The 72089-nt window shown below is 34.6% G+C and overlaps 2 protein-coding genes and 1 pseudogene across 7 annotated transcripts in view; 1 reads left to right on the top strand and 2 right to left on the bottom strand.

Moving 5' to 3' along the window:
- The window catches only part of LOC142635951 (putative leucine-rich repeat receptor-like serine/threonine-protein kinase At3g14840), a 13759-nt gene extending 4144 nt beyond the window's left edge, over positions 1–9615 (bottom strand). Inside the window, exons 1-18 of one of the 6 annotated variants that reach the window (XM_075809993.1) lie at positions 9304–9614; positions 5959–6136; positions 4844–4915; positions 4677–4745; positions 4530–4601; positions 4354–4425; positions 4146–4217; positions 3961–4032; positions 3799–3870; positions 3609–3680; positions 3448–3519; positions 3154–3222; positions 2234–2299; positions 1408–1473; positions 1254–1289; positions 1074–1114; positions 481–857; positions 220–415 (exon numbers count right to left, since the gene is read on the bottom strand). In XM_075809993.1, coding sequence (XP_075666108.1) covers positions 220–415; positions 481–857; positions 1074–1114; positions 1254–1289; positions 1408–1473; positions 2234–2299; positions 3154–3222; positions 3448–3519; positions 3609–3680; positions 3799–3870; positions 3961–4032; positions 4146–4217; positions 4354–4425; positions 4530–4601; positions 4677–4745; positions 4844–4915; positions 5959–6136; positions 9304–9400 — 1771 coding nt within the window. In that variant the 5' untranslated portion in view covers positions 9401–9614. Of the gene's footprint in view, positions 1–219; positions 416–480; positions 858–1073; positions 1187–1253; positions 1290–1407; positions 1474–2233; positions 2300–3153; positions 3223–3447; positions 3520–3608; positions 3681–3798; positions 3871–3960; positions 4033–4145; positions 4218–4353; positions 4426–4529; positions 4602–4676; positions 4746–4843; positions 4916–5958; positions 6137–9303 lie in introns of all 6 variants that reach the window. The other 5 variants (XM_075809992.1, XM_075809996.1, XM_075809997.1 and 2 more) reach the window with 5 other exon arrangements.
- A 5516-nt stretch (positions 9616–15131) lies between these two features.
- On the bottom strand, positions 15132–54129 carry LOC142636670 (putative leucine-rich repeat receptor-like serine/threonine-protein kinase At3g14840; annotated as a pseudogene).
- Positions 54130–54326: 197 nt separating this feature from the next.
- On the top strand, positions 54327–54971 carry LOC142635356 (putative mitochondrial protein AtMg00310). The gene has a single exon (XM_075809530.1). It carries the CDS (start codon positions 54327–54329, stop codon positions 54969–54971), a length of 645 nt encoding a protein of 214 aa, XP_075665645.1.
- Positions 54972–72089: the final 17118 nt, after the last annotated feature.

The following is a 72089-nucleotide window of genomic DNA, read 5'->3' as shown; positions in this document are numbered from 1 at the left end:
AGACCAAGCCACAAGAAGGTATAGATGTTTTAAATACAAAGTTAGCAGTGTAAGGGTAGGTTGAAAAAAGATGATAAGATTTTGATGCATTCCACTAGTTGCACTTGAATATTTTTTTAAAATAATAAGTTCTCACGGCAAATAATCATTGATTCTACTTCCACTAAATCCCTATGCTTTTATTGTTCACCAACTAATGAGCGTGAAAGAATTGGTTACCAGCTTCCACAGAGATTGCTGATATGAGAGGACCATATGTTCCTCTCTGTGGCGCAGCTGTGGTCCCTTTCCCAGCCCAATGAAAGCGTATCTGTAGAACTTTGTTCCTCACAATTGCTTTATATTCCATAACTATTGCTTTATCAACACCTTGAGCAGCATTTTCAATATTAAAATCCTTCAAGACCAGTTGTTCCTGTAACAAATTAACTCAATAAAATTGTTTTCTATGCAAACACAAAAACAAATATGACTTTATACCTGGATGTATACATCAAATATCCGTCTTCCAAGACTGTAGAAAGATCTTAGATCTCTGAATACTATCTCTGCAAAGTATAGTTTCACTGTATAATTTCCATTTGCCAAGCAACGTGCATAATATGTGAAAGAAAGAGGAGAGAGCCGTGCACTCGTGTATAATTCAGAGTTGTTCATTCTGAGTATTGATACGTTAGTTGCTTTATATTGATTTGAGGTAACGTCAACATCCCAAAAATTCCCACTGCTACTGAGTCCCCAACTAGTTCCTACAGAGACAAATTTTGCAACCCCTGCTGGGTCTTGATCCTCTTCAAATTCTATGTTTCCAATGGTGGTTGCAATTCCACCACAATTTATATGCAATGAATATTGTTCTACACACAAAAAAGTAGGTTTGTAAGGGAAGTTAGATAGAAGCAAACATCGTAGAGCTACAAGAAGATCAATATTTTCTTGTTTCTTGCTTAGTTGCCCAATACGAGATGAAATATGTAACTGCGTTGTTTTCTACATTTACAAGGAGTTCTCAGAAGCCAAAAACGTAGTTAAAGCATACAACCTAAGTTTTGATGCTATGGTAATATGATTACCTTTTGGACAAGGATTGTTCTTCAGGCACTTGGCAAGTAATCTTAATTGGTGTAGCAAAAGAAAGAAGTGTGAGCTTATGCAAAATGAAAGCGAATAAAAAAAGGAAATACTTCTGCAAAATCAAAGAACGAGAAGACAAAAAATTTCTATTCTTATAAGTTTATGAGTTAGGAGCTTACGAGTTGTCCTGTCCAGAAAAGCTCTGAAAAAAATTTCTGATGAAATGAGAAAATAGTTGGTTTAGAAAAGCTAGAAAGCTTTTGAAGAGACAAAAGTACACAAAGCCCATGTAAGGCCAAATTGAATTTGAAAAGGGCAGGACAAAGTTCTTACTGGTTTCCTGTACAAGTAGGAGGCACAGAGCTTTCCGAAAAATTATTGTATGAAAGATCTATTTGGCTGAACACAAACATAATATTTGTTAATAAGTCATTATAAATCCAAAAAGAAAAAAAAAAAAAAAAACTACATTTTACAATAATTCTGATAAAATTTGTATAACTATAAATGATAAACATCAGCAGATAAATTGTAAAAGAAAATGATTTCAATATTTTAGAAACATCTAGACAGATGAAAATTTTCATTTGGGCTGATAATTAATTAATCACCCTTGCAGCTTTCTGCCGTTAATCTGACACAACGGATAATTTAGGCTAATCCACACAATACTTACAGTAGTAGTATTATGGATTGTATCTAAATTCGGAGTTTAACCTAAGTACCATATTGCACTTTCTAAAACAAAACACCTTGTTTTGGTCAATGCTAATCCTATGTCAAATCAGGTTCAGACCACAAACTTGTCTGGCCAACTCAAAATTCTACTGCCCTTATAATGTTGCAGAGAACAGATAACCAACATAAGAATGTAAAAAAAAATTTGTCCACAAGTCTTTTTAACTAGAGTCTCATGGTGCAAGATTCAAATCAAAGCTGCAAGGAAATTGGGTCAATTCACCTATTGTTTATGATTGAATGAGATCTGTCATTGATCCTAAAGAGGTTACAAGATGGATCAAAATCCAAAGAAATGTATATTTGAACATTATGCATTTTTGTAAAATTTAATAATAACTGCAGACTCCATAAAAAATTACACAATAAAAAGGAAACATGTCATGCAAAACTAATAAAAAATTTAAGGTGAATTGTATACTAGCGACTATCTCTGCTAGTGATCCAGTTTGGAATATTCCCAGTGAACAAGTTGCTTGTCAGAAACCTGTTCAAATAGCAAAGTAATAATGTTATAGTTAAAACTTATTAAAGAAAATAATAATAGAAGATACTGGAGGAAATTCAAAGGTAAAATACTTTTTGACGACTTGGTGCTATGATGCATCATATATATATATGAAGTGTTTCCCACATATATGACTTGGTGCTATGATGCGACATAATAGGCTGATGGCCACAGCCATAGGAAAGCTAGGCCCATCCATTGGTGAGCTGACATTCTTGTAGGAGATGGTGAGTATTTGACTTGTATCAAGTTTCAGAGAGTAGGCCGCCGGATTAACATAAAAAGGATACTCAGATAGACAAAATACTTATATGGTTCAACAATCTAGAAATTTCCGTAATTCATGTAGTGACATTATCTATAGGATTTCAGGAAAGGCCCCTATTCATCATACTTTGTATTCTAGTCCCCTCATGAATCTACATGTTTATTTTAGTCTTGTTGTCACTCAACCCTTAGATTTGCATTACATATGTAATGGGCCTTCCTCAAAGTATCACACATGGAGTCAAGAGGCAAAGCCCCCAGCCAACCCAACCCACCCTACACTGTGGTGTCCTTGTTTGGCAGAGCTTATTTCTATTGACATATTGGACTTCAAAAATATGCTGCGAAAAAGTATAGCTGCACATAGAAAACATTAAGTTCTCAGAGGGTTCATTTAGGATTTGTGTGAGACATAAGCACTACAATCTCCTTGATTATAGAGAAATTCCTAGCATCTTTGACTGTGGACATATGGCAAAAACCAAATCATGACACATGACTTATGTTAATTTCTTATTTGAACTTCTCTGACATGAAACTTGATTTACAGTTTGACTATAACTTACATATATTGCAAGGAAGATAGACCACTCAAATCTGGAACATTTTCTTCCAATTTGTTGAAGGTGAGATCTCTGCAAGGATATAACAGAGCGGTGTTATAATGATACAAAAGAAGGTTTATAAAAAAATTAAAATGAAATATAGTAAACCTTATACACGTGTATTTATGCAGGTATAATGTTCTCAATAGAGATAATTAACATGGTCTAATCCAACTATCTGGGTTTTTGCAGTTTAGTTTTTTTTAGCAAAAGAAGTAAATCCTAAAAGGAAGATGGAAATAATAGAAAAAGTACAAAGTTTGAAGTTTAGTCATTTGTGAAATGTATGCTGGGATAGGTCCAGAGAGATTGCAGCTCCTCAACATCCTGCAACACAAACCGACATCATCTCGGAAAAATTTCTATAACTTTGTATTATTTTAGTTGATAACCTTATACCAAAAAGAATGACCTACAATCTGTTCATGCCTGTCATGTTATTCAAGGGTGGAAATCCCGAACCATTACCAAGTAAGTCACTTATCCTTCTGCACAAAATTGTATCATCAATAATTGTTTATGGATTATGCAATAAAGAAATTGAATATGACATAAAAATATCACGAAGATTATGCAACAAAACAATACTTAGAAGGTAAAACTTACAGCTCAGTTAAATTACTCAAGACAGAAATGCTAGAAGGAATGGGCCCCTCAAGGCCACTAGCTTGGATCTCTCTATTGAAAATACAACTCCAATGTGTTAGATTACACCTAAAAGTTTTACTAGAAGAGATTTAAATAAAATTATGGGAAAAAAATGCATACAATTTCTGAAGTTGTTTCCAACTCTGGAAAACATCAGGTATTTTTCCAATGAAGTTGTTACTGCTAATCCTACTGCATATGGCCAAAAATTGAAACAAGACTAAATTACATAGAAACTTGAAATTTTCTGGGAAAAATATAAAATTACTTTTAGTATAGAAATGGAAAATTTTACAACCACTTACAGTTCTGTTAATTTGGTTAGATTGGTGAGAGAAATTGGCAATTCACCAGTGAGATTATTAGCACTAAGAATGCTGCAGTCACCAAATGACAAGTTCAGACCTATTCAACTTACTTACTGTTGATTGACTAAGTAAATCATTCAGAATTTAGAAATGAATCAACAATTGTGATTTGCAAAAGAATAAGAGGGAAGAAAGAAACACCGACAGATTCTCCAAGTTAACCAAATTCCCAAGTTCAGGGGGAACAGTTCCAGAAAATAGATTGCTCTCTATACTCCTGAAAGTATACAATCTTCTTTAATGTTTAAGCAGGGCTAAGCTAAAAAAAAAAATTACTACTTAAAAAAAAGGGTGAGTAAGAAGGATATAAGAAGAGCATACATATATGTAAGTGTGGTAATGTTTCCCAAGTAGCTTGGGATTGGTCCTGATAAATTGTTCACAGTAATGGACCTGCAGTGAATTAGTTTAATAAAAAGAATGAGCATTTACTGGCTGACCTGTGACACTAATTGAGAAGTAACTTACATGAATTCCAACTTTGTAGAAGCCCATTCAGGTGGTATTGTACCAGAAAGGTAGTTTCGAGTGAAATCACTTCAAGTAGGAGGAAAGTGTTTTATTAGATTTGAAGCTCATATCAATTTTCATTCAGGTGCTAATAAGTGAAACAAATAATTAGTTACTATTCTTACATTGTATTTAGGTAGGGTAGCTTCGCCAGGGATGGTGGAAGCACGCCAACAAGATCTTGCCCTTTAAGAAAGCTGTATGAAATAGGTATAGATTAAATGTACTAGCTCATGTATTTGGAATACAATCATAATCTTCACGTATATGTTTGAGCAGAAGATGAGAAAATTGAAAATTTCACTAGAGCAAGGGTTAAAGAGAATATATCAGAATACTAAGTCTAGTACTCGAGCTTGACAGCACCTTGATGGTGCCAATAGGTGTGCTAGTGCTAGTTACTCTCTTAGTGGAAACATATTTGGTTTACTAAATCAGGGATCATCTATACTATGATTGTGCTCTTTCCAGAATATAATAGGAAAAAGATGGTTCCTTAAGGCCTATTGCATTGATAAACAACTTGCTGTTGGGAAGATGGATTTAATTGGACAATTGCTGAAATAGTTCTATTGAGACTCTACTTAAACAGCATGTGCAGCTCATGCTACTGTGTATGTATGGAAGGGAATACCATATATGATGTTTACATTGAAGAAACTCGTTCTAGATTAAAAGCACCGACTTGTAGATTATAATTCAACATTAAAAGTCGTTTTAGATGTGTAATTACAACTCACGCGACAAGATGTGATAGAGCCTGTGATTTTGCTCCATTCTTTTTACTGTATAGAAGGGAACATGATGCCATTTGGATTCATGTAAGAGTACTCTAGATTGGATAGGCCAGTGAAACATAGCAAGTCATTTTTCACATTGGTTACAATTTGTAGTAAAGGGCAGGGTTTCTCTAGTTCGATTCTTAATTAAGTTTTACATGAATTTCTTCTCAGCATTCTGACACTACTAGACCAGAAACTCGTTATCAGATTTTCACATAGTTTTCACTTATCAATCGTCTAGTCAGTGTAAATAGTTGACATTTTTGGGAAGGTGAGCATCTTATTCTAAACTAGAGGTGAGTTCAGTGTAATATCAAAAAACTTCAGGGAGGGAGGTCAATGCAATGTAGCCTGATATATATAAGTAGTATAGAATCTATAGATATAATTAAAGCTGGACAAACATTTATTTAAAACATACGGAGTAATAGAATAGAAAGGAAATGAAGTGTGCGTACAGATTAATCACGTGACATACACCAGAAGGATAGGAGCAATTGCAAATGAGAGAATTGTTGTACAATGGCCTCAAACTCGAACGTGGTGTTGCCCAGCTTGATTCATTACTACATGGGTCTACTCCAAAATTCCAATCTTTCTTCCCCACTTGTGCGGCTATTTCACGAAGGGCTTGCACTGCAAAATAGGACTACATCAGACTCATCAATTTTTTGTTTCCATTTATTAATTTATTTTGTGTTTTAATGTTCCACATTTGAACCTGTTTATTACCAAAAAAATAAAGAAGTCTTCACAAATATTCCATTCTCCCTCAAGCCCTCCTCAACCATCTTAATTGCAATAATATTCTACAATTCTAAAAAACTTTTGACAGATTGGGTGTGCTCACACAACAAGTAAAAATCAATAAATCTATAAAAATACAATTTTCACGACTTTTATTTATTTATATATTTTTTTGATAAGTTTTCACCATTGTTTTAAAAATTGGACCAACCCCATCAAAAAAAAAAAAAAAAAAAGGACCAACAGGTTAGATTAGTTCAAGAATTGGACTCAGAATGATCCGGTCAAAACTGATAAAAACCGGCCAAGAACTGGTCTCTTTTCCAATTTTTTTTACCATTCTAGTTTTTAAGGCCATAATTTTCACACCCGGTTCAAATAATTAGAAACTTCAAGAAATATATTGGCCATTTAAAAAAAAATCGCAGAACATGTAATAAATGTAATATATGTACAAAATTTTAGTTCCCACATGCGTGGGAAGGCCCATATATTTATTTGGAAATAATCAATACTATTCTACTTTTCATTTTTCTCATGGGGTCAAATTGATAAAATAAAAGGTAAATTTCATCGATTCATTTTTTTTTATCTTACAATTTTGCATGGCCTAATATGGTGACTTTTAGGTTTGGTTAACTAAAATGTGGTCATTTTTATATTATATAAGTACGGATGCGAGTGTTATTAGCCTTTTACATTAAATGTCAATACACATAGACCAATTTACACCCATCCTTTTTTTTTTTTTTTTTTTTTTTTGTTTAAGATAATTTAAATGTGTAAATTTTATTAGGAAAATAAATAAAATATTATAAAAAAATTGTATAGTATGCATCAAGTTATTAATAGTATTTTTTTTTAAAAGTATATCGTATAATATTTTATAAGAATGGGTGCTTTTAGGATATTTTGTTAATAGACTATTTAAAAAAAAAATTTTAATATCATTTTATGAGAAATATAAAAATAAGTTAAACAAGTCAATTATTTTTTTCTTTTTACATAATTTTTTTTAATAATATTTCATAAATTAATATCTTTTAACGTATCAATTACTTTTCTCATATTTTATAAACTCAAAAAAAAAAAAAAAATAGACATGTTTAATTCGTTTCACTTGTCAACTACTTAACGGCATTGAGTGGGGACAAAAGCTCGAACATGACATTGAAATTCCACGTTAAAAGTGGCACAGCTCCCTAATTTTACTAGCAAGGCCGATCCATTTGCTGAATGTTCTCCATATCCCCACCGCGGCCCCCCAGGCCCCCCCCCCCCCCCCCCCCAAAAACCAATCTCAGAATTCATCGAAAAAAAAAAAATCAATCAATCTCAAATACAGCCATGCCTAGGCCTTCTGTTTCTGATCTATGAACACAACATACTATAAAACATGACGTTGAGCAAAGAAAATAAGTTGCAAAAAGCATTTTAGCTTAACTAATTGACACTTTTTAAGGTCCGTCTAAGAATGGTTTATTGCCATGCCTGGGCCTTTCTTTTTCTGATCTATGAACACAACATACTATAAAACATGGAGTTGAGCAAAGAAAATAAGTTGCAAAAAGCGTTTTAACTTAACTAATGGGCACTTTTTAAGATCTGTCTAAGAATAGTTTATTTAGTTGAAATTGAAAATTTTTTTGTTAAAAATATTGTAGAAAAAAAGTTTAAAACTAGTTGAATAGTACAATGAGATCTATAAATAGTATTAAAAAATGCAATAAGACCCATAAATATTATAAAAAAAAAAAAATTTAAAAACTCAAATAAGTTGAAACTTGCCTCACATCCCAAAGGCTATTAAGTGTTTTTAACTTTTGTATGTACTAAGTATTATCTTACTTTGTCATAAAAGGAAAGTATTTGTATGTTTCATTTTATGTCTCAAAAGGATTTATGGCAACACATTAAACCTAGCTATATCAAATTGGCCCATATCCTGGCAAAAACTTACTAGTTATTATGGAAAATGTTAGAGATATAAACTTTTGAGTAAACTACGTATTTTTTTTTTTTTTGATGAGAAGTAAACTACGTATTTGATTCCTATCCTTTACACCATATTTCAATTGGATCATTTACCTATTAATAGTGTCAATTTAGTTCCTAACCTTTAGTATCGTGTCAATTTAATTCCTACTGTTATATCTTAGATGAAAATTACTGATATGGCAAATGGTCAAAATAGAATTTTAGTTTATTTTTATATCAACAAAAGCTAATTTTTTATTTTGGCCATTAAATACATCATCAATTTTCATCTAAAAGATAACGGTAGAAACTAAATTAACATGGTATTGAAAGGTTAGAGACCAAATTACCACAATTGAAAGGTTAAGAATTATATTGAAATATGGTATATAGTATACGGGCAAAAAACGTAGTATACTCTAAAAATTTTTTCAAAGACTTTTACAAACTACCGATGTTAATTATAATAATAATTTGTAAAAATATTATAAAATAGTTTGTGGCTATAGTTATTAGCTTTTCCTTCTACCAGAAAAAACAGTGGGATTACTTTACATTGCCAAAGCCAATTGGTTGATAAAAATTCAAAGCAAGCAAGCATAATCCAACCAATATAATATAATGGGTCATATAAAAAAGATAAATAATAATAATAATAATAATAATAAGTGAATCCACACCACGGAAATCAAAAGATGGTATTCGATTTCCATGTCAGATTCACGTGTCCCTAACATTGTGTTTGACCAAACCGACACTGAGTTTCAATACCATCGATCATAGATTGGGCTTAGAGAGCTAAAACCACAATAATTGAGACACTGGTCTGGTCCCTTAATTAAGCAGAAACTCACATTACAAAATAAAGGGAATAATGCCTCGGATTAAATTTTTTTACCAATTGAGATGGGACCAATATATATAATTGTCATCCAAATTCATCAAGACATTATCAGCCTAGACTTAGTAATAAATCATCCCTCCAGAAAACAAAAACTGGTAATGAAATTAGTCCATAGAGAAGAAGAAGAAGAAGAAGAAGAAGAAGAAGAGGAAGAAGAAGAAAGATAGTTTATTACCTTCATCAGCAGGAAGACGCCCTACTTGTGCTTTGACTTGGAAGACTCCGATGATGATCAATAGAAGCAATATGAGCTTATTATGAGTGAAGTCCATCTCTGGACTCTTCTGAGCTTTAATTTCTTGCTATAATATTTTCTCCACCTACTTTGTATGCACTGAGTTCTTCGTTCAAACTTGTATTTGTATGAATGAAAAGGACGATAAACATTCTGCTACATTATTTATCTATACTTAGATAGCAAAAGCAAAAACAGAGATTGTCACTACGGTTACGGAACTTTGTTTTTTTAATAAAGGAAGGGTCAGGCAGGCTCTGATTATTTGTTGCCCATCTTCTTTTAATTTCTTTGACTTGGGTTATTTAAGAAGAGACTTGATGTATCATATGAAAGTGAGATATGTATAGTCTAATACTTAGCCCGCCCCCGCCCCCCCCCCCCCCCCCCCCCCCCAAAAAAAATAAAATAGAAAATAAAAAATGCTATTCTCTAATGTCTTAGGGTCAAACGAGTATACCCTCCCTAGGATGCCATCTTAGGGCCACAGGTAGGGTTATATATAAAATAAAATAAAAACAAAGAAAAAAAAAAAAAAAAGAGAAGAAAAGAAGAAAGACAACTAGACACGTGCAATTAAAAATGGTCTTTGTTTAGATTCCTTAAAAAAAGAAAAAAAGAAAAAGGCCTTTGCTTTACATTTGACTCTTTTTATTTTCCCAATTTTAATTATATTATAGGATTCAAATAAAACCAATTATTCCATGATGATATTATGATGGTACAGCTATTATGATGAATGTTTAAACATTCATCCACAAATTTATGCAGTCATTTTTTTCAAGATGATTGTTGTTGGCTTTTGTTATGTGACATGTTGGGACAAAACATCTTAAAGAAACTCTAATTAAAGAGTTAATATAATGATTTAAAAATCGGACAAAACAAAGAATTGGAAGATATAATACTGTAAGTGCGCAATTTGTACCCGGACCCAACCGCGTGATGGGTTCAGGCTCAAAAAGCCTTATATAATCAATTTTTTAGAGTGTGAGTTTGAAACTTAAGTTTTATGAATATTGGACAACAGATAGGTGGGCTAAATTGCCACTATCTACACAATCAATGGATAAAAATAACAGAAATTCTCCTTGGACATAAGTCGAGGATGACTTGTATTGTCTTTCCTTCTTCAAACAATAGGTTAAAATTGAAGATCATGTGTACAATGCTTTCTTTCTCTTTTTTTTTTTCCGATCCCCTGCTCTAATTTCTTTTTTGTTCTTTTATATCACTCTTCTTCTTCCCTTCATCTTCCACGTGTAGCACAAATTACCCTATTAGATACTTGTCCCATCTGCCACCCTCTTGAAGTCTTCAAACAATAGTTGTAAAGCTGGTCACTACCGTTCAGAGGTCATTTTCCTATTAATGCAGCTAGAGAGGTAGGTGCAGAGCCTTTAATGCGGTGGTAGTAGCTTTCTTCAAAATATTTCCTATCCATTCTTCCTCTCTACTCCCTTGTAGAACACATCACCATACTTTAGACCTACTAGAATCTCCTTCTGAACATCTTAGCATATCTCTCAATCTTTACCTGACCTAGCCGAGGAGATGTCCCTCCTCGGACAAGTCCCTTTAATCTTTTTACCAACAACCCACTTGTGGGCTTTAAGGCTTTGCTCAGAAAAAACTAATACCCTGAACTCGGCCCAAGGCCCAAGAGCATATTTTAAACAATCTGACCCCACAAATACTATTTAGTTTTATGATTGAACTGATGATGTTATAAATAATACAATAAATTTATAAAAATATAATAAATTTATCATATATTAAATATTAACTAAAAATATATATATGTAATTTAAACAAATTTCAAGTCAATCACAACTTTTATAATATAACTTCTTAATTATAAACATCTTCAAACAACGACTATGAATGAAAAAAATAGGGTAAAATACAAAACTAACCCTCTAAGTTTCTTCAGAATTCATTTCAGTCCTCTAACTTTCAAGTTTATTCAATTAAGGCTTTTTTATCAATTTTGGTTATATGTTGTGGTTAATTTTTTAATTTTATAAATTTTTCTTCAAATTTTTTAAATTAAAAAAATTCAATTAATGATTGAAAAATATTTTCCAGATTTTTTTATTTAACTACATCAATAATGTTTTAAAAAAAAATTACTTACTTGACAAAAAAAATAATAAATAATACAAATTTTAAACATATAAAATTCTCAAACTTGGACGCCTTCATTTGCTCGAAGAAATCAGTAAAAGATTGTGCACATAACAAAAACCTTCAAGTGGACTCTACGTATTTAACTAAAAAGAAGTAGGTGATAACTTATTTTTGATGGTCTTTGAGGAGGAAGCTGACATGAACAACATTCTCCATAAGCCAAATTTTACTATTAGATTACATGTTTTATATATTCTTAACATGCATGTCAAATTTTTTTATGAATCAGATGTTATTGTTATTTGATTCATAAACTCATGTTTCATACATAATTTTAAAACACAAAAACTTAAAGTTTAAATTTTTTTATAAATGAGATAATTAATGATTTCAGATTTGAATTTTTGTAAGCGTGAATAGTATAAAAAGAAAATGTAAATCAATAATGAATTTGTCCAAATTCTTATTTACCATTGGTTAAAGTTGACTTGAACTCAACCAAAATATTAAAATTACATAAATTGACATGTAGACATGCTAAAATTTGTATTTATCTAATTGAACTTACTGTGAAGTAACATGTGTCTACTTTTAAGTTTTAACCACGTGTTACCCTCTCAACAAGTCCTATGATTAATATTACTAATTCAGTACACCTAAATATTCGACTTGTCTTATGTTAGTTTTGTAGTAATTATCTTCTCTCTCTCTTTTATTTATTTAAAGATAGCAATTATCTATTTCAGGTTGTCCATTTCAAAGTAGTTGCAAGTTGCAAGTTGCAAGTTACAAGTGACTACGAGGCTAATAATAAGATATCCCATGCTAGCTAGCTATAGGCTGTTTGACATAGACCCCTTTGATCGCAATTTAATTAACAATTTGAAATTTTGAATACATACAAATCATTGATTTGTACTATCATTGCAAACAAAAACTATTCTGGTAAGTTTGGAATTGTATAGCTTGTAACTTAATAGCCATTTCTTGATAAATTTTTAAAGAATTGTATCCAAATTTTGTCCATATCCATTAGCCTCCCATTGACAAGTGAAATTGTCAAAAGGTTGGCTTGATTTTTCTCAAGCATTATTTGCATGTATTGTCAAGTGTTAACAAACGCTGGATCTTGTATCATCCTATGTGGACCAGTTGGCTTGAAATATCAACCCTAAAAATTAAATGCATGCATGGTTGCCGAAGTTGTTGACTTCCTTGCTGCACGGCTTTCTTGCATATGCTTGCCTACACACAACCTTGTATATGTAAGAAGCTTGTTATTCAGAGAAGTGTGGAAGAGAGACCAAGAGTATGTCACAAATTGGTGATAACTCTCTCTGATGTGGTAATATTTGAGATTTTGCGGCAAATTAGAAGAATCATAGCAATTTCTTTTTTCTTTGTTATTTGTGAAAGAGAGCCTTTTTTTTTAATATTGAAATTTGGGTTTTGTGAGAGTTCCTATACACTTTTTTTGTATCTTCATATTTATTAATGAAATTTTTTATGCTCGTGATCTTTCTAAAATCTATAATACTTTCACAATCAATGTTGTGTTGAAGTGCTATCTAAAAGTATTTTTTCACAAGAATTTGATAATAGAGTTTTTGCTTTTACAACAAGAAAATCCCAAAAAAATTACCAATGAGGTAGAAAATCAATCAAATTTTAAGCAAACTCACATTAATTAAGGTTGAATAAATGGCATCAAAAGATTAATGAAATTTTACACTCTGTTTGTTCATTTTTCCTTATAAATATTTTACAAATTATCGTGTGGGCTGGATTGATATGGTGCACGTGCTCAACAATTATATGTTTTTTGTTGCTTATTTTCAAATTTAGTCCCATCTAGCCACTTGGTTCAAGCGTCTACTTTGCCAAGTGCTTGCAGATCGTTAAGAAAATTGCCGATTACGTTTATTAACTTAACATAGACCGGTCAAATACTCTATTAAAAATAAATTAATAATAATAATAGTCATGATAATGTTGAGAATTAAACTGGTCAATTATGTGAAACAATTAAAAATCCAATAAAGAAAGAATGAAAAAAATAAAATAAAAGAGTTCAATTGCTCATGCGTCATGCCTATAACATATATATACGAGTCGGAATACGTGGCATCATGTGATGTGAATTTAAGCAAATTTGTAAGGGAAAAAAAGGTGAATATAATAACAATTTAAAGCTATCTTCAAGAATCTAAACCTTGACCAAGGAAACATTATCATATCACTTCATTTTCAAAATAGAGAAGTCAACGGTCATACTTTTTATACTTCAATATATTGTACTGTTCGTGTTATATGTTCTCTATTGTGATCTGTTAGCCTGGTAGGATACGTGTAACTCTTGCATATTTTCCACCGAGATGGATAATGGTACCACTATAAGACAAAGTTACTGCTAGTATGGTGAAAATAGTGAAGGTGTAGAATCTCATACAAAAGAAAGAGAGAGACTACTGAATAAAAAATTGGAATTCATCAACTTAATTACAGGACGTTACAATTTAAGAAGTATGGGCACGGATACGAGTACGGGTACATACATGATGACGAGTAATTATGAAAAATTATAACACAAAATGGCTAGTACGACACCGGTATGACATAAGTACAACATAAATACGACATAACATCCTAAATAAAATGCCCTTACTTTCTACGTTACAATATATACGCTCTAAGACCTATCCAATATATATATATAGACACACACACTCTCTCTCTAAGAGTACTGTAAGATCAAAATATCTCAAGCCTGTTAGCTAAAATATCCGAGTTTGTTATGCTAATCAATAACTGACTTATACATGCGTTGATTGATGAGTAACTAACTTTCCTTAACAAAACGGCAACATTTCAATACTCTGTAATCAGAGTTGCATTGTTTATCCAAAACGACAACTTCTTATTTAATGAGAAACGGTGTTTTTCTTCTTTAACTTAGACACGCGTTTCACCAAAGGCTTGGACGACATCGTTTTGGATCTCACCATAAGAACGGTGTCCTCGTCTTCAACAGATGATGATTTGCTACAATTCCCTCTCATATCATATCATCACCAATTGCCTCTAGTGAATACACTAATCCCTATGTTGAATTCAGATTAGCAAATTTAGATGTTACCTGAATAATTTTTTCACTTTCTAGTTATGTTTTGTGTTAAATGGAAGAACCTAAGGCATGTTTTGTGTTATTTTTATAGTTTCTTCACCTTCTTTTAGTAGAGAGGTGGAGGACAAAAATTATATAAAAAATTGAAGGCTATAAGGTAGTTTATGTTCCGGGATGTAATGTTCAAGTTTTAAATTTCACAATGTGATAAATCCTAAACAAAATGTAGTAATCAGGTTCATTTTAATTCTGGTATTCTCATTCAAATGATCCAAGGAAATCAAAGGCTTATGTGGTAATGTTGTTCTAGTAACGTTGTTTAAGTGTTATTAAAATATGTGTAGGTGAAAAAATATTGTGAAAATACATGTTGTACTTGTTGTTTAAACAAAGAAAGCCGTTGTTTAAACAATGCAATCAAACAAGCCCCAAATATATACCACACATATGAACGATTATGCCACCATCAATATCTCAACATACACAAAATCTATACATATATACAACATAAATCTACCGAGTCCAGAAAAGACTAATTAGCATTAACAAAATGGGGAGACAACTTGATCAGTAGAAGAGTTTAAACATATACACAATTATTGGAAGCTCTATACCATATATTGTATTAGATGAGCAGTTCTAGACCATACTGTCTAATGTAAAATTTATAATCATCAAGAAGGAACAATTTGCGAAAGTAACCGTTTAGCTTCATCCAAGAGCAAATAATGGTCCACAAGTTCGCTATGGGTTTAGTGAATGAGTGTGCTTTCCGCAGAGCAATGTCTCATTCCTAACCAAATCCCATTCAAAGTATTATCTTGGAATTAAAACCACAAAGCTCATAGTTTCTTATAATTAAGAAAGCACATTACCTGTCACATAAGCTGGTGGTGGCTTAGTTGCTTTTATATATAAATTTATTACCGAGAGTCAAGATTAGTGGAATAGAGATCATGGGCAGATGTAGAAGAAGAACCAATCCATGTTGGATTTGCTGACTGAACGAGGCTCTGACCTTCAACTGAGTTTAGTTGTGGGCTCCGACCAAATTGGTCTCTCAAGGCTTCAAACCTCCATTCATCGCCGTAAATACTTGGATCCCTGGCCACTTCATCAACAACTGTCTGGCCTTCAAGCATGCTCACTACGGCAATCATGGTGGGCCTAAGGGCTGGTGATGGATTAGTGCATAATAAAGCTACTTTGATCATTCTAAGTTCCTCTTCCTTACTGAACTCAGATCCCAATTCTGGATCTACCAACTCCATCAAATCCCCTTTCTTTTGTAAAACGGTTGCCTGCAGTGACAAAAGAATAGAGTTAGGAAGTGATGAAAAAAAATCAACAACAACAACAACAAACAAAACTGATTTAATTTGTTCTCCAAGTAAGAAAACAATAGAATACCCATTTAAATGATGAAAAAAGAAGAAGAAAAGTGTACCTACAAACTGGTTATTGGCAATGGCTAGAAAACTCCTGTATCTTTTTTAATATAAATTTTAATAAATCCATTATTAGATTACATTTTTTTTATTGTTATATCCTTCATGTTTGCAAAATTTTAAAAAGATAAAAAAATTAATAACTTTATCATCAATTAAATATTTAAATTTCAAGTTTTTGCAGTCTTAATTTATGCATTAAAAAGTTTATGGATAGAATAGTAAATAACATTCGATTTAAACAAAATATAGCATTCATGTTAAAAATATAAAGAATATGTAATCCAACATTAGATTTTCAAAATATGTAGTGGGAGTTTGTAGCCATTACTTACAAACTTTGTCCGAAAAAATTAACAATGAGTAATTTAATTAAAAGAATTTCTTTTTAATTAAAATATAATGCAATTGATAACAACATTATTTTTGTAACTTAATCCCTTTCATTTATTTGCCAAATAAAAATTTGAAAATATTTAAAGCGAAGTGGAGATTTGGGAGGTTTAAACGCATGTGTCGTGGAATAAACATGGACTAAAAGACATTAAAATTAGCATATCATAGCACATCGGACTAAAAGACATTAAAGAGCATAAGACATTCAAGAACCCAAAATTGTTTCCTGAAAAAAGAGAAACGAGTAACTCCTAAAAAAACCAAAACTGATGAAAAAAAAAATGGCAACTAAAAAAGAGAAAACAAAACTGACGAGAAAAATTAAAAGAAACAAATGGCACCAAAAAAATAAAAAAGAAACACTGTCAACGTGCGTGTGGGCATTTGAGTCCAATATTCTGCACCTCATTTTCAATATGATTTACTTCCCATTTTGGGAAAATTGAGTTCTGGGCAAAGCCTAGAGAGAATACGGTTGGCCTCACAATTTTTCTCTTCCTCCTCCCCTTCCAACCAAACACCCTTTCCATCCATTTTCTCTCTTATTTTCCACTCTTCTTTTTCTATCATCTCCAAAATCATTCTTTCCAAACATACCTTAAGTGTGTATTTAGGTCTTGATTAGAAGCCAATTTATTGCTTTTTTTTTCTCTATTATTTGTGAATCTCACGTAAATTTCCTGCTTAATTCATTCAACTTTTACTTTTTATCTACAATTTTCAGCAAATATTTTTTTTAGCAAAATATTAGATAAAGCTATTCTCAAAGGGACACTAAAACAAATATCACCCACATGCTAACCTTCTCCTTGTAGCCAAACAATCCATCATAGACAAGATCCAACAGTTGCTAGTCTCCATCGCTCGACCGTCATGTTCATTCATGCCACCACTTTGATATTGTATATTTATGAACATGCATATAGGTTGTAATGTATGAGTACTGATGTTGAAAGTTAAAAAAAAAAAAAAAAAAAAAGAAAAAGATAAAAACAAGGAATAAAATAAGAACATTGTATTTTAGTGGCTTACTTGAGTGAGGTCAAAAGTAGTCAAAGTTCCGTTTGAGAAACCGATGCAAAATAACACAAGTAGAGCTCACTTGAGTGGGATACAAATCGAGATATATATATAGATTTTATGCAGAGTACATGATCTCTTACCATGTGACGTCCTAATATTTCATTTAGCATTTTTAATCTCTTTTCATTAAGTATTTTTTTACTATTATTCAAAAAATCGTATTAACTTTTTTTTTTTACTGTTATTTAAAAGATGAGTTGTAGTTCAAAATTAAATTAAAATCAGTCCAAATCTTATGAAAAGCCCAAGCCGATTTATTACTTTACATATTATGACCCAGACATGACCCTTCCACATAATTTTGTTCCCACGTTCTCCAAAATATGGGCTAGCATCATAAATTAAGACACACATTTTGAAAGACTCTCTCTACAATCTTCTTGATAAGACTCTTAAGTGCCACATCAATTTGCTCTTTCCACTTTCTATCGTGATATTGTACACTTTAATTAGCCAAAATAATTAAATAATTATGAATTCATTTAGGTTAAGTACATATATTCATATTCTTAATCATGTATATTCATAATAATTTTGGTTCTTTTTATTTCCTTCCTCTTAATGATATGTATAATATAATTAAACATAAGATGAGTGTTATAGGGCCAAAAAGAATAGTTAGAAATTATTTCGAAATAAAAGTATAAAGTATTTGCGCATTGTGCGGGACATCGACTAGTAAAAACAAGAGATTAGAGGTAGAAGCTCACTCAATGGTCACTTGAGCGAGACACTAAAGCCCACTCAAGCGAGGTCAATCTCACTCAAGTAAGACATTAGCAGAAATTATTTTTTGCAAAATTTTGCTGAAAATATCATCGAAAATGAACATTTTAAATTCCTAATAGCTAGTAACAGCCAAGACAACATTTTAGAAGGCTTTAAAAGACTTGTATGCCTTTTGAAGTGCAACTCTTCGTAGTGTATAAGATTATAAATAGTGTTCCATATTCATGAAATTAGATAATGATGATAGATTTTGATAGTATGATATACCGTTGAAGAGATGTAGAATCCAAATTTAGTTTTATCTCAGGTGATTATCCTAGAGCACTATAGCAAACTCAATTGAGTGGGCGCAAATATTATCTTAAAGAAGGCAAATTCATTTGTGCCTCTAAGCCAACTATATTTTATGTTTTCCATTGTTTCCCCCCAAAATTCTCAACATTCAATGCCTCTATACATGGAATTTGAGGTTTGAGTAAATAAATTTTTCCCAAGATTTATTGAATCCTGAGATTTTTTTTCTCCTTGAAAATGGAGCTTAATTTTTTTAGCAAGTAATTTTGTCTAGATAGAAAATCAATAATTTTGAAAAGTAAAGGGTATAGCTTTTTTGAAATTAGCATAAAAAGCATGGGCCGTACCACACACATGTAGATGCCTAAGTGCCTAACACATAAAATCCAATCAAGTACTTTCGTCAATAAATATTATTGTGATAGTATTTTATGTACTTGTTATAGTGCAGAGGTTTCGTAGCTGCCATATTCTGGTCTACTTTCGGCCATTCAGGGCAGGAACTTAATACTACAGACTTATGTGATCAGCATCTATTCACATTACCTCATAATCAAGATCTGCAGAGGTGACAAAACAAATATAGACTCGAAAAGGAAGTATAGAGGGGGCAAAAGCAAGGAAGGTAGCTCACATTGTTCCAGCAATTCTTGTGCTAATGTGTGTGTTCTCTTCTTCATCTAGCTTGGCCAAACCAAAGTCGGAGATCTTAGGGTTGAGGTCTTGGTCAAACACATTAGTGGTTTTGATGTCTCTATGAACAATTTTTAGTGTTGATTCCTCATGCAAGAAAACCAGACCTCTTGCTATGCCAACACATATTTTTTGCCTTGTAGGCCTGTCCAACTTTAATCGGCCATTTGCAGAACCTGAAATTGATGTTTAGAACCCGTTTAATGAAATTCAACATCAGTGTTTGACTGTTTGTCCTCATTCTTCTTTATTAATATAAATTAGTAAGTTACTCGTGCAATGCACGGATAATGTCGTAATATTTTATGTAAAATAGTTTTGAAGAATGTTATATATGTATTATATCATAATTGTTATAGAACTTTATTAGAAATGAGTTCATTATAAAAAGTAACAATTATAAATTGCACACACATATCCAATATAATTATCCAATTGAAGTAATGAGAAATAAAAAAAATAAAAACTTTGGAGGAATATTATAGAATAAAAGTTGATATAAAATGTCTTTTTCTTTCTCCTTAATTATAAAATAAAATACATATCTCAAATACCCACAATCAATCATATCATTTACAAAACTCATAAATCCACAATGTTCAACCTTGACATCAAAATTGTAATTATCATTGTTATTCAATATAAAATGCAAACCCCCCTTCCTTAGTAGTAGCCAACTCATATGGGTTTAGATTAAATGAGACAACAATGTTAGAGCTAGGTAGGTGTCATTGAAAGATTGAAGGTAAATGACATCATTTTTTGTTTGTGTGTATTTGATATGGGATGGCATAAAGGGCTATGGGTAGGTATATATAAAGGGATAGAGATGTAAGATGTGAAAATAATGAATTAAAATGCAAAGAGTTTTGTGTGGATGTGTGAGCAATGAAAAATCTTGAAACATTAAACCAAATAATACAAAGAATATTTATTTGTTAATTAGAAAAGTATTAAAACATTGAACCAGATGATACAAAAAATATTTTTTTGTTAATTAGAAAAGTCATGAAACATTGAATCAAATGAAACAAAAAGTCAATATTTAATTTGTTCCTATCTCTAATGTGGCACTTAATAATATTTCAATTCTCTTTGCATAGAATGTGTCACTTGATAGAACCTCTCTCTCTCTCTCTCTACATATATATATATACACACACACACACACATTGATGCATGGTAAGGTATAAAAATACTAGCTTACCATTATTAAACAAAGCATGTGCAAGGCTATGCTCATATACCAACAATAATTGTTTTCCTTCAATACAACATCCATACAATCTAACAAGATTTGGATGTTGTAAACCAGATATCATGCCTATTTCGTTCACAAATTCACGGCTTCCTTGCTTTGATTTTGATGAAAGTTACTTAACATCAAGAATATAAAACAATACATTTTTAGGTATGTTCATCATGAATTTCTCCAAATGTCTACAAGGAGAAGAAAAAAAAGATGCAGAAAAAATCATTCTAGAATTGTGAAAGAGTTGTCAGATACCTTGTAAACGGATCCAAAACCACCTTCCCCCATCTTGTTTGCAGCATTGAAGTTATTGGTAGCAGCTTTTATTTGTCTATATGTAAAAAAACCAGTTTGCAGATATAATCCTTTTAACTCTGTCAAAGGCATCAGGCTAAGATATCAGACTGCATCTTACAATATAAAAAGACCAATTTATAACAAAATATTTTCATGCCTCTTGACCAGTTAAATGGCTCTTAAAAGGAAAAGAAAATTAAATTCCTTTAGAAGGCACTATGTTGTAGTGGATCACACAGAAGCTAAAAGAAACAAAAGAAAAATATATGAACAAATTCTGAAAATCACAAGTTGTTAAACTTTGTCTTTTTCTTCATTGTTACTTCTGCACAGAATTTACAAGAAGTTTATTGATATTAAATAATAATAAAAACTATAAGAAAAGGTGAGATATTCTGTTAGTTTAGAATAGAGTGAGATGTGCTTAACACATTCAAGATCATTTTTGCAACAAATATAAGAATACTAAACAGACAAACCAAATTTCATTCAACTTTTGAGGACATATCAAAAGTGAGTTCATTCAAAATTGATAAGGGTAATTATAGGTTTATATTGTACTAGGCTAACCAAATGTGTACAACATTGTACACATTTGTTTAGTCTACAATGTAAACTAAGGATTTTACAATTGATAATCTGTTCTCTCTGAGAAACTTGATTTATGTAAAGCTTTAGATATTTGCTCAACTACAGTGAGCTTGAGCCAACCATCATTTTAAAAATCACTTTATGCATAATTTTTTAAAGCAATGATATTTTAATTTTTTTGTATGATCCCATGGGGTCATTTATCATCAAAATTGGAACTAAATAACTCTAATCATCATGCATCATCTCAAGATAAGTTCATATGCTCTTCAGTCCTGCAATCAGGCAGTGGCTTTTGAAGGGTTACTTTGGAATGCTGATGATCCATGGAAAGAAAAAGAAAAATAAATTTTTTGTATACATTGTTCCAACTCTGCCATAGTTGGAGAAAATGATTACTGTCCTTTCTAATTTCCTCATCAGGATTTGCATAGATTACCATTTTCCCTTGATATCCTCCCTCCCAAGTAGCCTTTCCACCAAAGAATACCCAAAATCATAAAAATGAGGAGTAGCACCAAAACTATAGCTCCAACCACAATGGATATCTTCATTTTGTTATCCTCATAGTCAGGGAGAATGAAATCTGCAGAAAAGAAAAGCTAAGAACAGTGATTATAAGATTGCATTCAGAAATATATTTAGCACCATACATAGAATCCAAAGCTAGATGGCAACAGATGGTTTAAAGACACAAATTCGCTGGGCATGGCTATGAAATGAAGATGATGACAAAGTTTTGGTTGTCTTCCATCTAAATGCACTTTAACCTGGTTTTGAGTCTTTCATTTTAAATGCACATAACTATGGTGTTCTACTTCCACTAATTTCTATGTTTCTATTTATTATCAATTTATTCTGAGTGTGGAAGAAGTTGGACAACAGGATTCTCTCCAGTACAGTTACCTGATTCCACAGAGATAGCTGATATGAGAGGACCATATATTCCCATGTTTGGGATAACTCTTGTCCCTTTCCCGGCCCAGCAAAAGCGAATCATCAAAATTTTATTTGTAACATTTGCTGTATGTTCCACAACAACTGCTTTATCAACCCCTTGAGCAGAATTTTCAATATCAAAATCTTCCCATACCAATTTTTCCTGCAGCAAATTAATTCAATCAACTCCTCTACTATAATATAAAGAAAAGTTCATACCCAGTGCACAAAGCCCCAAATTTTACAGTGTTGGGAGAGGTCATGGTAGAAATTCTTACCCCTAATTTATTGGAGAAGTTGATTCTCAAAACTCCTCCACTATAATATACAGATAAAAATAAATTTGATATAATTCCTGTTAAAAATAAATTTGACAGAATACCTGGACATAAATATCAAATATCTGCCTTCCAAGACTGTAAAAAGATCTATTGCCTCTGAATACTATCTCTGCAAAGTGAAGTTTCACTTTATAAGTTCCATTTGCTAAGCAGTGGGCATAATATGTGAATGAAAGAGGAGATTGGCGTGCATTTGTGTATAGTTCGGACTCGTTCATTGTGAGTATGGATACATTATTTGATATGTAGCCATTTTCGAGAGTGTTATAATCCCAAAAACTTCCAGTGCTACTAAAACCCCAATTCTCCCTCTCGTGATAAAATTTCGCTGGACCAGCTCTGTCTTCATTGTCTTCATATTGTATGTTTCCAACGGTGGTTGCTTTCCCTCCACAATTTATATGCAATGAATATTGATCTATGTAGAAGCAGCCATATTATTGACAATCAAATATTAGCAACTGTGATAGAACAACAATGAAATCTCCATTGTATTCTTAATTAATTTATGTTGTTGTCTTGTACAGGAAAATATTTAATTTAATTTGAATAGATATATAATTACCTTTTGAACATGGAGTGCTTAGGCACTCGCGAAGTATTCTTAATCAATGAAGTAGATAAAGAGTGTCAGCTATCCAAAATAAACCTGAAAAAGGACTAAAAACAATATTATTGGTTGTTAATATAAGTTTACAAGTTTGAAGCTTACAAGTTGTCCCTTCCAGAAGAGCTTTGGAACAAATTTCTGAAGCAATGGAAAAAATAATAAGTTTCAGATAATTGTAAAGGTTATGAAGAGAGCAAAGTGAATAAAGCTCCAATAGGTAGAGACCTACAGAGTATCACGACAAGGCTGGGCAGGGCCCTCTAAAAATTTATTGTAAGAAAGATCTGTTTTGCTGCAAAAAAAAGCATAATTGTTATATTAGAACTCACTATGACTCCAAACAAGAACAAAAGGGAACTTTTTGGAGTATTTTGCTAAAATTGCTAATACTTTAAAAGATTCAAAATGGAAAGAAAATTCATAAAGTAAATCATTTCAATAATTCAGAAACAGCATCACAGGAAATATGGCCTTTTGAAGTTTGAAATAACTGTTAGTCAATGCTATCATTCTCAGCCTTCTTCATGAAATTGGCTACAACATGAAAGCTTTTGGCTAATGTGTACAGAAAGTAGTAGTGTGATCATCAATATGATTGATGGCATGTAACGTGTAGTGTAATATTCTTCCAAATTGTGCAATTCCTAAACTATATAACTGGATTGTCAATGATAATCCAACATCAATTCGGGCTCATACCAACAAGCTTCTCCAGTTAGCTCAAATATTAGCTGTCAGTATAATTTTCACAGATATTAGACAACGAACTTGATAATGGAAGCAAATTTTTTCATGAATTGCTATTTTATAGAGCCACATGGAGCAAGATCCAAAACAAAGCTAGCATGTGCTTTTTTAAGTTAAGATACTCATCCAGGGAGAGAGAAATCTCCAACTGATCTCTAAATAGGCCATAAGATGAAGCATCGTCTAAATTGATGTATACAATTCATGTTAATAACTCAACAAGTTCCACCAAATCAGAGTCAGCCATATTTATCATGAATCGAATAAATGTGCAGATGATCTCTCAAGAAGGGGTTGTGCTCAACAAGAAGACTTTGTAATTTTAGAAGAACCCCCTTCTGTTGATCTCTCTGATTTTTTGAGCTTTGACGCTTCTGGTTTATGCTCTTATAGGCTTTCAGCAGCTATGCCATCTATTTTGGCTAGCTAGCTTCGTTATGTATCTTCCCTCTAACAAAAAAAAAAAAAAAAAAACCCTTAAAGATGTGCTTATCAGTCCATGCAAAATTGAAGTAGAATTTAGGATGAAAACCCTCACTATGTATTGTCTCTGTTCTTGATCCAGTCGGGAATAGGCCCCATGAGCAAGTTGCTTGCCAGATACCTATTTAGTTAAAAAACACAACACCACCGGTTAAACACATGATAGTATGACTACATTAAAGGTCCTACTTTATTTTCTCTTGTAACAACCCAGTTATTTAAGGTCCTTTTAGGTTTATTCTGAAAGACAAAGCAGATGGAGAGGGTTCTAGTGTTAAGTGTATACAGAGTGAAGTTCATTGCAGATTCACCCGTAGATGTTGGCCAAAATCCAAACCTGGTTACATATCATTGGTGCTTTAGCTGCCTAATTATTTATTTGAATATACTCTACAATTGAACCATGTTAAAGGTTTGGTCGTGAAGATTACAAGTATTTCAATTGTTTTAGACCACCAAAATCTGGAACCTTTCCATCCAATCTGTTGAAGCTGAGATCTCTGCAAATATAACAATACAGATGTCATGATAACAGAAAAGAAGGTTTATAACTGTACCGCCTAATATTGAAAAATAACTTATGAGACACAAGAATTCCACTACTAAAAAGCATGCAAGTCAAAAATAAAAACATAGTAAATTTGTAACAACTAACAAGTAACAACTAATTGATAGAGAAACTCCAAAAATGTTTATCTAATCAGTAGTGATATTATGCTTTTAGATACCACATCTCTGTTTCAAATAGTACCCATTTTAGCTTAAGTTTCTACTCTAAATTAAAAAGAAAAAAAAAATTATTGAAATGATTATGCGCAATAAGTTCTAGAAAATAGAAGTATTATCGAAAATTGAAATCTGTAAACTTCTATATATTGACAACTAGTTATACTACAAAAGAAATAGAACTTTTTATTTTGGATAAATCAAAAGATTTGAACTTTCATATGCATGTATTTATAATAAATAATATGGGGATAATTGACCGTGTTCTCTCCAATCATATGTGGGCTGCAGCCTGCAGTTCACTCCTTTTCCAATAAAAGAGGCTAAAAAAAGAAGAAGATAAATGATACGAGAACTACAAGATTTGAAGTTCTGTCATGTTTGATATATATGTAGGAATTGGTCCAGAGATATTAGAGCTCCTGAACATCCTGAAATATAAATAAACTTCAGGTAAGAAAAACTGCTATAAATTCTGTATCATTTCCATTCTAGCTTTTTACAACAAAAAATTTACTTACAATCTTTTCAGCACTGTCATGCTACTTAAGTTCAGAAATTTTGAACCCTCTCCAACTAAGTCACTGATCCTTCTACATAGAGTTGCACCATCAATTCAATAGATGTTAGTTCTTCAGCATTAAATTTCTTAAATTTAAAAAAATACAATTATATCTCTGAGATTATGCAACTCAAGAATTGTTAACTTAGAAGGCAGTAGTACTCACACCGCGGTTAAATTACTCAAGATAGAAATGCTAGAAGGAATGGGCCCCTCAAAACCACTAGCTTGAATCTCTCTGTTAAAAACACAATTCAAATGGATCTTTATCACACCTGAAACCTTTACCTGAGAGAGATTTAGATTTTTTTTTTTTTTTAAGTAGGAAAAAGGCACGTACAATATTGTAAGTTGTCTCCAACTTCGAAAAAAGTCAGGCATTCTTCCAGTGAAGTTGTTACTACTAATTCTACTGATATGTCCCAAAATAGAAACAGTATTGAACAAAATACAAACCTGAAGATTATTTTTCACAGGAAAAATCTAAAAATAGAGTAAATACTACCAGCTATAGAAACGGTTACAAGTAATTCCACTTACAGTTCTGATAATTTGGTCAGATTAGTAAGAGAAACGGGCAACTCTCCTGTTAGATAGTTAGCACTAAGAATGCTGCAGTCACCGGAAGGAAAGTTCAGACCATTGCATGTGATAAGGGATGAAGCAAATCAAGGAGAATAAAGAAATTAATGAATGATCAAATCTGATTCAAAAAATTAAATAATAGAAAACAAAGAAATACTCACAGCTTCTCCAAGTTAACCAAATTTCCAAGCTCATGAGGAACAGTTCCAGAATACAGATTGCTAGATAGGCTCCTGAATATGAATAATGTCGTTAAATATTTTAGAGCCGGTTAGACCAAATGAAAGCATGTTCTAGTTCAACTGTCTATATGATAGGTGAGTGAGAGAAAAATACAAAAAGAGCATTCAGATATGTAAGTTTGGTCATGCTTTTCAAGAAGCTTGGGATTGGTCCTGATACTTTGTTCGCACCGATGTCTCTACAGAAAATACACTTGATCAAAAATAAGAACGAACATTTATTGGCTAACCTTGGATATGAACTGAAGGAGTCACTTACAAATATTCCAAGTTCGAGAAGCCCATTCGTGGGGTATATTACCACTAAGGTAGTTACGAATGAATATACTACAATTAATGAAGAGGAAATCGCACAATTAGATGCTTAAATCATTTTTCAAGTCCAAAGTAGTAAAACAAATAATGTTTAGGCCTCTTACACCGTTTTCAGGTAGGGTAGCTTCACCAGAGATGGTGGAAGCACACCGGCTAGATCCTGTCCCTTAAGAAATCTGCGTAACAAGGTCAATTTTTCAACTCACGAATCACGATTATGATTTCTGTTAACATGTATAGTAGACTACATTTTTACTTGTATTGCACTTCTATGCCTCATATATAAAGGCACACATGTATATTCTTTAGTTGAGAAATACAATACAATTATTCAGTATTTTTAACATGGTATTAGAGCCACCTTCCTATGGCCATGGTTTTCTATTCTTACAGTGTATTAAGAGCATTCTTTGTCTTCCTCAGTGTTTTTTCACTGCCTTCATCTTCTTTAGTTTTCCACTGCTACCGTCAAAATTCTTCGGTATAGTCATGTCATCGTTAGAAGTTGCATCAACACTGCAAGCCATTGCCTTCCTCAAACCACCGTCACAAAGCCAAATTTCATTCAAGGGATTTTCTCAACCTAATCAAATCTCAAGATTTCATCAAGTTTCCATCTTGAGTTTGAGATGAAGTGTTAGAGATATATTAGCCCATTAGCATAAACCCAAGCCTAATTCTACTTTGTGTGCAAGCCAAGTCTCTTACTTGTACTAGAAGTCTATTAGTCTACTATATATACATATGTTATGGTTCATTGTAACACAAGATTTGTATTACACTCTAATATATTATTAATGTAGCCATTTAGGGTTTCCTCTGTGGATGTAGGCTATTAGGTTGAACCACATAATCCTCGCGTGTTATTGTGTTCTATACTTTATGCTTTTTCTTCCGCATCCATAATAGCATATTCAATATGGTGTATCAATGCTAATATTACATGGTATCAGAGCCAAGAAAACAACAAAGCCTTGACCTAGGCTCAAGTTTGTTATGCTCATGTGGCTGAAGAAGAACGAAATAAGTAGAACCGAAGGAGCGAAGGTGGTGATAGTTTGGAGGTGACCCTCTTGTAGCTGCTCCTGATCCTTCTGTAGCTACTCCTGATTCTCCTGTAGACTTCTTTGTCCAACTACCAGATATCCTTGATACCTTTCCTAGTTCCCCCTTTAATGAACAAGTGGAAGATAAATAGGTCGAAGACGAACTACCCAACCTTGAGCTTGGGTCTCCTGCTCCTGCTCTGCCTGAAGATCTTGCACAAGACGTTCCACCTCGTCACTCAACTCGGGTAAGATCCATTCCTGCACTATCATTGTTACACTGCCCTTGCTACACTGCACAAGCCTCACACCTATCGTGAGGCTTCCATTGATCCTTTATGGCAGATTGCAATGAAAGATGAACTTGATGCATTATCTAAAAATCATACTTGGGACTTGGTCACTCTCCCCCCTGGGAAATCTGTGGTTGGTTGTAAGTGAATCTACAAGATTAAGACTCACTCTGATGAGTCCATCAAGCGCTACAAAGCTCGTCTTGTTACCAAAGATTTTACACAAGAGTATAGGATTGATTATAAAGAGACCTTTGCTCCGGTTGCTCGTATCTCATCTGTCCGTGCCCTCTTAGCTGTTGCTGCTGCCAGTAAATGGGACCTTTTTCAGATGGATGTCAAAAATGCATTCCTTAATGGGGATTTAGGTGAAGAAGTTTATATGCAACGTCCTCCTAGTCTCTCTGTTGAATCAAACAATGTTTGTCACCTTTGATGTGCCCTTTATGGCCTTAAACAAGCTCCACGAGCTTGGTTTGCCAAATTCAATTTTATCATCTTTTGCTTGGGTTACATGGTCAGTCATTATGATTCTGCCTTATTTCTTCGTCGCACTGACAAATGCACTATTTTACTTTTCCTATATGTGGATGATATGATCATGACTGGTGATGACCTCAATGGCATTCAAGAACTCAAGGATTTTCTCGTCAATAGTTTGAGATGAAAGATCTTGGACATCTCAGCTACTTCTTGGGTCTTGAAATCACTCATTCTACAGATGGACTTTACATTATTCAAGCCAAGTATGCCTCTAAACTCTTGTCTCAAGCTGGACTCACTGATAGCAAGACTGTTGACACTCCAGTTGAGCTTAATGTGTATCTGACTCCCTCAAGGAGGAAACCATTGTCTAATCCCTCTCTTTACAGACGCTTAGTTGGCAGCTTGGTTTATCTCACTGTTACTCGTCTAGACATTTCCTATGCTGTTCACCAGGTGAGCCAGTATCCATCTGCTCTACGATCGATTCACTATACTGCTGTTCTGTACATTCTTCGGTACCTAAAGGGCCCTCTCTTCCATGGTCTTTTCTACTCTACTCAGTATCCTCTTATTCTCCATGCATTTTCTAATGCTAATTGGGTAGGAGATCCCACTGATCGCAGATCCACCACTAGTTATTGCTTTCTTCTTGGTTCTTCTTTGATTTCTTGGCAAAGTAAGAAACAAACTCATGTGACCTGCTCAAGTACTGAAGCAGATTGTGCCCTTGCTAATACCATATCTGATCTCCTTTGGCTACGATGGCTTCTCAAAGATTTAGATGTGTCTACATCCTCTGCTACTCCTCTTTATTATGACAATAAGAGTACCATTCATATTGCTCACAATAATGTCTTCTATGAACGGACCAAACACATCGAGATCGATTGTCATTTTATCCATTATCATCTTGTCCATGGTGCTCTTAAGCTAATCTTAGTCTCCTCTACAGATCAACTTGCAGATATCTTCACCAAGTCACATTCTAAGAGACGCCTTCGTACTTTGGTTGATAACCTCAAGTTTGTCTCACATCCACCTTGAGTTTGAGGGGGACTGTTAACATGTATAGTGTTGTGGGCTTTAGGCCTAACTGATTACTTGTAAAGTACACATTTTTGTACTACACTTTTACTTGTACTGCACTCCTATGTCTCATATATAAAGGCACACATGTATATTCTTTAGTTGAAAAATACAATACAATTATTCAGTATTTCTAATAATTTCAGTTGCTTTTTGAGGTGCACGTAAAACTGTATTAAATAGTTTTCGTGCAACAAGTTTAACCCTTATTATTACATGCATGTACTCTCTCTCATTACTCAGAGTTGCAACAAATTTTTTCAAATGAAGTCTACTAGAACACCTAAGTCATCTCCACTTATGTTTGTAATTGTATGCCTCAAGAAACAATAAAAAAGGTCTAGAACTCAACCATGATGAGCATATAAAAAAGCTCACAAAGAGAAATGAAAGTTGTACGTACAATTTGACGACATGGCATACACCATAAGGGTAGGAGCAATCGCAGGTGATAGAATTGTTGTATAACGGCATCAAATTCGATTGTGGTGTTACTCAGCTTGAGTCATTCTCGCATGGGTCCTCATGGAAATTCTAGTCATTCCTTTTCAATTGTTCACCTATTTCACGAAGGGCTTTCACTGCATAATTTTCATAATAATAAATCAAACTTCAGACCATAATAATAAATCAAACTTCAATTGTTCACCCTACAATTTTGCAAAAATAACAAATTAAACATTAAAGTTTGAGAAATAACAAATTGAACCCTGCAAATAAAATCCTAAACTGTTTTTTTTTTAAAAAGCAACAAATTAAGCTTGGGTTTAAAATTGAGTATGGGTTAATGGTTTAATTTGTGACATTTTGAAATATCATGTTTTAATTTTACTTTTAAAATTATGAAGTTTAATTGATTACTTTTAAAACTTTAAGGTTTAATTTGTTACACCTCCTAAAATATTTTTCTTTTTTGATCCTTCCCAAGCAATTACTCGAGGAGGGAAATATGATATTTGAAGTGTAGATACTAAGGGCTCGTTTGGTATAAAAATAACTAAGTTTTCAAAACTCATAACTCAAATTCAAAACTAATAACTCTTAACTCAAACCTCATATTCACTCAAAAACTGCAAAACACTTGTTTGATTTATAAACCCAGTCACATATCTCATTCTAATAACTCAACTTTCTGCCAAAGCTGTGGACCCCACCCACTGAAAAATCAGTTCTCAGTTTTGAAAGTACTCAAATGTTGTTTTCGAATTCTATCACTCAAACTCAAACTTTTGAGTTTTGAGTGATGGAAGCAAGTACTCAAAACCAAGCCAAACACAAGATTTTTTGTGGGACCTACACATTTTGGAAACTTAGTGATGAAAACTGAGTGATATCACTCAAAATCAGTGTAATCCAAACAGGCTCTAAAGCATTACATATTGTTTATTGTCAAGAGACTTGTAGTTTAAAGAAAACATCTACTGTTCAAAATACTCCACCCCAACCATCAAACTAAATTAAAAAAAATTAATTAATTTTAAAAATAAAAACCACCACCACCAACAACCACTGGTCTATCTTTTTTGCAAACTTTATAACTAGACTATTATTTCAAAATTGACACGTTGATTTGGATTTGCTATGCCACAAATGCGTGCCATTCAATTATGGATCGGGCTTTTGCAGTGGGCCTACTAGTCTTCGTTTATAGGGCCTACTTTAGGAGTACCTAAAAATTACTCTAAATCATTTTTTTTGAATTTATCACTTCTTAATTACGTTGGTGATATGGAAAAATTTAAACTATTAGGGTCATATTTTCTATGTATTGGAATATTCTTTGACAAAATGCACTTTACTTGTAATTTGGTAGATCTAAGTTGGGTTTAATGTATCAAGAAATATGTGAAGTTTACTTTACAAGTGGTATCTTTAAAGTCATAAATATTGAACTAAGAAACAAGTAAAGAAAAACTGATTTAGTGAAACACGACACTAGTCTCAACACTAGCATCTATCGAGACTTAATAAAGAATTCTTGACACATGCATAAACTATCGAGATCTACGATTACAAAATTCTCAGATCTAAATCTCAGCCCATGAAGACTTGGATTGCTAGGGTTTTGTTCTCTAAACCCCTAAACCATATAAAAGGCTTATTTTAAATGTTTGGGTCATATTTTCTATGTTATTAGCTAATCTTTTAACAAAACGCACTTACTTGTAATTGGATAGATTTAAGTTGGTTTTAATATATCAAGAAATATGTTGTTCAAACATAACAAATGGTATCATTAAAGACATGAAGTTTGATTCAAGAAACAAGTGAAAATAAGTTGTTTCATTAAAACTCGACACAAGCTCGACACTAGTTGCTATCAAGGATTAATGAAGAAGTTCGACACAAACTCGATCTATTGAGATTTACGATTTCAAATATCTCAGATCTAAAATTTGGCCCATGATGACTTGCATGATTAGGGTCTCTCTATACAACCCTAGTCATATATAAGGCTTATTTTGAAAAGCATCTGTTGACACTCTATTTTGCAACCCACATTTAACTTCACATGGAGGGTAAAAGGGTAATTTCACCTTGAAAATAGACATCTAAATTCTGGCCATTAGATCCTTAATCTCATTCATCAAAATGATCTTGATGTTGTAACAATCAAATTGACTGGTCATAAGCCCTAATAGGACCATCAGATTAAAAGTTATCATCAAATTAAGTTTTAATGACCGAGATACGCTATCGCATATTGAGTCCGATTATATGTGATTATAAACAATTTATTTTAATTGGTTATAATTATATTCAATTTGAGATTAATGACGTGTCATAATTTGATTGGTTAGGACTACATCTTATGGTAAGGTTGCACACACTTAACTAATTAGATAGTCAAACATTAATTATTCAATAAGTAATTTGTGTAATTCTCTTTTTAATTATGGTAAATTTGGAACTAAAGTCTGAAATGAAAGTGATTGGAGCCTATTAATGTTAATTGGAAACTAATTTGAGACCTATTAATGTTATTTATATTGAAATTATTTTCTAACAAATGACTTCTGCTTAACATTTCATTGATATCTCTCAGAATGTTTTGAATCTGTGAGTGAGATTAATATTTCTAGAAACTAGACATCCGAGGCTTCAATTTGAGCACAAAAACAAGACAATTTTGATCCAAATTGAGTAAAATATGATTTTTTGAATTTGGCTCTGCAAGCTATCACAATAGCTACCGTAAAAATTGAATTTTGCTTGCTCATCATTCCCATCAATCTCTACATTTAATGCACCAGCTTTCCCCAAATTTGAAATAGGGTCTAGGTTTATGGTTCTTTTTTAATCCTTTGTCAACCCCCATTAAATGACATTCCATTCATATTTTTTTTCCACTATAACTATATAAACTCCCCTCTCCTCTATTCTAAGACACGGAAACACCCTCTCTTCTCTTCTCTTGAGTTCTAATGAAGTTCAGTAGTCTTGTCATATCTTGATCTTCTTGAGACTCAAGGTATTGAGTGAGACTCACTCTCCTTCTCCTAGTTCTTCTTTCTACTTTACCCTTAGGACCTCCACCAAAAGCCTCATCCTCCACCGTGTGGATGTTGCATGCAAGTATAATCACTTTTCCTAACTTGTTTTGTATGTTGCTATGATGAGAATTTAAGATTCAAGCATGCTAGTGACTATTTAAATTCCTTAAATATGTTTGAATGTTCTTAAATTTTCATATGCGTTCTTCACATGTTCTTGGTTGCTCATCACATGTTCATGCATAAACTAGCTTTGATCTTAAATCCATGTCAAAAAAATGAAAAAACATGTTTGTTTCATAATTCTCTCAAATACTTGAATCTAGGATATCACCATCCACACGCATTCTCTAGAATTTTATTTTCAAGTCAAATGCAATGTGCATACATATTAAAATTCAACATGCAATTGAGTGAGTTGGATGATATGATATGAATGTTGACCACCATAGTCTAGAAGATCAATTTCATCGGGTATGGTGGGTGTCTAATACCTTCCCATCTTGTAACATATCCTCTGAGCTTAGATCAAGGGTTAGTAGATCAAATGCTTATCCACGCAATTTTCAATTTTTAGATTATAACTAGGAAACAAAGCTATGTATTTTATTTTAGATCATATCTAGGACCAAAGTCATGTAATTTCCTATGATCAATGTACATTCATTCTCAAATTAATAAAATGAGAAATTTTTCAATTTTGGTTTTCTTATTTTGGCCCAACACCAAAAACGGACCAGGGGCACGGTCTCTCACAGCATCAAGTATAGAAACAGAGACCTAAAACTCATATACTCTATGTGAAGCTACTGCGTTTGTACGCCTTAGGGCTTTGTAACCAAGTGCTTCCTGATCTTCATCGTCTATGAAGCAAAGAACTATACAGCCAACAACAATCAATCAAGTTGCTGGAGTTAGTCACATACTAGGATCCATGCAAAGGAGTTAGTCACAGATCGAAGATTTGTGCAAAGCGAAGAAGTCTACTACAAGGTCAAGTTCAATTGAGTTTTGAAGTGAAGGTTCAACTGTAGGTTGGTATTTTGGGATAGGTCAAGGTAGTGGTAAGATTCCTCATACTTGTATCCACTTGATTATTGATTAGTGGATTCTTTGGAGTGGTGACCTGAAATTCACTTGGTGGAGTTTTTGTCTTGTGAGAGGTTTTCCTCATTCGTCAACAAATAACCATATCATTTAATTTCCACTGCGTATTAGTTTATTTGGTGATTTGTTGTGATTTTCATGTAATTTGACCTAATTAATCAACTTGGTTAATTGAATGAATTAACTGGGATCAATCTATTTTAACCCAACATTAAAGTCATCAAATACATAGAGACTCAATTAGGAAGCCATTGATAGCTTTGAAAGGGACAAGTGGATGGAAGTTATGGTGGATGAGATGGAATCCTTGAATAAGAACAAGACTTGGGAGTTGTCAGAACTTCCAAAGGGAAAGAAACGTATAGGTTACAAGTGGGTGTCTAGAGAGAAGGATGATATGTTAATTGTGCTAAAAGAAACTGTGAGGTTGATAGGCAGAACTCTGTGTTGCGCAAAGAGTTTGACATGAAACTTGAAGATATGTCAAAGGTCTCAAATGCAAGTGCTATTGGGTGTTTGATGTATGCAATTGTTTGCACTATGCTGAATTTGGCTTATGCAGTGAGTACTATCAGAAGGTACACATGGCAAACCCTTGTAAAAAGCACTAGAATTCAGTGAAGTGGATATTCAAATACTTGAAAGGTACTCCAAAACATGGGATCTTGTTTGTGAGGCAACATGGTGATAATTCAGTGGTAGGGTATGTGGATGTAGATAATGCAAGCAATGTGGATGATAGTAAGTTGACTACAAGTTATATTTTCACATTGTCGGGATTGCCTATCTATTGGAGATCCACTTTACAATCTGTAATAGTCATGTCTACTACTAAAGTTGAATACATGGCTACAGGTGAAGCTGCAAAGGAAGCACTGTGGTTGAAGGGGCTAGTTGAAGATCTTGGTTTGAACCAAAGTGGAGTTCAGTTTCATTGTGGCAGTCAAAGTGTAATTTACTTGACAAAACATTAGGTTTATCCTGTTATGAGATTCCACAAGATATAAGAATTGATTGCTACATAAGATATTTTTCTTGAGAATATTTACACTTTGGAGAATGCAGTGATGTGTTCACAGAGCCATTTCCAACAGATAAGTTCAAGCACCACTTGGACATGGTCAGTGTTTGTAGCTAGTGATAGCCCTAAGGAGCTATAATGGTGGCGATGGAGGCATTAGTTCGTGAGACTTAATCAATTCAAACTAAGGTGGAGATTTGTTGAGTTGGTGACTTGTTTGGTCAATTGATGTTTGACCCAATACTAGTTAAACAAGGATAGCGATATAACCGTGCATAACAAAGTATAGAAGTCCTACTTGGTTTAGGACTTGTAATAGTAGCCGACTCTAGCATATTATATATATGTTGTTCTAGCATATTATACTGTACAAGGCTAGTGCAAATACAATAGGGTGTTTTATTCTTTGTGAAAGAGCCAATGGTGTATTTGGGGTTTGGGTCTTGTGAGAGTGTCTATTTTCACAACACTATATATTATATTATATTAAGCACTTGTGTTACAATGAACCTAACGTGGGGTTTATATTTAGCACTTGAGCCATAATATGTCTAACAAAGTTCTTCTCGGAACCATCATTGAGTAAGGCAAGTGATTCTGGTAAGATTAGGGTTTCAAATTGGAAGTTGATGATGCCAAAAATTGTCAGTAAACCACACGATCCTTACGTGCCCTCAACAAGAACCTGCACAAGACAAAAGTTGAAGACCTTAAGGCTTCGTTTGGGAGTTCATAAGGGAATGGAATGGAATGATCATAAGGAATGGAATGGAATGGAGTGGATTTAAGTAAGGGAAAGGAATGGAAAAGAATGGAATGGAATGAAATTAAGTAACCTTGATTGGACGTTTTAAAATAAAGGAATGAAAATGAATGGAATGTAAGTAATCTTGTTTGGGAGTAACATGGAGGGAATGGAATGAAATCATTTTATGACAATATTACTATTAGACCCCTATTTTAAAATAAAGAGTTGAATATATAGGGGTATTTTTGGAGTTTTAGTAAAAAATTCATTAAATCTAATTCCATTCCCTCCCATTTCTCCCAATTTTCGGGGGGAATGAAAATTTGAGGTTTTAAGGGAATAGAGAGGAATGAGTGTTCCCTCCTACCCATTCTGTTCCCTCCCACTTAAACTCCCAAACAAGGGAATGGAATTTCCATTCCCTCCATTAAAACTCCCAAACAAGGGAAGAGAAGAATATTCTAAAATTATTCTTTTTATTCCTTTCCATTCCATTCCATTCCCTCATCCTAAATGAGGCCTAAGAGGAGTACCGGTGCGGTACCGGCCAAAAATCCTCCAACGGTTAAGTTAGAGAAATTTCTTGTTCTATAACTCTAGAGTACTAGAGTTAGGGTAAATTATGCGCACCTTGATTTGTGAGGGTTTTGGGGTATTTATAGTAGTGTAGGGTTGATATCCGTGCCTTGGCCAATAAGTTCTTTCCTTCTAGGAGAGAACCTCTTGGATTTTCGTTTCTCCTAGAGTTCTTTCCTTATTGGAGTCTTCTTGATTAGGGTTAAGCGTGTAGCGCAAAATGTCTCCTTATACACGGATGCGTGGAGATCAAGTAAGGCCATGTTAGATCCGACGGAGGTTTGCTTACCCTCTTCAGCTTGTCTTTGTCAGCTTCTGGCGTTGTCACCAAGGTAGAGTCGTCAGCCTTGGTATGAAGCTATAGACTCTATGATGTCGTCATTTGTCATAAGCAATGCCGATAAGATTATTGTGTCTGTCACCTTTTCCTTCGTCATGGTTTAATTACAAAATTATTCTTATCAGCTCCTCCCTACTCCATAGCCTCGTCAACTTTAGCTGACGGGCTATGGAGTTAACATCTTTGAAAGATCATTTATGCATGATGCCTCGAGCTGCCTTTATTAAATGCTTAAGTACATGGCGCGAGTTGATTGGTTCTGCTTCTGGCCGAGCGTGTTGCTTTGTCTTTTGTGCATTCTTTGCCTATATATATTTCAACTCCTCCTTCATTTCCAAAATTTTATCCTTCGCTGATCTTGAGAGAAAGGGCCCATTGCTTTCTAAACTCCTTTCCTCCGTCAGCCTTTTGATCTCGTCATCTATGTTGCCGCCATCTTTCCAGGACCGTCCGTTTTTCCAAGGAAACGCCCATTTGTGAGTTCTCTTTTCTTTTATTCTATCTTTTATTTTTTATTTTTCTAGTTAGTAAACTCCATAGTGAGTCCGTCAACATAGGTTCTTAGAATGAATCTGTTGCTTGTAGGTAGTTAGATGTCTAGAGAAGTGACTAGTGAACAATCGTCAGTCTGCAAGGGAGCGGGCTACGACGGGGTCTTCCAGTCAAGTCACGAGCCCGAGGAGGGCTTCTCCTGGTCGTTAAAGAGGGAAACGTCAGCCCAATCTTCTGACGAGGAAGTGGAATGTTGTAGAGGAGAAGATGAGGAAGTAGTAAGTGAGGGCGAAGACGAGGGTGATGAAAGGGAAGAGGAAAGAGTGAGTGATGGGGACGAAAATGTTGGTGAGGAGGAAGAGGAGAGAGTGAGTGACGGGGGTGAAAACAACGGTGAGGAGGAGACCTTAGAGAGTACTTTAAGAGGCCTCAGAGATGACCGTCCTTTCATCCTTCCCAAGAAATGGTCTATCAACGAATTCCTACCGATGATGTCGAACAAGGTTTTCAAAACATTACATGACCGTTACCAAATTCAGGACGACATCCCCATCTGTCTCCCTAGGGAGCTCGAGAAATGTTATTTAGGGCAGACTGCGAACGTCGGCATGTACGATGCCATGTTCGCGGTAGGATTGGGGTTGCCACTGACGACACTTCATCCTCAGCTAGCTAATTTTTTGGGTTTATCTGTCAGCTAGATTGCCCTTAATGCTTGGCTGATATTCATTGGGGTTGAGAGTTTGTGGGGTCATTTGAGTGGCAGGAACCGTCAGTTAACTCTTGACGAGTTCTTTTGGTGCTATCGACCTCAACATATCGCCTCGTCCCAAGGGATATACCATTTCGCAGTGAGGAAGAAGGAGCTAAAGTTGGTGTCTGACATGCTCAATTCTAATAGGAATTGGAAGGGCAGGTAATTTTTGTCAAAGGGACAAACTAGGTATGCCGTTAGGAAGAGTGGAAGACGATGCCTCATTGCTTTGACAACACTTGGGCTTTTGTTAGGGATTCAAATTAACCCCATTTGCTTCTTCCTTTAGTTTATTTATTTCAAATTTCTAACACCGTCTATTCTTCTTTTCAGCTAGTGTTTGTCCACATATTACAGCTGAACAAGAAGACTTTATCCATTGGGTAACATCAATCCCATTGGACGAGCAGAAGTGTCGGGACCTGATTACACTCGACACTTTACACCTTTACTGCGGAGGTCCGAAGCCGACACCGATAGCTTATAGGTTAAAAGCCTATTCTCGTCGTCGTAACTATCCATTAGTTTATTCTGTCGATTTATTTTTGTCATTTCTTGTCTTAACTCTCGTTTCTTATCTTTTGTAGAGATGGAGTTAGCTAGGTAGAGGGTGCTGGTGTGGGCAGCTGTCGCCCGGAGGAAAGAAGAAGAGAAGAAAACAAAGGGGGAGGGGACGTCCTCGTCAGCCCCTAAGGCCATCGGGAAGGCGGCTAACAAAAGGAAAGTCGACGAGAAGGACGAGCGTCCTCCCAAGAAAACTGCCGTCATCCCTGGGGGCAAACACCCCAAGAAGTCATCGCCCTTAAAGCTGAGCCATGGAGCGAGCAAGGGGTTATTGACGACATCAAGCCCCGTCACTCAGGAACCTGTCAGTCACCTTCTTACCCATAAGGATTATGCTGTTGAGGTGATGGAGTCCGTCCTCATGAGTGAGGAAGTAGATCCTTGTGCTGAGCAAGCGATGGAAGAGCTGGAGGCGTCAGGCCTTTTCGACCTTGCTTGGGTTTGTTACTTTATTCTTCATTGGCATTTATGTTTTTTTATTATTCTATGTTCCTGAAAATATTTTCATCGCGTAGGCACTGGTTCGTATGAAGGCGTTGTAGGATAGGGGCATTGCCAAGGAGGGTGTGATTGCTCGCCTACATAAATGCATCGAGAACCTGACTGACGCCTAAAAGCAGTACAAGGAAACTCTCCATGATTTCAATAAGGAGGTGAAGGAGCTAAAGGAATAGCTGGAGGAGAAGGGTCACCAAAGGAAGCAAGAACAAGAAGCCAAATCAATAGTGGAAAAGGAGTTGAAGGCTCTTTTAAGCTAGATGGAGACAACCAGGATTGACGTGGTGGTAGAGTTTAAGGCTTTGCAGTCTTTTATAGATGCTTGCACCATCTATTATGGTGACATGTTCGAGGACTGCCTAAAATAGGTCAAGTCCGTCTATCCTAACTTGGATTTATCCAAAGTCATTATAGACAAGCCTCTACCGTCGACTCCTATGAGCGATACTATCTTTGAGGAAAGTGACTACCCTACCAAGTCTGAGGCCAACCTAAAAGATGATAGTGTCGTCCTTGCCCAACCTGCCATGGACCAGCTCGTCGTCATTCTGACCCCATTGGCCAATCCTCCTATTGCAAAAGACCTTTCTACTTAAGGCTTCAGGACCTTCCTCCTAAGAAAGACGAGAACCCTCAAGACCCCCCGGCCTCTTGAACTTAGCCCTTCTTTCTTTTTATTGTAAATCGGACTCAATTTCAAACAATGTTTGATGCCCGTTTGTTTTTGGGCTTTTCTTGTAATAAACTAAACTTTATTTGTAGTATTTTACACCCGTCACTTTCAGTATATGTGTTGCTTTTCATTTGGTGTGTATGTCTATCCACTGCACTTGAATGTATGTTAGGATACATTTGTACTTGGTAAATTAGGGCAAAGCCATCTACTTAAGGTGTCCTTACTGGTCATTTATTGGTGGGTTTGACTATGGATCCGTCCACTTATGGACTTAGTATTGACTTATCCTCGTGGGGTGAACTCGTCTACTAAGTTCCGAACCCGTCCACTTAATAAACTCGTCCACTTTGTGTGCCTACAATATTCATCCACTTTGTGGTCTTAGAAGTAGGTTTGTCCATTTTGTGGACTTACATTAAACTAGTGTACTTTGTAGACTTGGTGATAGGCTCGTCCACTTTGTGGACTTAGGCTCATTTACTTTGTGGACTTTGTAATAGTTTTGTCCAGTTTTTGGACTTATATTAAACTTGTCTACTTCGTAGACTTGGTAATAATTTTGTCCAGTTTGTGGACTTATATTAAACTTGTCTACTTCATAGACTTGGTAATAGGCTAGTCCACTTTGTGGACTTAGGCTCGTCTACTTTGTAAACTTGGTAATAATTTTGGCCAATTTGTGGATTTATATTAAACCCGTCTACTTCGTAGACTTGGTAATAGGCCCATTCACTTTGTGGGCTCGTCTACTTTGTAGACTTAGTAATAATTATGTCCAGTTTATGGACTTATATTAAACTTGTCTACTTTGTAGACTTGGTAATAGGCCCGTCCACTTTGTGGGCTCATCTACTTTGTAGACAGTAATAATTTTGTCCAGTTTGTGGACTTATATTAAACCCATCTACTTCGTAGACTTGGTGATAGGCCTGTCCACTTTGTGGACTCGTCTACTTTGCTGACTTATGGACGTAGTTTTGTAAGGGCAAATATGCACATTGGCTATTTCTTAATAACTCCTCTTATTGTGATGGATACATATAAGTAGAAAATTTTTCCGAAAAGAATAAAACCTAGCCCTTTGGGCTTAAAAAGTACTGTAGGTAAAAAGTAAACTAAGATAAATGATTGAAAGAAATAAACTGGAAATGAGGAGTAGTGTTCTTCATGTTGTCTTCTACTGGTAGTACTTCCTGAGATGCTCGGCGTTCCATGGATGGCGTAGCTTCTGCCCATCAAGTGTCTCCAAGTGGTAGGTGCCTTTCCTTAGCCATGACGTGATTCTGTAGGGTCTTTCCTAGTTTGGGCCGAGTTTTCCTTGCGCGGGGTCTTTGGCAGCGCCTATCACTTTTTTCAAGACGAGGTCTCCAACCTTAAAGTCTCAATGTTTGACTTGGGAGTTGTAGTGTTTGGCCATGAGGTCCTAGTATCGTGCGAGTCTCTGTTTGACTGTCGCCCTAACCTCGTTAACTAGGTCAAGCTGTAGATGTATGGCCTCATCATTCCTCCCCTCATCATGATTTTCCACTCTATAGCTCGTGAGCTTGACCGTAGCTGGGATGACCGCCTCACTTCTATATGTCAGTCGAAACGGAGTTTCTCTTATAGGGGTTCTGGCTGTCATCCTGTATGCCCATAATACGCTGGGCAACTCCTCTAGCCATACACCCTTTGCCCCCTCGAGCCGAGTTCTGATGATTCGGAACAAGGATAGATTCATGACCTCAACTTGTCCGTTGGCTTGAGGATGGGCAGGGGAGGAGTAGTGGTTCCTGATCCCTAATTGTGAGCAAAAGTCTTTGAAGGAGTCGTTGTCAAATTGCTTCCTGTTGTTTGAGATAAAGACCCTAGGGATTCCGTACCTGCAAATAATTTTCTTCCAAACAAAGCTTCGTACGTTCTTCTTTGTGATGGTGGCCAAGGCTTCAGCTTCTACCCATTTGGTGAAGTAGTCTATGCCGACTATTAGGAACTTCAGTTGTCTTACCACTATCAGGAATGGGCCCATGATGTCTAGTTCCTACTGGGCGAATGGCCACGGAGCTGTTATTGGGGTCAACTCTTCCGTCAGCTGTTTGATGGTGTTGCTGAACCTCCGACATTTGTCGCAGGCTTTGATATAAATCTGGGCGTCCTTCTGCATAGTCGGCTAGTAATATCCAGCCCGAATCAATTTATGCACCAATGACCGCGACCCTGAGTGGTTGCCACAGATCCCCCCGTGTACTTCTTTCATGACATAATCCATCTCTTTGGAGCCTAGACATCTCAGGTATGGTCAGGAGAAACCCCTCTTATACAGGACGCCCTTTATTAAAATGAATCGCTTTGCCTAAACCTTCAGCTTTCTTGCGGCTTCCTTCCCGTAAGGTAGCGTGCCGTCTTTCAAGTAAAAAGTTAAAGGAGTGGTCCAATTGCTTTTGGAACCTATGTCCTGCACATCGATGACACCTATCAGTGGTGAGAGCTGAATAAAGGAGAGTACCTTGTCGGGGGTGATCATGTATTCTGCTGATGCGGCCTTGGCAAGACGGTTGGCTTGCTCATTCTCTCCCTTTGGGACTTGAACAATTTTGGCCTGTAACTCGTTTACCCTTCTCTTTGCTTGCTCCAAGTACTTCTTCATCCTTTCGCCTTTACATTCATAATCACCGTTTACTTGGTTTGTGATGACCTGGGAGTCGCAATGGAGAACCATACTCGCGGCCCTTACTACCTTGGCGAGATCTAGTCCTGCTATTAGGGCTTCATACTCTGCTTTGTTGTTAGTAGTAGGGAAGTCGAGACGAATCATGCATTCGATCTCGTCCCCTTCTAAAGAATGAAGTACAATGCCTGCTCCACCAGCCTGTCTGTTGGACGACCCATCAGTGTGTATACTCTAGCGAGGAAACTCTTCTGCCCCCTGTTCTTCCATACTGGTAAACTTCGCGATGAAGTCGGCGACCACTTGTCCTTTTATGGTAGTACTGGGGCGATACTGTACGTCAAACTCACTTAGCTCTATCGCCCACAATGCCATATGCCCGGCAGCTTCAAGATTGCTCATTACTCATCATAGAGGTTTGTCAGTCAAGACAACGATGGTGTGGGCCTAGAAGTATGGCTTTAGCTTGTGAGCTGTCGTAACCAAAGCGAAGGTGAGTTTCTCCATTGGCGGGTATCTTTCCTCTGCGCCTCTAAGTGCCCGACTTGTGTAGTATATAGGTCTTTGCACCCTGTCTTCTTCCCTGACCAGGGCTGTGCTGATGGCGGTTGGGGATACTACCAAGTAAAGGAATAGCTCTTCCCTAGGCTAAAAGGGGCTCAACAACGGAGGGGATGAGAGGTATGCCTTCAGGTCTTCGAATGCCTGTTGACACTCTGTTGTCCATTCAAAAGATTTTTTCAGCGTGCGGAAGAAGGGTAGAGACTTGTCTGTCGCTCTTAATACGAACCTGTTCAATGCGGCTACTTTGCCGTTAAGGCTTTGTACTTCTTTCACGTTCTTTGGGGGTGTCATCTCTAGTATGGCCTGGATCTTGTCTAGTTTGGCCTCGATACCCCTTTGAGACAACATGAATCCTAGGAACTTTCCTCCTGTCACTCTAAATGCACACTTGTCTAGGTTGAGCTTCATATTGTAAGAGCGAAGGGTATCGAATGTTTCCCTGAGATCTTCCAAGTGATCATCCTCTCTTCGGCTTTTTACCAGCATGTCGTCGATGTAGACTTGAACGTTTCTCCTAATCTGCCATGCAAACATCTTGTTCATGAGCCCCTGACATGTTGCGCCCACGTTTTTTAGGCCGAATGGCATGACCTTGTAACAAAAAAGGCCCTAGATAGTTATGAATGAAGCCTTCTCCTGATCAGCTTCATCCGTTTTGATCTGGTTGTAACCCGGAAAGGGGTCCATGAAGCTTAACAACTAGTGCTGAGCCGTAGAGTCCACCAGGAGGTCAACTCATGGGAGATGGTAGCTATCTTTGGGGCATGCTTTGTTCAAGTCCGTGAAGTCTATGCACATCCTCCATTTTCCGTTGCTCTTCTTGACCATCACGACGTTCGCCAACCAGTCAGAGTAGTAAACTTCCCTAATGAAACCTACCTCCTGCAACTTGCAGACCTCTTTCACCACAGCCCGGTCTCTTTCTTGGGCAAACACCCGCTTCTTCTGACGTGGAAAGGAAGGCGACACATTCAGCCTATGCACCATGACTGATGGGTTGATTCCTGGCATGTCTTCGTGACTCCAAGCGAATACGTCCCAGTTTTCTTTGAGGAAAGTTATGAGTGCCTGACAGACCATCGGGCTTGCAAAGGTGCCGATCTTAGTTGTTCGTTCTGGTCCGGAATCATCAAGAAGCATCTCTTCAAGTCTTTCAACGGGCTTCGCCGTCGTCCAATGTTCTTCTATACTCATGGTCTGGAGATGGTCGTCCATTTCCATCATAGCTATGTAACACTCGCGTGTAGCTACTTGATCTCTTCGCAACTCCCTTACTCCAAAGTCGGTAGGGAATTTGATCATTAAATGGTAGGTTGAGGTTATGGCCTTCCACGAATTGAGGGTAGGCCGTCCTATGATGGCGTTGTAAGCGGACGAGCAGTCGACTACAAAGAATGTTACATTCGTAGTGATTTGCTAAGGATGGTCGCCCACTGTCATGGCCAAAGTGACGGTACCAAGGGGGAATACTCTCGTTCCACCAAAATCGACGAGTGGAGCGTTCGTTGGAACCAATCGCTCCCTACCAATCCCAATCTGCTGGAATGTGGGGTAGTAGAGGATGTTGGCCGAGCTGTCGTTGTCAACCATAACTCGGTGCATGTTGTAGTCTTTTGCTCATATGCTAACAACAATTGCATCATCATGTGAGTGGTGAAGATATCGTGCATCTTCTTCTGAAAATTTGATGAAAGGGTTGTCGATTAGCGCCATTTTGGGTACTGAACCCGTTAGCTGGATGTTCCGAACCATCTTGAGGTAAGTCTTACGGGCCTTTTTTGACGACCCAGCAATCGCGGTGCCTCCTACGATCATTCTTATATCTCCTATGAGTGGTCGGGGGTGCTCGTTCTCCCGTCGGGGAGCCTGTTCCTGTGGTGGGTCTATTTTCTCCTTGCTGACGAACCTTTCTTGCCTTCCTTGCTTGATAAGAGCTTCTATTTGTTGCTTCAAGTCATAGCAGTCAGTTGTTTCATGGTCGTGATCACGGTGGAAACGGCAATATTTGTCCCTTGACCTCTTGTTAGGATCTCCCTTCAGCTTGCCGAGAAAGGTTCGGGCTCTTTCATCCTTAATTTGCATCAGCACTTGGTCGATTGGGGTAGTCAGCGAGGTGAAGCTTGTGAACTTCCCCGCGGGTGGTTTAGAGCGTCTGTCCTCCCACCGTTCTCTAGTTCTAGCCATCTTCTGCTCCCTGTCTGGCCGTATGTCTTCCTGCCTTTCCCTTTTCTTGGGCTTCTCTTCTCGGGCAGTAGTGCATCTTCCACGTTCATGTACTTGGTTACCCTGTAAAGCACCTCAGACATGGTATTTAGGTCGTTCTTATATAGAGAAAATAGGAACTTACCCTTCCGTAGCCCGTTGGTGAATGCCGCCATGAGTATCTTGTCGTCTGCTTCGTTAATTGAGAGGGCCTCTTTGTTAAAGCGAATTATGTAAGATCTTAGTGTCTTGTCTTCCCACTGCTTAATGTTCATCAGGCATGCGGTGAATTTCTTATACATATGCCCCCCGATGAAGTGCGAGGTGAATTGGGCGCTTAACTCCTTGAAAGTACGAATGGAGTTGGGCGTTAGCCTGCTGAACCAGATCCTTGCGGGTCCCTTCAACATAGTGGGGAAGGCTCTGCACATGATTTCGTCCGACACCCCTTAAAGGTGCATCAAGGTCTTGAAAGACTCCAAGTGATCTAAGGGGTCCTTGGACCCGTCATAACTTTCTACCTGCAGCATACGAAACTTCGGTGGAAGGGGGAATGAACTAACAGACGCTGTGAATGGCGAGTCTGTTCGCTGGACTAGGTCATCAAGATCGCTAGACACCTGTCCTCTGAGGGCGTTCATCATATAGTCCATCCGTTCCTTCATCATCTGCATCTCAACGACTATGTGATGTGGGACAGTATCGGTGACAGATGGCTGGCTCGTGTCACATCAATCCGGTTTGCTTAGGGCGTTGCTACCCTCCAGCCCTTCTTGGTTCCTTCTCTTAGCGCTGGTGCCTTCTTGGTCTTCCTCCTGAATGTTAGCGCCCACATTCCATTGGCGCAGTTGTTCTTCCAAATCATGGTTTTGTTTGGTGAGGCATTCTACGACGGCGGCTAAAGTTTGGACCTATCTCTCGAGCGCGGTCGCGCGTGGTTCATCTCCTTGAGCGTTGTTGGTGGTCGTCATCGAGTGAGTAAATACCATGCAACTCTTTGTCTGGAAAGCGATAGCACGGCTTTTTAAGTCACTAATCTTTCCCAAAGACAGCGCCAACTGATGATGTTGAAAATCGTTAGTAAGCCACACGGTCCTTACGTGCCCTTGACAGGAACCTACACAACACAAAAGCTGAAAACCTTAAGAGGAGTACTGGTGTGGTACCAGCCAAAAACCCTCCAATGGTCAAATTAGAGAAATCTCTTGTTCTATAACTCTAGAGTACTAGAGTTAGGGTAAATTATGCGTACCTTGATTTGTGAGAGTTTTGGGGTATTTATAGTAGTGTAGGGTTGACATCCATGCCTTGGTCAAGAAGTTCTTTCCTTCTAGGAGAAAACCTCTTTGATTTGCGTATCTCCTAGAGTTCTTTTCTTGTAGGAGTCTTCTTGATTAGGGTTAAGCGTGCAGTGCAAGATGTCTCCTTATACACGGATGCGTAGAGATCAAGTAAGGCCATGTCAGATCCGACAGAGGTTTGCTTACCCTCTTCAGCTTGTCTTCGTCAGCTTCTGGCATCGTCACCAAGGTAGGGTTGTTAGCCTCAGTATGAAGCTGTAGACTCTATGATGTCGTCGTCTGTCATAAGCAATGCCGACAAGATTATTGTGTCCATTGCCTTTTCCTTCGTCATGGTTTAATTACAAAATTATCCTTATCAGAAGTGGTGCTACTTCTTTTTCTTCATCGACTGAGAAAGCTCCACCTTGCACATGGCTTTTGGTTTGGAGGTTGCTATGTGTGTAAGCTTGTGTGAGAGAAAATCAGGCTTTGTAGGATATTATTAGAAAGCTCCTTGTTTTTCTGGGTTTTCTTGCCAGGTTGTACATGAAATTGAAAGCCATCTGACCAAACAATTCAAAGAAAGACCACCACAGCAAAGGAGCCGCCGATTAATGCCGGCGCAAAATATGCTAAATTCCCTCATATCTTTTCCTTGCATTATTAAAATGGCCATTGGGTTTGGCTGGCACTCTCAATATTTGACTTTTTTTTTATTATTATTATATAAATACCACTTTTAAATTATATTTTTATGTTTTTAAATGTGAAAGGGATGATATGGGTCTTACCAACAAGATAATTTCTAATAGATAAAATAACAAAAAAATACTAAGACTTCAACAAGATAATTTCTAAGACTACAACATTTTACACAACTTGCCAATTGTTAGTAAAGGAAAAAAATGGTAGTTTTATATTTTTCACCACTCATAACATACTACGCGACGAATCCAAAACAAATTTGGACCCTGAACATCCACATTCCTCTCCTTTTTTTTTGTGTTTTTTTTTGTTGTTGTGTTTTTTCACTAAATGCAGATATTCAACATATAGATTTCATTACGGAGCAGGGTAAAAGGGCCAGCCCATACCAGGCCCAAGCTGAGCAGGTTATAACTTGAGAACCGGCCCAAGCCTAATAGATGCCTATCTGGTACACGTATGGCCCTGTCCATGGTAGGCAGAACCAAGCAGACCAATATTATTACCAGAATAAAAGGTAGCGCCTTGGGAAGTCCGGCTACTGAACATAAAATTAGACATAAGCACAAGTTGCTAGCACGTCATTTTAAAAATATTGTGAAAATATTATGAAAATGTTGCGGATATAACATTTCTTTTTTATGAATAGATACATAAATCTCTTTTATTAAAACCTTCTTAGTTATCCTCCAAAAAAAAAAAAAAAAAAAAAACCTTCTTTATTTTGCAAACACCAAAGCTTCTTTTTAATAATAAATATTTGTGTTTGGAGAATTAGAGATATAGACACTATATTTTATTTTATTTTTTTAAAGAAAGTACAATTGTAGATTTCGTGTTAAGGAGTTAGGTTTTTTTTCTTTGTCGTATATGAAAATAAATTTTTCTTTAGTTTTTCTTATTGGTGTTAATATTTTTTTTTATATGAGAAATTATATTATGGACCAGACTTAACAGAAGCAAAACACGAAAATCAAATGCAGAAGAAATATGCACATGTGCCCATAGAAAGAAATTGAAATCACCAAGATTATTTTGTACAAAAATATTAGATCTAGTCGTTATCACTATAGTCGAATGAGCTAATAAAGTGGCTGGCAATTATGGTGAGAGGAGGATCCTGGATCTGACTAATAATATCGATAAATAGAGGATACAAAACAAAAATCTGGCTATGATGATTAATGGAGGTCACTAGGGCTGTCTTTAGTGGCGGAGAAAGTAATTTTTTCTAGGGGCCAAACTAAATATAACAAAACTAAATATAACAAAATTCTTAAGGTTGTTTTTATTTATAATTTTTTAAAAAGAAAAAAAATCATGACATAATTCTTGATTAATAGGATATTAGAGCATTAGTATTTAGTGGTTTTAAATTACTAAAATGCTATTTTTAGTAACACAAACTACAAAAATTGTGCTGCATCAATGAAGATATATGTAAAACTTTTAACTCTTGAGCTACAGTACACAGCCATCTCAACGGCCAAATACCACAATTTTCAAAAATTTGTAGCAAAAAAACATTGTTTCGGAACTAAATAGGGAAATACCACTTTTCTAGAACTCAAGTTTCATAAACTCGAGTTCCAAATGGTACTCGAGTTTATGAAACTCGAGTTCCTCATCAGTTCCGCTACCGTGGCACTGCTGAACTGGAATTTGTGCGATTAAAAAAAATAATGTGGTACTTGAGCTTGGTAAACTTGAGTTCCATGCAACACAGTACTCGAGTATACCAAGGTCAAGTACCTATTATAAATAAAAGTTTGTTTATATTTATTTCTATGGTACTCGAGCTTGTTGAGCTTGAGTAAACTCGAGTTCCTCATAAGTTTTTTTTTTTTTTTGGATAATCGACAAATAAACATAAACATTAGTAGCTTTTTTATGTTTTTATTTATTTAAATAGAAGCATTGTGAAATATAGAGATTTTAATTTCAAAATGTGAATTAATTTCAACATTAATGAACACTGCTCACTGTTTTCTGCATAAACTATTTCTACGATTTTGAATAAATTATTCTCTGTTCACTATTTAAAAAATTGTTCACTGTTTTCTCATAAAACACCTAGTGAAATCGTGTTTTCTAAATTTAAATGCCAAATCACTATGCTTTTTCATGTTTGAATTTCACAATAATCGAATTTATTTTTCTGCATTGATAAAATCTATTTCTACATTAATAAAATTTGCTCTCTACACATCATGTTTACTGTATATTCGAATTTGCTTACTTGCATTCATAAAATCTGTTTTCTGCATTAATTAAAATTGTTTATTGTTTTCTTATAAAAATTGTTCACTGTTTTCTGCATAAACTATTTCTACGATTTTGCATAAAATTATTTTCTGTTCAACATTATTTAAAAAATTGTTCACTCTCTTTTCTGCATAAATCATTCTCTATTCACTATTTAAAAAATTGTTCACTGTTTTTTCATAAAACACCTAGTGAAATTGTGTTTTCTAAATTTAAACGCCAAATCACTATGCTTTTTCATGTTTGAATTTCACAATAATCGAATCTATTTTTCTGCATTGATAAAATCTATTTCTACATTAATAAAATTTTCTCTCTGCACATCATGTTTATTGTATATTCGAATCTGCTTACTGCATTCATAAAATCTGTTTTCTGCATTAATTAAAACTGTTCATTGTTTTCTCATAAAAATTGTTCACTATTTTCTGCATAAACTATTTCTAGCATTCTGCATAAAATTATTTTTTTTTCAGCATTATTTAAAAAATTGTTCACTCTCTTTTCTGCATAAATTATTCTCTGTTCACTGCATAAATTGTTCACTGTCACATAGATAGAATCATGGTAGAATTTGTAAAGTTTTTGAATTCTAGTCACCCTGATCATCATGGCTACTCTTATACCACTACTCAGCAAGAGTACAAAGGTGTACAGAAAAAAAGTTTGTTTTATTATATATGCTTTAAATTTTAAAGATGATTTTCTTACAAAACATTTTAAATGGACTTTACAAAAGGACATTGATAGAAAGGCTTTGGAATTACATCTTGTTAACACCAGTGCATTTATTGAAGCATCTGGTTGTCAACTCCCTAGCATGGAGGTTGGAGATTCAAGCTCCACAAAGACAGAATCATAGTCTCCACAAGACAAAATCAAAGACAACAGTTTGTTTTCAAGTTTATAAAAGACTGAAGTTTTTATTCAAGTAAGATTTTACTAGTTTTTGTTTTTATATTCCATACTTCATTTTAACCTTATTTTGAATATATCTATTTTGCTATTTACTCTCTTTATTATCTATTTTATCATTGTTTATGCTTCCATATTACTGTTGTGCTCTCTCCTGGGTAGTCATTGGTATTAGAGCATCCAGATCATAAAAAACCTAATGAATAGTGAATAATTGAAATGACATGAGGTTTTCCAGCTTGTATTGACATGACAAGACCTAATAATTGAAATTATAATGCTTGGAACATGAAATGAGGTTATAAATGCACCATAATAATGATCTTATTTCTACCCCACTAACTTCGTAGATTGACTAAGCTATGAGTCACAACGCCTTAACATCAAATCGTACAATGCGAAACAAGTTTGGATCTACTTCAACAAATGGATTATCACAAGTTCCAGTAGATCAACAACTACAAACATACACAGACCACTATGGAGGGAAATGGGTTGGAAAGAAGACAGATTTCCTTAATATGCCAATATACACGTACGAGAGTCTTGGAAGCGTTAGGCACATCATGGTCAGCAAACCTACAAAACTAAGTACAGATACCACCGCAATAGAGTTCACCGTAGTAAAATCACCATGGTCAACCCTATACGAGAAAATGTGTGACTTGGAGGTGTATTGTCGATGGCATGGGTTACGAGTTCCTAAGGCATGCTCAGCCGAGTTACCTAAAAATGAACTTGCCAACATACTTGCTCGTCTTGAACAAGAGAACAATCAAATGCAAAGACGATTAGACCGTTTTCATGCAATCCAAAATGCTAGGAAGCATCTAAAGGGGAAGGCGCAAGAGCGAGCCATCAAGTTTATTAATGAAGTTACTGCGTTAGATGATGAAAGAGATATTTCAGACTTCTCAGATTCAAGTAATGATGATTTCCAAAAATTTCTACCTACGAACATTAAACGTTGTTGTTAATGTCCATCATTGCTACACTGATGTTCGCACTACTGCATGTGTTGCTCAACGATTTGGTACATTCTTTGATTTTCCATTGAGTTTACACGATTTTTTTGATTCAACGATTTCGAATTTTTCAACAAATTCGGATGATCAATACATTAGTACATAGTTTTCCATTTAATTTTCACAATTTTGTACATTTAACGAATCCAAACTTTTCAACAAATTTAGACTATCTGTACATCTAATTTACACAATTTTATTTTGCACTTTCAAGATTTTATACATTCAATGAATAAATTTTGTTTTTTACAAATTCAAACGATCTGTACATCTAATGTACACAATTTTCTCTTGAATTTTCACGATTTTGTACTTTCAACAAAATTTGATAGGCCAAAAACGTATTGACCCCTAATAATTAATTAATTGATTAATTAGTCAAGTTTATTAATTAATCAAATTAACATGCAAAGCGCGTGGTAGCACAAACAAATCACCAATTAAACTAAGTGCAGCGAAAATTATATTGACACGGTGATTTGTTTACAAATAGGGAAAACTAACACGGCAAAAACCCCACCGGATGATTTTAAAGGTCACCACTCCCGAGAAAACAATGAACAATTTTTATGATAAAACAATGAACAGCTTTAATTAATGTTGAAATTAATTCATATTTTGAAATTAAAATCTATATATTTTACAATGCTACTATTTAAATAAATAAAAACATAAAAAACTTTCTTATGTTTATGTTTATGTTTATTTGTCGATTATCCACAAAAAAAAATTATAAGGAACTCGAGTTTCAAGGTACTCGAGCTCAACAAGCTCGAGTACTATAGAAATAAACATAAACATACTTTTATTTATAATAGGTACTCGACCTTGGTATACTCGAGTACTATTTTGCATGGAACTCGAGTTTACCAAGCTTGAGTACCACATTATTTTTTTTAATCGCACAAATTCCAGCTCAGCAGTGCCACGGTGGCGGAACTGATGAGGAACTCGAGTTTCATAAACTCGAGTACCATTTGGAACTCGAGTTCTAGAAAAGTGGTATTTCCCTATTTAGTTCTGAAACAGTGTTTTTTTGCTACAAATTTCTGAAAATTGTGGTATTTGGCCCATCTCAACTGTTAAAGCAAAATAATCTATTTTATTTGTCCTCTCATTAAAACAATTTTTCTTTCCTTTTTATTTTCTGTCTCTTTTTTTCTCTTCCAGTTCCACTCACTCTCTTTAGTTCACAAACGCAGACTCACTCTTTACCCTTTAATTTTTTCTCTCTTCCTCCACTCTCGCCCACCAAGCCCCATCCCTCCATCTCCCCCGCCCAACTCTGACCAATCTTTCTTCCTCCACTCGCCGTTGACCCAAGCCCTAAGCCGACCCATTGCTGATCCAAGCCCCAAGTCAAACCAAGCATGATTACCACACCGCAGAGTTCGTGGTGGGTTTCGAGTTTGTCTGGTTGGGTTTTTTTGGATCGGTGGTTTTAGTGGTGGTGTGGGTTTGTGTGGTTTGGGTTGTGTTGAATGTGTGGTGTGGGTTTTGGTTGTGGCAATGTTAATGGTTGGGTTGGTGGTTTGTTGATTGGGTTGCTGTGGTGGGTTACCAATTGGTTTGCAATATGGGGTTGTTGGGTTTTTCATGGCTGTGGCTGTGGCTGTGTGGTGTTATATTTTTTTTTTGTTTATTTTAGTAAATATATTATTTTATTGTGTTGTATATATTATTTTAATGTCTTAAATGATAAAATAAACTATTGATGTTGAGTATTTTGTAAAATGAGGTGATAAAACAGATAAATTAAGTTTTTTAAGGAGCTAGGGGTGTTTAGTAGGAGTATTTAAATAATAATTTTTGTTATTTAAACAACAAAACACAACATGTATTTTCATAACACTTTTTTACTCACATGAATTTTCAATAAACTTTAACAACGTTACTAGAACAATATTACCAAGTGTCTAGCTTCACTCATGCAAACATAACGTTCTAGAGAAAGCAATATATTATTTCTTCAATTCTCATCTTCGAGCCTTTTTAGGAGCGTGAACACCTAAAGTTTCAACATTTGAAATATTAAATGATAACTTTTGACCTTTGAGCACTTTTTATCTTAAATTATGCATCAATTGTGAATAGTTTTCCCTCAAATTTACTTATGTTTTGAAATTTGAATATTAAATTTTATACACCAATTATATATATATCCCTTTTAATAGAAATGGTGATATTATACGCTAGTTATATATCCATTTTTCCACCAGTTTGAAATAGAATGAATTGAAGTGATGAAGAAATATACAGAATTACAAATAGAAAGAAGTGGAAAGACATCCTTACCTTCATTATCAGGAGTTCGCCCTAGCCCTGCTTGTGCTGCGGCGCTCAAAACTAATAAGAACATAATAAAGGTAATGTAAGGAAGAACCATTGCCATCGTCTGCTTCGCTGAGTAGGTATTCCACGAGCTCTGCATTTGAATTACACAAACTATGATATATAGGTTTGCCGGCCTTGGTGGGGAGAGCTAAGAAACAAAGTTTCATTCACCTAAAGGAGAGGGTTTGACGAAAACTCCAAGGATGGAAGGAAAAAATCCTTTCTCATGTAGGCAGAGAAGTGTTGATAAAGTCGATGATACAGGCCATTCCCACATACACTATGAGTTGTTTCAAACTTCCAAAGGGTTTGGTGAAGGAGTTGGAGGTTCTGATTAGAAAATTTTGGTGGGGTTATAACGGTGATAGTAGAAAGGTTCATTGGGTGAATTGGAAGCGCTTATGCGAGGCCAAAGAAGTTGGGGGTTTGGGATTCAAAGAGATTGAGAAGTTTTATGACTCATTATTGGCTAAGCAAGTATGGCGCATGATAAACAACCAAAATTCCCTTTGTCACAAGGTGTTCAAAGCAAGATTTTTCCCAGACTGCTCAATCCTAGATGCCAAAGACTCTACCATTGGTTCCCATGCATGGAAGAGTATTCTAGGAGCTAGAGATGTGATTCGTAGGGGTATGGTGTGGAGGATAGGGAATGGGCAAGATGTTAGAATAAAAGAGGATAGATGGCTTCCAATTAAATCCAATAGAATTACTATATCACCCCTTACTTCTGTCCAGCCCGACACTAAGGTGTGTTCCTTGATCAACCATGAACTCGGAATGTGGAAATCTAATGTGGTGGAAAGGCTTTTCCTCCCCCACGAAGCTGCCATGATTTTGGGAATTCCATTGAGTCTTAGAATGCCTCATGATGACATTACATGGGGTCTTAACTCCTAATGGTATTTTTTCAACTAATAGTGCCTATAAGATGCTGGTTGCCTTGGACAATAGTGGTGAGGCTGGTAGCTCTTCCCCTGCTCCCCAACTGAAGTTTTGGAAGAGACTTTGGTCTTTGAGGGTGCCGAACAAAGTGAAACATTTTTCCCGGCGTGCATGCAATAATGCTCTCCCCACTATGGCTAATCTTCAGCATAGACATATCAGCATCACTGCCCTCTGTGAGTAATGCATGACCGAACCCGAAGACACTTTTCATGCACTGTGGGCGTGCAGTAAGTTGGATGAAGTCTAGCGCACTCTGTCTTGGACTCTCCCTGCTGCCCAGGCCCGCCCGCTGTTCTTTAAACACTTTATTGGATTGTTTTTTTGCAGGTGAAGGACGATTTCAGAAAAGAGATATTCATTATGACAGCATGGACAATTTGGAACCGTCGAAACGCTTTGAAATTTGGGCGTCCAGCGATACCGGTGTCCAACATCATCCCAAGAGCAGGTGCACTTCTTCAGGAGTTCGTGTAAGCCCAAGACTCTCCAGACGAGCCCCCATCAATCGCGGTATCACCTCAGTGGCACCCTCCAGAGTTTCTGCAATACAAAGCCAACTTTGACGCTGCGGTCTTCAAAGCAAGCTCTTCTGCTGGGATTGGCGTGATCATCCGGGACAACAGGGGCGAGGCAATTGGTGCTCTCTCAGTCCCAACCCCCCTCTCCACTTCAGTTGCAGTAATGGAATTGATGGCTTGTAGAAGGGCGGTCCTCTTTGCCAAGGAAATTGGGCTTCGACAAGTAATCTTTGAAGGTGATTCTGCAGTGGTCATACAAGCTGCCCTCCAAGGCAATTCAGCGTCAGCGGAGTATGGAAAATCATCGACGACATTAGGATGTTAGCAGCTGATTTCGATTTTTTTCACTTTAATCATGTCAAACGCAACTGTAATGTAGTTGCCGATGTTCTTGCCAAGAAAGCTAAAGGCTTAAGGGATCTAGTTGTTTGGCTAGAGGATGTACCAGAGGACATTTTTCCTCTCCTTTTGTTTGATGTTCCCTAATAAAGTTTTCTCCCCTGGGCATCGTGGTCTGGGTTCTCAAAAAAAAAAAAAAAAAAAAAAACTATGATATAATATTATCAGATAATTGCTTCAAGAAAAAAATATCATCATATAATTATTGAATTTGAACGTACGTTTAAGGGTCCTAAATGAATTTTATGAAGTGGCCCTTGCTTATAGCTTTACTTCATTGATTAGTACATATCAGACCAAGTGCCCGTTTGTTTGCACTTTCCAAGTGCAAAAAGTGTTTTTTGAAACCAAATATATAATATATGCATTTGGTACCCCAAATAAAACCTGTTTTTTGAAAAACGCTACTTTTTGAAATGTGAAGCAATTTCACTTTAACACACCACAATTCTTCACAGTTTTTGCAAAAATGGAGTGTACTTGACTTGAAACTCACGCACACAACAATGGAGTGCACTTGGCCTGAGAGCTTACCTTCTATCAAGAAAAAGGCAATAGAAGAGCTTGTTCAAGGCCGTGATATTGCAATTCAGCTATGTTCTTTGCTTAATAAGTCAGCTGGAGACAACAACAACAACAAGCCAGCCCCGGCTGATGATCTTGTTCTGAAAATCTTGAAGTCCTTTGCTAATATGTGGTGGAGTGTGTGGGGCTTTGTGTGGAGGAAAGTATAAGAAAAGGAAAATAAGAAGATGAGGAAGAAGTGATCGAGAAAAAAGTTTAAAGAGTTTTTGGGTTTGGGTAAAGCAACGTGGAAGAAAATATAGAGAGTAGGAATACAGATTATTTCACAGCTTCTTTTTCACAACTATGATGTTAATAGAATTTTATTTTACAAATATTAATTTTAAATTAGTATTGTGAAAATATTGTGACATTTTATTATAACTCTAAATTTTTTAAATTAGTACTATTTTTCTTTAGAAAAAAAAAATAGTACTATTAACAGATATTTTTATAACAATTTCATAATAAAGTTTACATAGTAAGTTGTTATTAGTTCTCATCTAGACCTACTAGTGACATTTTTTTTTCCCTACTATTAACAACTTGTCATATAGACTTTGTTGTGAAATTTTTGTGAAAATATTGTGTCCATAACTTGCATTAAGAGAGGTAATTAAAACAAAAAATTCTCTTTATATATACATTGTCCTTCTTGATAATTTACTTCTCAAATTGCCACTTTTATAAGTGCTAGTTAAACACTCAACTTTTTCAAAAAGCACTTTTTAACAGTTTTTACCAAATACTCGGCTTTTATAAAAAGCCCAGTTTCATACCGCACTTTTTGAAAACTTTTCAAAAAGCCCAATTTCAAAAAGTTGAACTAAACTCACCCTAACTGTGAAAGTCCACAATAGACTTTGAAAATTGTGTAATTGGTTTCTGCTTTACAGCTTGCTTGCACTTGTTTTGATGATATTATGGGGTATTTGGTAGGGATATTTAAACAACGGTTTTCGTTATTTAAACAACACAACACGTATTTTTACAAAAAAATTTCACTACACGTATTTTCAAAAAACCCATACAACGTTACTAGAACAATATTACCAAACGAACCCTATTTTTTCTATTATTTAATTTTACACAGTTTTGATGATATTATTTTTTCTACTATTTTATTTTATGTGTAATGTGTTTTGTTAACTAAGTTGTGTTTAGGGTGTGTTTGGTAGAGTGGATTTAAGAGAGGATTGAAGAAAAAGGAGAGAAAATGAGAAGAGAAAGCTTTTTAGAAAGTGTTTGGTTGGGAGGGGAGAGAGGAAAATGATGGTGTGGCCTAGGTGTTTTCTTCCTGGGCCTATCAAAAAAATTTCTCACTAAAATGGGAAGAAAACTAAATGGGGTGAGTTTGATAGGAAAATGACGAAAATGCATGCACTTGCACATGGGCTTGTCCAGTACGTTGCTCTTTTCTTCTTCTTCTTCTTCTTCTTCTTCTTCTTCTTCTTTTTTGGTTGTCTATAGTCTGTCCGTTGCCTCCGGTAAATGAAGAAAACTTTGCCAAAGTCTGGTTTGTACATTGTTGGCCTTAGGTCTGTAAGTTGCCTCTGGTAAATGACGAAAACTTTTTTTTTTTTTTTTTTCTGTTACTTTCTTTTTCTTTTCTTTTTTTTCTTTTTTGTTTAGTTGTGATTTTTTTTTCTAGACATGTTTTTTATTTTTTAATAAATTTGGGTGATTTTTTTTGTCACTTTTTTTTTTCATTAGGCATCATTTTTTAACAAATGGTATATGAGTAAATTTAAACAAACACACCTTTTCAATTCCTCCACTTTTCCACTTCCAACTAAACAAAAAAGAGAGAAATTAAAATCTTTTCTATCCTCTCATTTTTCCACCCTCCCAATATTTCACATCCTCCCACTTTTCCACCCTCTCACCATTGTGGTTGTGCAATGGTTTACCAGTGTATATGTTTTGTAACCATTTGTGTTTTACTTTTACAGCTGAATCTCTTCATGTTCTATTATTTTATTTTATATATAGTTTTGATAATTGTAATATTTGTAACTATTATATTGAGTTATTGAGAGATAAAGATGAATTCAATTTACTTACGTAATTTTGTTTGATTGCATACACTTCACTGTTAACAGTTCCTTTTGTAAAAACTAAAAATTGCTATATATGTAATTTATAAATTTTGATAATTTATATTTCTAAATATGAGTAATTAAAGTTGAAAATATTCACACTTGATGAATATTGAAAAAGAAAAAGTATTCTCAATCCTTTATTACAAATATTGAAACTTTTTGAACCCCTAAAAATGCTCAAAGATGTAAACATAAAGAAATAGGTATTGCTTCCTTCACAAGCACAAGACTTTTTTATTATAGTTAGTTCGGCCCCCCTAGAAATATTTCCTGGCCTTGCCACTGGTGGATGTACCACTTTTTTTTCTTTTTTCTTTTTTTCGCAATACCTTTGTTTTTAGTTGCAGTTGGTTCTAGTATAATATTTTATTTTGATCTATAAGGAATTAATACCTCAATAATTGTAAAAATATTGCGACAATTTACTGTGTTATTATATATAAACAGGGTAACTAACAACTCATATGTATATAAAAATAAAATAAAAAGAGTTCAACGATTGATATTACAAAAAAAGTATAAAAAAAAAAAGAAAAAAAAAAGAGGCCAATAAATAGTGGGTATTGAATAAACCAAAACACTGCAGCTACTACAATAGCTTCAATCATTTGCTCTTTTTATAAATAGAAACTGTGATTGATATGATGTAATATATATATATATATATATATATATATATATATATATATATATATAATATAATATAAAAAGGCAAAAATTAGTTTTGTAACCAACAATTATTTTACTAGCAAAATTTTTGAAGAGCTAGATGAATAGATTTTAAAAATAATAATAATAACTAGTTTCATTACACACACTCCGCATGTGTGATGAGGTTCTTTTTTTATATTGAGTTTAATGTAATTTTTCAATTTGAATTTATCTATTGTTAGTGAGGTTATACAAGAATGAATTTTAAGAATCTAAAATTTAGGATTTTGAACAGAAATAAACTACTCAGTTTTGTGTGTGCTAGTTTTTAGGAAAAAAATGTATCAAACGTATGTGAGATATATTTAAATAGAGAGTGTGTACTAATTTTTAGGGAAAATTTATTCTTGGGTAGTTTTTTTGTTTTTGAATTTTATTGAATTACAATCTTAACCCTATTTTTTTATTTTTTTTAGGAACAAGAATTATCTAATTAAATTAGAGGTATTTTTTTTTATTTTCCAAAGTCATAACTAACTTCTTGAATCCTCTTAATATATAGAGATAATAATTCACTTGGAAATTTCCTCTGATAGGCCAAAAACGTATTGACCCCTTGTGATGGATTAAGTTGATTAATTAGCCAAGTTTATTAATTAATTAAATTAATAAGCAAACGCGTGGTAGCACAAACAAATTATCAATAAACTAAAGTGCAGCGGAAAAATAAATTTGACACGGTGATTTATTTACGAATGGGGAAAACCTTCAAGGCAAAAACTCCACCGAGTAATTTTAAGGTCACCACTCCCGAGAATCCATTATTATCACAACAAGCGGTTACAAGTAAAGGAATCCTAGTACCTTATATCAACCTACAGTTGAACCCTTACCCCAATACTCAATTGAACTTGTTCTGTAGTGATAATTTCTCATTTTCAATGCACGACTCACAGTACGTGACTAACCAATTTGATGTGCGGATCTCAGTACACGGCTTACTTTTTTGCACGAATCCCAGTATGTGACTAACTCCACAGCAACCCTTTGATTGTTGTAGTTGATTTGCAACAGCTTCATATAGAAACACCAATAAGATCTTCAATGTTGGTGCAAGACACTTTGCTTGGTTACAAAACCCAAAGGCGTACAAGAAATGCAGCAAGAACTCTTTCTTCTGTAGGAGGAGGCTAGGGTTTCAAAAAGAAAACATAATGTAGCTCTCTAGGATTAGGTTTTTCTTTTTCGACCTCCTTTAAATAAGAGCTTAATGGGCTCTCCTATTCCAAATAGGTTTACACAAACCTTGGGCTTTCCTAGTCCAATAAGAATTATACAAACCCATAAACAAATAGCCTTTTAGATTAAAAACGTTGCTGGCTATAATTTGAAACCCGTAAGCTCGATAGATTGAGACATCTGTCGAGTTTTAATGAATCTCGACAAATCGAGCTTCTGTCGAGGAGGTATCGAAACATGTAGTTTGCACTTTTTTTGAGCAGTTTTTGAATAATCTTCATGTCTTCAATTTTAGCCACTCGTAGTGATCATCTTGAACCTATTTAGATTTACCCAAGTACAAGTAAAGTGCGTTTTGTTAAAGGATATGCCAATTACATAAAAATATGTCTCCAACATCCACAAACATCTAATGACGAAACACCCAAACTAAAACTTCATGCACAAATCACTATCAAATCAAAATCCATGTTAGAAACTCTTAAATCGCACAAACTGAGCAATCATAATGACTAATTCATTTAATAAAACATTAATAATGTTTCGAACAAAATACCACTGGCTAAGAGAAAATGTTTCCAACCAAAAATTTCAAAATTATGACACCTCAAGATCAACCTCATATAATTCACTGACCTCAAACTTTAGCAACTAACCTAGCTAATTTATGCATATTCTATCTAATTTAAAATTTTCCGCTCAAAAACACAAACCGAGTATAACAATTATGTTATTTTTGGAACTGTATATTGTAAGACTACCTTAAAAATTTCCATTATAATTTCAAGATTGTTTACACAAAAACTGCTTCTTAAAATTTCCAACATTTTAGTTTTTGCAACTATATGTTATAGGTTGCTTGTTGGTTACTTGGGTGAGTGTGCCATATAATGGGCATTCACAGGACCTAATTGTGCCTAGGGGTATAACTCATTGATTTCATGCTTCGCACGACAAATACCTTTCTAAGCTTTAACCAATTCTAAATATATGTGCAAATTTTTATTTTTATTTTTATTTGTATGAATAGAAGACTTTATTAACAAACACCAGAGAATTACAAATGGGAGCCAGAGTCCTTTACAAGAATATCAACCAAACAAGGACAACAGTCGATACCAAAAAGACCCCACAAAAGTCTGATATACCAGACATTCTTGTTAAATGTTAAGGGACCTCTACAAAAGAGTAGGGCCCTTAACGTTCAATAATTTTTGTTTTTGCTTTTGAATCTTCAAAAGTTTGGACTACGTCCCATTCCTAAGACGTAAAAGAGAGATTCCTTCCTTCATATTACAAAACCAACGAAAAGCTAACTTACGTGATGTTCTTGTCATTACAAGTATACTTTAACCCAATTTTTTTAAAAAATAATATAAAATAAAAGGCTAAATAAACTTATGTCAAACTAATGCATAATCTCTACATTTAAATTGCGATTATGTAGGTTTATTCTTTTCTTCTTCTTTTTTTTCCCCAGTTTTTCCGTAAGGATTTGATTGAATAGCCCTATGCAATAGTGAACTGATAGCTGATCGCGATTGAAAAGTTAAAAAATCACTTTTAATATCAGCCCTTAAATTAGAAATTTTTTTACAATTGCATGAGATCTCAATTCGTAGTTGAGTTGGCAAGGGTGGCTCCATGTTTAAGTCAAGGGTGGCTCCATGTCTAAATTAACATATTTTGACTACACTAAACAAATGTTGAACACCTTCACTTGAGAATCACAAGAATTTGAATTCAACAAAAATAAGCGTAATTTTACATCCACAACATTTTCACAACGATTTCACAACAAATCCTATATGGTAAATTGTTACTAATTCTAATTTGAGACAAATACTAAAATCAGTTATTTACTTACCAATAATAGTTTACCGCATGAAAGTTTTGTTGTGAAAATATTGTGGACGTAACATTATTCCAAAAATTATTTTGACTCCCCAAATATAACCCTTAACCCCTTAAAATAAAAGCTTAAATAACAACAATAAAAATTAGCCCAAATAGCAATGAAAATAACCCAAACAAAAACAATACTAGACCAAACAACAAGTGAACAAACGATTCAACAAAAAGCTTATTAAAAAACAAAAATAAAAAATCTTAATTATATATTTAAATTTGTAATTCTTTTAACCAATTACATAAAAATAATTTCTAAGTTTATTTTTGCTTAAAAACTAGTATTAAGAGAAATACTGTAGTCATAAGTTCTTTATGGAAGTGCCACCAGTTTTTCCCTTTTAGGCTTTAATGTCGCAACAATGTTGCTCTTTTTAGGAACTCAGTTCGCAATTGTAGAAAATATCATCTCTCTCTACCTCCCCCCCTCCCTTTTTCTTTTCTCTATTATCATTTCAGACTCTCTCATTTTAATACTTTCATATCAGTCTTATCAGTTTTGACTTCATCTCTTATCAATCTTTTTTTTTCTTTTTCTTTTTCTCTTTGTTAGTAAAAAGAAATTGTAATACTTCATGTATTTACATTTTTCATTTTTTTTCTTTGAAATATTGATGTATTCAAGTTATCTCTTTATTAGATAATAAATATTGTAAAATTTAAGTTTCTTACTAATTACTCTAAAAAAAATCTTCTAAAGCCACTTTAGTGAGTTGCCTTGAATTACATCATAATGTTGGCTACATGGCGGACCAGACTTATCATACAAATTATGACAAGTCACAATTAGACTTGTCAAATATTGTATCACTTTGTAATCCTATTCTTACTTGGCTTTAGGTTGTCTTTCATGCTAGGCTGAAAACAAATTGAAAACTAAAAGACGTTTTCTCTTGATTTGTGGTTTTCTCTGGTTGCTGGAAGTAGGGTTGCGCTGAGGGGAGTTTTTAAGGTCAGACTCAAACCTAAATCTTACTTCTCAACCGTAATGCTTTGAATTGTTGTGGATAGCTGGGCTGAATGGTCAACAGGGACAGTTCTTGAGTTAAAAGGTCACTCTAAGTGTTGTGATGTGGCAGCATATTGCTTAGGCCTGTTCAAGAATATACCGGCACCGACAAAACCAGTCTGACCGCACCGCCCCGCCCCGCTCAGAGCTCCACCGAAGGTTTCCGGCACGGTGGTCGATGGTAGATTTTTAGTACCGATGTCGGTCCGGTGCGGCCATCGGCACCGAGATTTGCACACCGACGAAGACTGAACCGACCCAACGTGTTTTATGTATATATGTTAATATGTATGAAAAGAGCTGAAGTCTGAAGAGGCCTAACGTTCTAAGTTTCTAACTTCTAAGAACTAAGAGGCAACGTTCATCCATGAACAGGCCGTCCTTATCAAAAAAAATTTTGAATAAAAAAAGAGTTAACAAGTGTGAGCCCTTTTTTTAGTCAAGAAATGTGTGTGTGTCAGGAGTAATAGTCCGAGACTTTGAGTCTTTGAGTGGTCTTGTCTATAAGTAACTCTAGACTCTAGTGTCTCCCATCAAAAGATATATTAAAAAAAAAAATGCTATGGCCATATGGGTTATAACCATTTTTCTCTTCTTTTTTTGCTCTCAGCCAGTCCTAAAGTGCGAATAGTCTCACTCAGGTCTTGTCTAATTGTCTTGCAAAAAAAAAACAAAAAACAAAAAAACAATGCCGTATTTGGTTAGTGCTTCAAGTCACGGTATAAGATTTTTTTTTTTCCTTATTTACTCTCAGCCACACACTTACCCAGTTGTCTAACACTCTAACTTGTCTCTTTCTCTCTATTTTTAGACTTTTGCTCTCAGTCTTTTAGACCCACTCACTCCATCACTCAGCTTAGTCAGACTCAGACAGGTGGGTTGTAATGGGTTTTGAAGATATTTAGATTTGATCTAAGTTTTGATTTATGGTTTGAATCCTTGAGTTTTTTGGGTTTGATTTTGGTTTTAGAATTTAGATATCTCTTCCTCTCTGTGTGTGTGATAGACAGGTGGACATCGACCACCGCGCCGATTAAAACCACCACCGAGGTTGCCGGAGAACCGTTCCTCAGGCGCGACGGCGGCTTGGGTTTTTAGGAAACCGAAGATTCCGGTGCGGTGCAGAATCGGCCACAGAAACCGGCTGCACCGCACCGTGTACAATCCTAATATTGCTCGACAGCGAGAGATAGTGAGAGAGCGTGTGCGTGTAAGATTTATTTTAGTTTTCGTTATTTTTCAGATTTTAGATAATTTTATTTTAATTTTTAAAAGTTATTGTTGGTTATTTAATTTACATGACATAATTAATTTGACATGACATAGTTTAAATCGACCAACCAGTACATGAGACAAGTTTAGGTGGTGCTTAACAGCCACGCACAAATGGATATAAGACAAAATGAATGCATAAGCAGCATAACACTAAGAGTGCATATTAAAATTGTTAATATTTGGAGAGAATTTAAAATTACTCTAAACTTTAAGGATGTAATTTGTGATTTATTCTTATTTTATTGAAAAACTTACATTTTTTACCCTAAATTATCACTCTAATTATATTTAATCCTCTGAACTATTGAAATACACAATTGTCCCTCATATTTTAAAAATAAATTACACTGAATCCCTTGCCATTTGTTTTGTTATTAACTCTAATAGAATTTAGTATTGAAAAACTAATTTACCTCTCAACTGTTTGTTTTGGAGAATGGAGTAATTTTGTCTTTCAATGCTAAATTCCTTTAGACTTAACACCAACACAGATGATAGGACATTGAAATAGAGTTATAATTTTACAGATTTTGATAGTTCATAGTATTAAATGTAATCAGCATGATATTTTAAGATGAGAAATTATAATTTTTCATATTTTATTCTTTATTTTACATTTTTTTGAAATAAAATTTTGCTACAAACTAGGTCGGAGAAGATTCCTCCAACCTGCTAGGTAGCATCCTCTCAAATTAGACAAGTTTCTAGTCATTTACATCTCACACGACCTTCTAAATTAATTTACTAAAAGACTCGTTCACACCTTTTTTTTTTTTTTTTTTTTTTTTTGAGAAAGACTCATTCACACCTAAACAACCGTTACTCTCCCATTCCCATCTCACATTTCCTGTTGTCTAATAAATTCAAGCAAAAATATTGTTTTAGGTTCAAAAGTTTGCATGAAATTTATTGTTCGTTCTTAGAGTTTAGAAAGCTCTTTTTCCATCTTTAAATTATTAAAAGAGTCCGGATTTGGTAAAAATAGGATGTAAAACCATGGACAGAGCCATGGTTGGACTTGGGGGCAATGCCCCCCCCCCCCCCCCCATTTTTTTTTAAAAAAAATATTATTATATATATGGGTACTAATTTTAGCAATTTTGTTTTAGAAAATTACACTTTTGTCCCCTTAAAAATATTATTGATTCTTTTAAGAGTATTGTTATAGTAAAAAAATTTCCTATAATATTTTTACAAACTATTAAGACAGCAAATTCTTATTGGTTCATATTTTGGCACATCACTTATGTTAGAAATATATTTTATGTAATTGGCTAATCCTTTGACAAAATGCACTTTACTTGTAATTGGGTAGATCTAGGATGGGTTTAGTACTTCAAAAAATAAGAGTTCAAGTTAAGTATTAAAGTCATGAAGATTGGACCAAGAAACAATCAAAGAAAAGCTGTTTATTAAAGCTTGACAAATACCTCGACAGAAATAGTATCTATCGAGATTTAAGAACGAAACTAGAATTTATCGAGAAATAGTATTTGTCGAGATCTACGAAATCATAATTTCCAGATCTGATTTTTGGCTCATGCTAACATATATGTGTAGGGTTTCTTTTCTTACAACTCTAGACATATATAAGGCTTATTTTAAAGGCCGTTATACAGGGAGAATACATGCAGAAAGTGACCTAGTACCTTATTCTCTCTACAAGAAGTTATTGCGTCTTAGGGTTTTGTAACCAAGTGCTTCTTGATCTTCATTGTTGATGAAGTGAAGAACTTTGCAGCCAACAACATCTTCTTCAAGTTATTAGGGTTAGTCACATATTGAGATCCGTGCAAAGGAGTTAGTCATGTACTGGGAATTGTGCATCATTGGTGGCATTCATATACTAAAGAGCTCAGAGGTTTTTAAGCGGTAGAAGGTTTCTGTTGTAAGTTCATCTACTGGGATTGTAGAGTCTAGGGATAAAAGTTTTGTACTAGATCTAAAACTTCTCTTTATTATAATGGATTGCTTTTGGGAAGGTTTCCCCCTAATTTTTTATTGTGAAACTAATTTGTTTCATTGGTTTTCCTGAACCATCATATCTTCTCTTATTTACTATTCCGCTGTGCATGATATTGACATGATATTAATGTTTGTTTGTTTTAACAAGATTTATTCATAATAAATCTAATTAACAACTTAGGTTTAAAACTTGTTAATTTTATCAACCGGGGTCTAAATTTCCTAACAACTTACATTATTAGCAATTTGTAAAAAAGTTTGTAGTTCAAACATTTTTCTCATTTTAAAGACCATTAAAAATTTTATAAGTCTAAAATCTAAAAAAGAAATATACAAACCCAATAAAATTAGTACAACAACAAAAATTACCAATAGTAAAAAAAAAAAAAAATCAAGCCTAGGCAACCAATCTTACCTAAAACAAACAATCTAAATCTTTAAATAACTTTAAATAACTAGCAGCTAAGCGACTAAGTAGCAACAAAGTTGGAGGCCGAAATCATTGCACAAAACTTTAACAAGAAAGTCGTCGCCCTAACTCTAAGTTCTACACTTTTTTACTTGAAACTCAATACAACATACCACATATTAACATCTTAATAAACATACTGTTAATTTGCATTTTCAAATGGGTATTAAAATTAATTAAGTGTAGTTGTGCCTATTATTTAATATATAATGTGATAATGTGACATGTTGGAATGAAGGGGTAAAATTTGAGTTTTACACTTTATTCTTATAGAATTTAATCTCTTATTAAAAATATTACATTTTTTATACTTTCATCCACTTGTGTTAACTAATATAAAAGCAACAAGTTCTAGTAACTAGGTGAAAAATGGAATGGAGGACTATAGGGCGGTGTTGGGAGCAAGGGGCGAATATGAGGTGTAAATGGTGGAGGGCCTGAATGGTTGTTATCAAAAGGGTGATGGCCTCCTCTACTTGTGTGTATCAGATGAGAATTCTATCTGTGAGTCTAAAAACTTATTTTGATTTTTATTTTTTTTAATCATTTGGTGTTGGAGCATTTTAATATTAAATAATTAAAATAAATAAATGTTATAACATAAATGTAAAGATATGGAAGTGAATATGGAAGATGAGGAGTTAGTGAAAATATTTAATCCCACATTGAAAATGAGAGAGGCTATTTTGTTCTTTTTAATTGTGGTGATTAATGGACTAACATGAATTGTCTCAAATATTGGGTCAAATACGTGCGCAAGGGGGGAGGTGAAGGGTGGAGGTGTCAAAAATGGAAATGAATCAGCCCCTTGGATCCTCCTACTTGACAGCCCATTCAAAGTTTGTAGTTCAAACATTTTCCTTAAAGAGAGCGAGTGTCGCGCCTCAGTCCAAATAGTGTTGTGTACTTTCTCCCTTTAAATTAATAAAATTCAAAAGTATTATTCAGTTTCTCTTTGTGATTTTTCCATTATTATTGTGTTTGCACCAACAATTGGCAACTTTTCCGATAAATTTTGAGTGCTTTCTTTAATTAAACTATCCTAACTAATAACCATGATGGGCAAATGCAAATTCCATTGTTGGGAAGAGATAATCACTCGAAATCCAACTTCAAAAATATAATTACATTAGAATAATATGGTCAAGATAATGATTATTCTATTGACTATGTGATGAATTTCATAAATTATCTCATTAACTCTCCAATATATAGATACTTAATTATTGCATCACAAAGGAATTCTTAAACATCATTTAGTTGATGACGGATAAAAAATAAACAAGAACTATTGGACATCTTTAATTATAAATATGTTCATCTTATATGTATATACAAGTCCACATAATATGTATAAAAATTTTATTTTGAAAATGTATTATTTGAAAATTCTATAACTACTTAAGCTATAGAATCCTAAACGTTCAATTATTTTATGACAAAATAGTGAATACACCCTTAAAATTAATGATAAATTTAATTTTGTCTCATAAAATGTAACAAGTTTGATTCTTTCCGCTAGTGTTAAGTATTGTTTGGATTTGCTTCCTTCGGCATACTTAGTTGTCTGTTAAGTGTCACCTCAATTAAAAAACCAACGAATTGTCTGTTAAGTGTCACTTCAATTAAAAAAACCAACGAATTTTAAAGTGGATAAAACAACATTGTTTTGTACATGCCAGTAAAAAGATTATTTTATTTTATGTTCATTTTCTAATCAATTTTCCATCACTTTTTCATTTTGGAACGAGAAAAAAACCCTCAAAATAATATAAATGGCTAGTTTGATAACAAAAAAAATACTTTAATTAATAATATCGTCATTTGTAACATTATATTTACTACTACCACACCTCAAGAATTGGCTAGTTTGATTAAAAAAAAAAAATAATGGCGTGCGGACCAGCCTTGATGTTGCTTTCATAGTTCTTATTAGTGGTAATGGAACATATTACATTTCATTCACACTACAATGATGAGAAAAAAAAGCTTTAGGTTACAACCAATCCATGGTCAATATCCTCACATGATTTATCAAAAATCAAAGATAAAATATCTAATTCTCATTAATTAATCAAATTGATTACTATCATGTTTATATATTCTAAGACAAAGTAAGAGAGCATAATAGAATCCTAAAAGCTACTTATAAAAAACTAACTTAATCTATTGTTAATTACAACATGACAGTTGTACAAGTCATAGATCATAGCCTATAAGAAAAATATGAGTTTGTACCCATGTGTAACTATTATGGTTTTGTTGGTCACATCAAATCTAATTTTAATTTGCTTAGACGAGAGTGTAAGTTTGCATCTAGACTTCCTTTGAAGTAGAAAAGTAGTCTTAAGACTTCTCATTTTTGTAACCATTGTGGTGCTGCTTGGCACACCGCACACTCAAACAATTTTAACATCGACATGTTTATCCATACAACATACTCAAGTTTGTACATACAACATGGTCATGTTTATTCATACCATAAAAACATAATACATTTCCTCAAAATATGAAGAATATAAGAAGAAAACTGAATTCATTGCCGACAACTTTATCAAGTTGCTATAACTATAAGCTAATGTATGTAGAGAGCCATGTGGACCTAGGGACAAAATCAGGAATCCATCTTTAGATGGGCGAAAGTATGATAGTTTGATTAATTAGAAGTGAATGTGAAACATCATAGATAAAAACGAAAGCTCAAATTTGTCATGGCAATAAAAAAGTCGACGGAAAGATCAAATAAATGCTATGCAAAACCCATTAGCCTAACAATAGATGAGTTTATGAAAATGATGTTAATTGATGGAGAATCTTATAGGTAACCGTGACCTAATCCTTAAAATGAAATGGATGAACCATACCTTGGCGCGTGATATGATGTTATTAGAAAATCAATTTTTGTTCTTTATTCTCCGTAAGTTGTTCACAATGAATGAGCTTCCTACCCGGCAATAAAAAATTATTCATCTTGCCTTGAAATTCTGGTTTTGAAAATCATATGCATGAATCAATTGTTGATAATTCAATCAATAATACTGAGAATCTACATGATTTGCTGCATAAAAAATGTGCCTTTTGTTCTCAAGAATTGCACAATATACAAAGAACTACAGCTCAATGCAATGTGCCACACAACTTGAGAAGACTATCTATTTTTATTTTTAAAAAATCAACTTCAATTTTTTTTCTAATTAAGTTGTTTACAATGAATGAGGTTTCTACCGTGCAATATAACAATATTCATCTTGCTCTAAAGTACTTTGGTTTTGAAAACTATATCCATGAATTAATTGTATATAATTAATCCTTAACATTGATTATTGAGCAAATACTTGGCTTGGTGCATAAAAAATGGGTCCTTCATTCCCAAGAACTGTACATAATACAAAGAACTGCGAGTCATTCTATTGAGCCAGAGAATTTTAGTAGGCCAAAAAGTTAAGTTCAAGAAGTCATTATAAGACTTTTTTGATATAAAGTTCAACAATAGACAAATGAAAATCCCACAGTTGATAATAGACAATCACTCAGATTCCAACTTCAAAAATATAATTACATTAGAGCAATATGGGCCAAATAAGGAGCTTTATTATTTCAATGACTACCTGAACCTCATGGATTATCTATTGACTCTTCAAAATATGTTGAATTAGTGTGTACAGAGGAATATTTCTTGAACATCAAAATAAACATGAATTTTTGGATATACGCATAAGTATATATATATATATATATATATATATATATATATATATATATATATATATAAACATTATATTTTTAATAACTATAACAAGTATTGAGTAATATGTATGAAAGTGCATTATTTGAAAATTCTGTTACTACTTTAGTTATAGAATTTTAAATGTTTAATTAAGACTAAATTATAAATAATTACATTTTTAAAGTTTGTGATAAATTTAAATCAAACCCATAAAATTTCAAAATTTTATTCGCTTCCCTTACGTTAAGTATCTGTAGTGGCGCTGTGCCCAACAATCTTGGACTTTTGGGCTCAGGCCTCCAATTTATTTATATTTTAGGTTAGGCTTTTTACCACAATGAGAGGTCCAAGAAATTACTCTAAAAGCTACTGAGGGGGTTTTGCTAGTGTTTTATCTGTCAAAACTTTCTTAATCTTGGCACAACTGAGATGATGATCGAATAACTGAGCCCCTACCATGAAATCCGATCAGGATTTCTTGATTCCCAAGATATATTCCATCTCATTTCTCTTGTGTTTCTCTTCCCTGATTTTTTCAACCCTTTCTCTCTACCCATTTTTCTATATTTATAGACTCCCTTAGTGGGGTCATCATGATGAGAGGGTTACTACCCATGTTAGTGGGTCCCTCTGCACTATATTCCTGATTAGATGGGACCTGCCTCCTGCGGTTGATGTGACCTTCTTGAAACTTGCACTAGGCATCGATTAATGCTTGGTAGGCGGATTCCCCCTAGGCATTATCTCTTGAACTCGACACACTGGGAGATACATGGGCTGAGTGCTCGGTCTGGTTTGATCTAACTCGGTTTGTCATCAGGACGAGCCGGGCCCATCTAAGGAGTGGGTCATGAGCTTGAGCCAGACCGATATCCGTGATCCATACAATAGCTAAGGAGTGGGCCTTGAGCTCGGGACAAGCTGATATCTGTGGTCTGTATAGTATCGTTGGGATTTCCTTCCATCCATGCATTGTACTTAGTTTTCTGTTGAATGCCACATCAACTCATAAACGACATATTTGTAATACGCCTAAAATGACATTGTTTTGTACACACTAAGTAAAAAAAAAATGTTTATTTTATTTTTATTTTTAACCTTTTTTCCATCAATTTATCATTTTTGTCGTTATTTTCTTTATAAAAAACTCTACAAAAATAAGAAAAAACTCATATCAGATCAAAAATCCTAACAAAAAGAAATCCACAAAATCCTTTTTATAATTTCTTGATGGCAAACCGAAA

Source organism: Castanea sativa, chromosome 5 (assembly GCF_040712315.1).
Source record: "Castanea sativa cultivar Marrone di Chiusa Pesio chromosome 5, ASM4071231v1".
Taxonomy (NCBI): domain Eukaryota; kingdom Viridiplantae; phylum Streptophyta; class Magnoliopsida; order Fagales; family Fagaceae; genus Castanea; species Castanea sativa.
This window is presented reverse-complemented; position numbering and strand designations above follow the sequence as displayed.

Excerpts from the sequence above, each read along its gene's own strand:
- LOC142635356 (XM_075809530.1), top strand. The coding sequence starts at position 54,327 with ATGATACAGGCCATTCCCACATACACTATGAGTTGTTTCAAACTTCCA.